The 60,948-nt window shown below is 39.1% G+C and overlaps 2 protein-coding genes across 3 annotated transcripts; one reads left to right on the forward strand and one right to left on the reverse strand.

Annotated features, from left to right (window-relative positions):
• The first annotated feature begins 15,851 nt into the window (after positions 1-15,851).
• On the forward strand, positions 15,852-16,595 carry LOC120106164 (auxin-responsive protein SAUR71-like). Its single transcript, XM_039119065.1, has one exon. The coding sequence runs from the start codon at positions 15,911-15,913 to the stop codon at positions 16,298-16,300; it is 390 nt and encodes a 129-aa protein (XP_038974993.1). The 5' UTR covers positions 15,852-15,910; the 3' UTR covers positions 16,301-16,595.
• A 5,218-nt stretch (positions 16,596-21,813) lies between these two features.
• On the reverse strand, positions 21,814-60,263 carry LOC120106160 (probable LRR receptor-like serine/threonine-protein kinase At1g56140). Of its 2 annotated transcripts, XM_039119058.1 has the most exons (24): positions 60,016-60,263; positions 58,448-58,622; positions 56,888-56,959; positions 29,551-29,622; positions 29,377-29,448; positions 29,134-29,205; positions 28,766-28,837; positions 28,614-28,685; positions 28,018-28,089; positions 27,825-27,896; positions 27,657-27,728; positions 27,475-27,546; positions 27,310-27,375; positions 26,879-26,944; positions 26,403-26,447; positions 26,248-26,312; positions 25,743-26,122; positions 24,853-25,054; positions 24,602-24,772; positions 24,383-24,501; positions 23,870-24,080; positions 23,315-23,546; positions 23,046-23,196; positions 21,814-22,743 (listed from the first exon to the last, which is right to left on the reverse strand). In XM_039119058.1, the coding sequence occupies exons 1-24, from the start codon at positions 60,134-60,136 to the stop codon at positions 22,354-22,356; spliced, it is 3,114 nt and encodes a 1,037-aa protein (XP_038974986.1). In that variant the 5' UTR covers positions 60,137-60,263; the 3' UTR covers positions 21,814-22,353. The 2 variants fall into 2 exon arrangements, with proteins under 2 accessions (XP_038974986.1, XP_038974987.1); XM_039119059.1 differs by lacking the exons at positions 56,888-56,959; positions 58,448-58,622; positions 60,016-60,263 and adding an exon at positions 29,756-29,839 and having other exon boundaries at positions 22,113-22,743.
• Positions 60,264-60,948: the final 685 nt, after the last annotated feature.

The raw sequence follows: 60,948 nt of genomic DNA on the forward strand, positions 1-60,948 counted from the left end.
ATGAGCGAAGTGACAAACTTGTGGCCATTTCTACATAAAAGAAAATTTGGCTATTAGTATATGAATTGACTAAACACAGTAGACTTGGACTTTAGTCTAAAGATACTCCCACTATTTTATACAAATTGGTAGCCTCTACCTCCAATTCGAAAAATTACTCCTAATTCTTTAGTGGGCACTAGAACCCAATAGATCGCATATAGGCCCGAGTGTGGCTCGGCTAACCCATATGCACCTATTGGTAGGTTCTAAACCAGTTGCTTCACCAAGCAACTTCTAGTGATAATTTTGCCCTAGGTTCTTCGGCAGGCGTGTGGCGCCTCCACCAAATATCCTAGTCAGGTCCAACCATTAAATGATAGGGTTAAGTCTAATCAACTAATAGACGACCAAGCCCGAGTGTGGCTCGGCTCACCTGACCGCCTATTGAAGGTACACTTAACTCATCATATATTGAATGACAATTCCAATGCTTGATAAGTACCAGGCGTGTCGCGCCTCCAATAATTATCAAAACATTGGACCCATTATCACCCAACTTAATGGGAGGCTATGACCTAGTTATCCCCATAACCATTTCATTTTAAGGACCTAATAATTTTAGAGGATTTCATAATTAAGATAGATGAGAAGATCCGGTTAGTCTAATTTCTCCTACTGACTTTACCAAATCAGATTAGACTCAAACTGGTTAAGGAGACACCTAAATCAGTCAAACTGATTTTCCTTATAGGCATGGGCTAACTCGAATCATTAAGTGATCCAATCAAAATGTGATTGACCATGTCGGCCAGGTAAGTGAGATCGGTGGAAGGGATATGCCATTAACTCGGCAAAGACGAATCAGTGCGAGTAGCTCCCAATTAAAAACCACCGGTCAAAACTGCCAAACTTACCTTAGACACCGACTGGTTAATCAATTTCGATTTGATTACTCAAATGACTCGGGCTACACCTCTGAGCCTAAATCAAGTTCCATCTTGGTCTAATCAAAGACATGGACTTGATCCATCTACAACTATTGTAAATTGATCTAGAATTTTCTTGACCTAATCTAGTTACTACTTAATTAGATTTGATCAATTAATTCTATTTGTCCATGTATGATTCTAACCTTAGGTCTAACCCAATCCTAGGAACTTGATTCAAGCTAACCCATATGCCCAAAGAATTATGCAATGTCAATTAATTGAGTTACAATTCTATTTCATAACACTTAATTCTCAATTAAGTTTAGACTTATGAAAGTTTTGATCATTGCATATTTCTTTTTAATTACATATTAATTACAATCTTTCAGTTCTTAAAACATATTTTCAGATCTGAGTTTTTGTAATTAATCACATGTAATCAGATTAAATTCATGTTTAAGTCATTATATTTAATGTTCATGCATCACATATACATAACAACATGAATTAATACAAACAACATACATCTTATGTATTTGTTTTTTCACTTTTATTTTCAGATCTGATTTGTTCATTAAAATCAGAGATCATATGAATCATAAATTTTATTTAGATCTAATCTAAACAATATTATGATTTCAGATTTATTTATGTTACAAATCTTAACACAAACATGCATCATATGCATTCAAAATTTCAGATCTAGTTAATCATGCATAATCAGCAATTAAATCAATCATAAAAAATACTTTAGATCTAATCTAAGCATGCTCATGATTTCAGATTTAATTACAAGAATTAAAACATAAAAGTTTAAACATGAACCTGGCTCTGATACCACTGAAAGGGGGAGTCTCTACTCCTACATGGGTTCGGTCCTATTAAAAATAGGGTGACACCCATGTATACCTATCAGAGCACGCATCTCTATACGCCTCCGGATGGAGAGCCACGCTTCGTCACACGATCACGCGTGAGAGTTTCCGGAGATCGGTCACAACTCTTGGACCTTTGCTCTGATACCACTGAAAGTCAATCCTAGGTTCTTCGGTGTTAAGCATGCGGATTTTTTTTTTTTTAAACCATGGCTGAACCTGATCGGGTTGCCTACGTACCCCTTCATAAGGGGGATCAAGCCATATGTAGTTCTTTTTAAGTTTTAAAACGCAGCGAAAAAATCGAATCAAACAATTTAATTCATGCATGCTTACAAGATCAAATCTAGAAATCAGCACCTTAAGAACACATAGGATTATGCCGGAATCGTTTAAACAATTATGCTAAAACTTTCATGCATGATTAACTATCAGATCTGAAACTTAAGAACTCTATTCCGATTAATCTCCGAATATCCATTGAATGGATTCTGGAGATATCTCCGTGAGGAGCCCCAAAAGAGGGTAAAACCTCGGGGAATCAGACCTAGATCTTGACACCATAATAAAAGATTAATGTAGGATTAATACCTTTTATGATGGATGAAACTTGTAGATCTGATCCTCGACTTCGCAGCCACGCACACGAATGGCCTCTACGAGAAGTCCACGCGAAGTTCCTGAAGAGATCCAATCCTGCGGAAGTGCTAGCTTGCGCAGAATTTCTTGAGGCTGAAATTTGATCTTCCAAACACTATCAACTTTTGATCCGCCTTCTTGGAAGAACTTGGAGGAAAGGTTTAAAGGAATTGAAGAAGACTTAGATCTGATCTAAAGACTCTTATCAGGGACCCCTAACACTAATGGCGCGATAGACTTAGAGGAGGAAGAAGTCAGCTAGATTGAATGCAGAATTTTTCCATGCATGAACTAGGGTTCCTCTCTTTTCTTTTCCCTTTTTTCTTCTTCTTTTTCTCTCTTTTTTCCTTGAATTCGACCACCAGATGATGGAGGTCCTTTTAATGTTGCTCTCCTACCTAACTTCATGCCAACCATCCCATATTTGTGGAGGATTTTGTGGGGTTTTGAATTTTGAATTCAAAATTCAAGTTCATGTGCCATTACATGATGAAGCTTGATCTAATCTAAACCATTCATCATGTTGCCACTTCCCTCTTTCAATTTCGAAATTCCCATGCCCCTAATCAGATTAGAGGGTCACGTGGTGATTTTGTGGTGATTAAATTCGAAATTCAACCTTAATTAGAAGTGAAATAAAGATAAGGATGGCATATGTCATGAAGAGAGAGAATTTGATCTTATCCAATTCTTTTCATGAATTTATCTCTCCATTTCGACCCATCTAATGATGAAAGAGGTCCCTGATGTTGCCAAGTGTCCCATGGCACCATTAAATAAATTAAATTAATTTTTAATCATATTAAAAATCAATTTATGGCGCCATGCATGGATATGTGACAAGTGGATTTCAAGATCCGAATAGTTTCAGATCAAACCCATTTAATTTAATTAAATCCTAACAATTAGAATGATTCAATTACCATGGGTTAAACCTAATCCAATTAGGTCAATCCCTAATTAAGCACAAATTTAATCTAATTTAATTTGGTCAACCTAAGTCCTCTTGATTCAGACCTAATCCAATCAGGTCAAAAACCCTGATTGAGCCCAGAATTGAATCTAATTCAATTTGGCTCATCCTTAGTCTAATTACTCAATCCAATTGAGTTCATTAGCAATCTAATTACTAATTAATCCTCCGATAATTACTTTAATTATTTTATAAGATAATTTGCCAATCGAATTGACCAAATTATCCCTGAATGATTCTTAATCATTCATCAGCCTTCTTGATCAATCAGGAATCTTCTATGCGTGTGACCTCATAGGTTCGAACCTAAGCCGGTAGTATAGGAACGACTTCCTACACTAATCGATGTGACCATCTAGCAATGTTACCCGACGTCCGAATAGGCCGAATATATGCGAAGCAAATATTCTGGAACCCTGAACTATGGTTACTGTATAATTCAATCCCTTTGACTCTTAATGCCAGGATGACTTAGAGCTCACTGTCAACCCTATAATTAGTACATCCATTATGTGATTAACTTTAGATATCCCGTGACTCCTCACTGAGATTACCCTGGCCAAGGTTTTGCTAAATTAGTCACAAGACATTATCTCCTGTTTGCAGGAGGGGTCAATTCCATCTTGACTCACAACTGACTACGCAAGTACTTGACTGCACCCAGTGACCTTCCGTCACTGAATTAGAAATTCAGGTAGTCCGGTACCAAAGTACAGTGAGTTGCTTGCTAGTCACAGGTTGCGGTCTCAGGTCAGAGGGCCAAACTTATATCCATATCCACTCGGAACATCTCTCGACAGTAGAGCGTTCCGGAATTGGTCACGTTCAGTGAAATGTACTCCTACACTTCACCTGTATGGCATACCAGTGTCTCCACACTCCTTGGTTAAGAGGACAACCAACGTATATGTCACACAACGACCTAATCTCGATAATGTTGTCGTCCTAGTAACAACATATCATTTGGTCGCGAACAAGTTTAAGAACTCAAAGATAAATCCTCCTTTATCATAACATAAGTCCTAAGGACTTCATCATATAAGAGTTCATTTGAAGATGAAATGATGAATAATGCCAAATAATACTTTATTAATTTATCAATTTATTTACAATATTCAATCATCAATATGCTGACGATTGACATTTAGGATACAATTCCCAACACTAAAGTCTACTGGGAAAGGGAACCTTGGGTTTGTATGTTTCTATGGGTTCTTTCCTCTTTTCCGGTTTGTCCTGTTCTTGACCCCTCTTCTGAATAGGGTTCTTATCGGATTCAGTTTTATTTTCTTTTTCATGTTCAGGAAGTTGGACTTTATTGTCCACTTGCTTGCCAGACCTTAAAGTGGTAATTGCCTGGACTTCATAGGTCGGATTTCCATTAGAATTGATTTGATACTGACCTATCTAACCTTGATTTTGTTGTCTACTAGGGTTAGGCACTGGTTGACTAGGTAGTTTACCTTTCTTCCTATCCCCTAGAGAGTTAGTTATTTGGCTCAGACTAACCTCAAGTTTTGCAATTGCTTGCGCATGGAATTGGTTAGTCTGGGCTTGGGCTGTATTGGTCTGTTGTTGTTGCTTGATAAAATCTTGTTGTTGTTTCATCATATTAGCCATCATGGTTTCTAATTGTGAAGGTTGCTGTGGGATAGGGGCATTATAAGGCGGTACAGATGGAACCAAAGGTTGGTTCATTTGTGGTGGACCTATCCTGGGGAAGTTGTTCTGAAAACCTGGTGGACCACCTTGATGCTGAATAGGTTCATTTTGCTTGTATGAGAAATTTGGGTGGAACCTATTATCAGAGTGGTAAAATGGGCTGAACGAGTTGGGAGTGGGCTTCTTAAAGGCACTATATGAATTTAGAGCATTTGCTTGCTCGGCCTTTATGTTAGGCAGACTAGGGCAGCACTCCACTAGATGCTCAGGACTGTTACACAAAACACACAAACTATATGACTCGTGATCCACTTTTATGACGGGATTTGACTCTTTGTATGAACTCGAACTAGTGGAAACAGTGAAAGCATCAAACTTTTTACTCAAGTTGTTCATTCCAGCGACCAGATTGGACATGACATTTTTGAGTTCTGGGTCTGCTTTTATTTCATAATTACCTGATTTTCTAGACCCAAACTCATCTCTAATTACTTCCTCACCATAGCTACTCCAATTTTGGGCATTTTCAGCTAAGTCAACAAGAAATTCATAGGCTTGATCCGGGGTTTGGTTCATGAACCTACCCTTGTGCATGGACTCAATCATGTTTCTATGTGCTGGAGGTAGTCCTTTATAAAAGAAGTGGACCAGATCAGCCTTATCAAGCCCATGGTGTGGGCATTTGACCAACAAGTCATGGAATCTTTCCCAAAGTTGGGAAAATTCCTCCTCAGATTTTCCTCTAAAAGTTCTTATGGCATCCTTAATTTTTTCGGTCTTTACCATAGGATAGAACTTAGCCATGAACTTCTTAGATAGTTGTTCCCATGATGTGATGGAATTTGAAGCAACGGAATACAGCCATGCAGCAGCACGATCCTCTAAAGTCATGGGAAACAACCTCAATTTAATACCCTCTTCATCTAAGTTTTGATTTCTAAACGTTTGACAGATTGTCAAAAATTTGTTTAGATGAATATAGGGTTGTTCACTCTCGAACCCATGAAACTTGGGTAACATGTTTATTGTTGCAGCCCAAATTTCAAATTGGGCTGCATTATTGATTGGTAATACTATGCAAGTAGGGGGACTAGCGGATGCGGGTGCAAACAATTCATTTAGGGTTCTAATATGTTCACCCATTGTAGAGATCAACGATTGGTTTACAGTTCGCAAGTTGTGATGAAAAGTTCTGTCAATCTCAGGATCAAATGGGGTTAACTTATCCCTTAATGACCTTCTACCATGCATACATTTTCCATAACTTAATTAGATTCGACTCCTACAATGAACGAAATCCTAAAAGAAGAGAAGGGCTAGACACAGATGACCACAACCAACACCACACAACAATTTGACCCTATTAGTCTTAGAACTAAGTGAGGTTTAGTAGCTTCTTAAATCTAGTTGCACAGAAAGGTATCAGGTTAAAAAGTTCCTGAAATTCTCTCCTAGATTAGACAGCTCCTAATCTCCCTTTCAGATTAAGCTTGAGCTTACCAGTTAAGCAATCCAGTAATCAGTGACCAGGAAAGTCCCGGGGTGTGTGGTGGTGCCAGAAGGGATACACCGATACCACAATACCCGTAACAGTTCTCACTGTTGTAAAACTTTCCTAGACATCACCAATTACTAAATTCTCACTGGAGTGGCTTTCAGCCGCTTCTTTCCAAGAGCCTAATTGAGCTCGAAAACCCTAAAGCCAACGTCTAATTTGATTTTAATTTAATTTGGCTTAGGATAAGTATGCAAGGTGGTGATTTTTGGGCTAGGGACAGGTAATGACTTCCCGACCTTATCTTTTTAGTGGGTTTTGCCCTTAATTACTTTATGCATATGCTTAATACTAAATGCAGCAAATAATCAAAATATTTTTTCAAGTTTATGCAATGTCATTAGGTTATAATGAGCAAGCAATTTTTTTTTATTTTTTATATATTTACTATTTTCTTAATTTTTATTTTTTTATATTTAAATTTTTATATAGCAATAACTTGAATGTAAACTAAAACTAATCCTTATACGTCAGTCAATCTCCGAATGCCCGTTGAATAAGCTCTGGAGATTACTCCGTGAGGAGCCCCAATAAAGGTATGATAACCTCGGGGGATTGCACCTTATCAATTACTAGCAAAAATAATATTTTTTGAATTTTTTAATTTAATTAATTTTTTTTTTAACTTTTTTTTTGAATTTCAAATTTCGAATCACAGAATTCAAATTTTGAATTTAAATTTTTGAATTTTTGAATTTTTGAATTTTGAAATATATTTTTTTTGAATTTTTTTTTTGAATTTTTTTTTTGAATTTCAAATTTCAAAATTTAATAACTACGAAATTATTAACTGAAAATAATAAAAATAAAAACTTACTATCGGAGTGCGTTCACTCCGGACATCCAAAATCCAATTTGATCTTCGTGATCGTTCTTGCTTCTCGATTTGCTTCCCCGGCAACGGCGCCAAAATTCTGTTCGTCCGATTTCTGTCTACCTAAAAATATGCTAGACAGATCGTTGTTAGAACCGACGAACAAAAGTTAAATTTAATTCTACTCTTACCTCTCCTACTCGAAGAATAGCGGTTGTAAGAGGTCGATCCACAGGGAGGCAATTGGAGTTGCATAAAAATTAGAACGTTCACTCGGATTTGAAATCGATTTTTGAATGATAAAAGGAAAACATTATTTTGAGGATGTTGAATGTTTTCTAATTGAAATTAACTAAAAGACAGGTACTTAGATTCGAAAAGCATTTATTTAATTAATCAGAAAAAAAAGTTTTTGTATAAATTAAAATAGACGACACTAAGAAGATTGAAGCGTGAAACATAAATTTCATAAAAGAAAATTAAATATATTGCATCAAAGAAAAATTAAAAGATTGCATAAAAAAATAGAAATTAATTTGAATCTAGAACAGGGATTGCATGAAAGAAAAATGATAGATTTAGAAAACTAAATTGATTACAATGCTAGAAATGAATATTGGTAGCTTGATGCTACCTTTCTTCTGCAATTAAAATAAAGAAAGGAAATAACAAAAATAAAAGAAAGAAAACATCTCCCTTCCTCTCCCACGGTGGAACAACATAAAATACTTCTTTTTTTTTTCTTTCTTCTTCCCAAAAGAACAGAGCATCCCCTGTTCTTTTCTTTCTCTCTTCTCTCCCAAGCCGATGGCCTCCCTCCTCCTTGGACTCCACCCCCAACCGAGCACACCTCTCTTCTCTTCCTCCTTCTCCTTTTATAGCCGCGGACGGATGCCTGATGCGGAAGGAAGATGGCAGACGCGGATGGAAGGTGGGGACGCGCAAGAGGCGGACGGGTGAGGGATTCCCTCTTCTCCCCTCTTCTTCGCACGGGGTGACCTGGAGGATGCCGTGGAAGATGGATATGGGGCGCTGGGATCACGGAATGGGCGCACGGCTGGGATTGGGTCGCGGGGATCTCGAATCCGGGAGAGGGGGACGCCGGATCGCTGATGCGGATGGGGCTGATGGTGATCCGTGGCTGGGGCGGAAGAAGAGGCGGAGGAGGTGCTGAAGATTGGAGGAATCACCGAGGAGGCGATGATGGCGTGATCCGTGGACGGCTGGGATTCCGGGCGTTGCTGGCACGGTGGCTGGCACGCGGAAGAACTTCCTTCTTTGGTTGCTGGGAAGGAGCGGAAGGTGTGGCTGGCTGGCGGGCTGAGGCGTTGAAGACGGGAGAGGAAAATGGATGCGTGATGCTGGGGATCCAACGGGAGCTGGCACGCAGAATCAAGATGCGCGCGATTGGGAGCTGGAATCAAAGTTGGGCTGAGACAACGGTGGGTGGCAGCCGGTAGTGACTCGACTCCATCAGGGTGATGCCCGTGGGAATTAAGACAAGTCAGATGCAGTTGGGCTCGGTTGAACCTGGACATGGAATGTGGGATGCTTGCACAAATAAAACATTAGTTAGTTAATTTTATTTTAAATGATTAGCTAAAATACTAATTAAAATGGCTTGATGATTGCACTTTTGTGCTCTCATCACGAATGATTGCAAAGCAACATTCAAGAACCTTTGAACTATGGTTACCGTATAATTTATCCCTATGACTCCTAAATGCCAGGATGATTTCAGAGTTCTGTCAACTCTGTAATAAGTGCATCAATGATGTGATTCAACTTTAGAAATCCTGTGATTCCTCACAAGGATTATCCTGGCCAAGGTTTTGCTAAATTGTACACAAGGCATTATCTCCTGTTTTCAGGAGGGGTCAATTCCATCTTTACTCACAACTGACTACGCAAATACTTGATTGTACCCAGTGACCTTCCGTCACTGAATTAGAAATTCAGGTAGTCCGGTACCAAAGTACAGTGAGTTGCTTGCTAGTCACACGTTGCGGTCTCAGGTTAGAGGGCCAAACCTATACCCATATCCACTCGGAACATCTCTTGACAGTAGAGCGTTCCGGAATTGGTCACGTTCAGTGAAATGTACTCATACACTTCACTTGTGTGACATATCAGTGTCTCCACACTCCTTGGTTGAGAGGACAACCAACGTATATGTCACACAACGATCTAATCTCGATAATGCTGTCGTCCTAGTAACAGCATATCATTTGATCGCGAACAATTTTAAGGACTTGAAGATAAATCCTCCTTTATCATAAAACAAGTCCTATGGACTTCATCATATAAAAGTTCATTTGAAGATGTACAATGAAATGATGAATAATGCCAAATAACACTTTATTAATTTGTCAATTCATTTACAAAATTCAATCATCAACATGCTGACGATTGACGTTTAGGATATAATTTTGATAGATGTAGAGCAACCATACTGACGAGCATGCATAATGGAGAATAATTGGTATCAATTACTAAAATTGCTAGGAGTGGGGCACAGATGTAGGAGCAACCGTCAGATTGTGTAGTTATTATCTATCAGTATAAGTAAAAAAAAAGTTATACTTTGTAGGGATCCTTTGATAATCAATCCAATGCATCTTTATCTTGTCTTAGTTTTTACTTTACATTTTATCCTATTAATAAGCAACTTAGATTTCTATCATCGTCCGGTGCTACATCTCTATGATAGCCCAGCACTACATCACTCTATCATAACCTAACGCTACATCTCTTTTCCATCGAACAATAGTGTGACGGTGACGAAAGTCTTTGAAGGTCAAGGCACCTAGATCCATGCTACTCTCTATCTTTTCTTTTATCACTTTTTGGCTGATCTAACATCGGTGGCATATCTGTATGTATTAAGTCTCGCATTAACTGTCATCACTCTCCTCTAGCGCACTCGGATGGGACTTCATCAGTGGGCCCTACAACATATCCGAACAGAACGGAAAAAGTGCCACTAGGGACTAATTGAAACTTTTTAAAAAATTGAGGTTAAAGCATTTGTCGCCCAAACTTGAAAGAGTGTCTCCGTGGAATTTAATCATTGAAAATTATTTCAATCATCTAATAATTTTAGTAAAAAATTTATTATTACAACTTATTTATGGAACTAGCCATACCAATATATTTAAATTTAAACTCAATGGCTGTTTATACTACAATATCATTCATTAGTTGTCTATGATTTTATGCACAAAGTGGTCTAATTGCTTTCCCTTATAAATATTTCTGTATTCAAATTTGAAGTTATAGCATTTTCAAAGTGGCCTTTTACAATTACTGTTTCCAAATTTCAGATTGCTATCCTTTTTCTTTTCATGATACGGTGCATAGGATTGCGTTTACCATCACATGTACATCATTAAAGTAGATCGGTCCTTTTTTTTTTAATCAAGGGATGGAATTTCTGCCTCTATCCTCAATAACTCTATCAACTAAACCAGTCGGTAAACACAAAATAGATCTCCTAATCATGTAAAATATTATACATAAAGAATGTGTTGGTTAACATCCAAATAGCAAATGCTAGCTTAGCAACATGTTTGGCATGCTTGTTGTAACACATGATGGAGCAGTTGCAGACATATGTCAATTTAAATATAGAGATGTATCATGCAATTAAGTCTTCTCATACATCGGTGTTATAAATTTTCCTCATGATAGGAGAATAATGTAATTATCTTTGTCAGGTCTAACCCACTCCGTGTCACTTATCTATCTAAATTTTGATTCAATTCAAACACGATGCCTCATATCTTTCAATCAGACATAACGACTTCACGATAGATGAGCCAACTAACATAGAATTTGACTACTAGCCAATGAATGTAGAATTATTCTATCCATCTCAGTTGATAAGACCACATACCACAAGCACGCTATTGTATGAGCTTATCATTTCAGCTGAAATTCCAAATCATCATTGTCACTGGTGATACATCTACTACATTATTCAAAGTATTCATTTAGTAGCTGAAGGCTACCTTTGCTTAGCTTGACAGGTACGAAGATAGTCCTAATGTTGGAGTTAGCCATCTAAGTCAAAGTCGTCCTCATGCAGCCACCCATGATGACTAAATTATACTAACAAGCATGCACGTAGCCTTCCATACAAAGCTGTAGTTTTCGGTTTGACTAGAAATTAAAACGGGAAATTACTTCAACTTCCCCAAATTAAAACGTATAGAGAGAGTTCACGAGCTGTGGAAGCCGCTCGACTGGGGGCCCTTCGATTATTAATCTTTTCCTTCCGATTTTTTATGTCATAATGGTGGTGGGTAATGGAATGCTGACAAAAGAATTCAATAAAGAAAAAGCCATAGGGTACGCCCGTGATCTGGAACGTACGGATTGCCTTGGAAATTTCATGGCGTTAGGCGGACCTGGAAAAAGTTGGCAGGCAGGAAATGTCCCTAATTTAATTAAAGTTTTCGAAAAAAAAATAAGAAGGTTGTATCTTAATAAAAATATAATTTTTATATTTTATAAAAAAATACTATAAAAAACATGAAAAAGTTATTTTTTAATGAGCCGAAAATCACTCTATTTTTATTTTTTTTCAAAAAGACCCTTCAATATTAAAGAGGTATTAGGAATCTAATTTTTATTAAGAGTATAATAAAAATTATACATAACTTTTTTAGAAAAATGGATGGTGAACCAAACATAAGGACTTTGAAAATCTATCACTTTTCGTAGTCAACCAAATATATCAAAAGTACTTTTTCAGGCATTCTCTTCTTAGAAATCTGCTGTCTAAAAATTATATTTTTAGAAAAAAAAATGTTTTCCGCAAATCAAACGGGCCCATAGATGCTTAAATCTATGTAAGAGACGATTCAATGGTCTTTTCTCATGCTCCAATTGTCAAATTTATAGCCATTTCGCCTCTGAACGAACGACCAACATATTATAATAAAAATGCCATACCTGAATGAGGTACTGGACTTTTGTTTTTGTTTTTTTTTCCTTCTTATCTTTGTCAAATAAAATAATCTTATCGATACCATTTCCATCAACATAGGAACAGACAATACAATAGTTTACGAATAGCATTTTTTTGTTAAATTATATTTTGAAAGAAAATAAAAGAGATATATCCGTATTATTTCTCTCATGATAGCTTAATTGTAATATCTAGTCAACAATACTATATTAAAAACTTGAGTAGATAAATAATAGCCACTAAATTTCTATGATTGCAATAGTTCTATTTTTAAAAATTCTACTGCAAACAACTCTCCTAAATGGAGCTGAATCATTAAGTTAGACATATTGAGGGGGCTCACGTGAGGGTGCTCGAGAACAATCGTGGATAATGGCCGTCCAATTGTCACTTGATGGATGGCAAACCTTGTACAAAAGTTAGAAACATAAGGATATTTATTTAAGAAAACTACAGGTGGAATCCCACGTCAGCTCAAGCGATGCAGAGCGGTGGACTAAATCCCACCTCGGCTCTGGTTTGATGCTCTCCACCTCGTCTTCTTTGTAGCCCAGCATTTCGAGGATTTTTTGTGGACATCTGCATCAGACGTATTTTCTTTGTCTTTGTTACTTTCTCGTGATCTGGTAGGTTGTACTCACGTTAGAACTATATGAGATGAGTATCTATTTTTATCAATAAAAAAACACATGCGCAACCAGAATAAATTATCGGACGGACCCAACGGATCAGCCCAAATCACGAGGCATATGTACGGTGGATGACAGGTATTTCTGTTTTGATCTTGAATAGTTTAAATAAAGAGGTAACGTGCCTGCCATCCACCGTACATGTTCCTCCGGATTTGGGTGGGTCCACTCGACCTGGTCCCTCTAATAATTTCCCGACCAGAAGACCGGATTACATGGGCCCCAGCCGAGTCCTCTAAATGCCCTCGCTTTTCTGGATTAATTACGGGCATGGCCCTGGGAGCTAGGGGTATCATCCTCACCAGAGCGCCCCTGGCATTTCGTTGAAATTACGGAAACGCTCATCGGTAGGATTACGTCTCATCTTTTTGGTATGGACTTGCAACCGTGATAACTTCCATGCCCACCTAACGTTTAATGTACGTCTGTGAGGTGACGCAAATAGCCTTAAGTAAGTTGATCTATTTTGTTGATGTCGTACTATTTATATGGGTGCTTGTAAGTCAATAAGTTTTGTATTGAAAGAGAGTTCTAAGATTTATAAATTGAGAGATGAATGACTAGAAGAGTTTTTAAAGCATTGTAAATTTACAATTATTATGATATCAAGACACTACAAATCATGTTGTGAAAGTATATAGTATACAAAACTTGAGATTTCTGGACAACATATGACTATGATCAATATATTAAAAGGAATAATTCTATTAACATGATATATAGCAAAATTATGACATCACAAAGTAGCCAGTAGCTTTTTGATTGCACTCTTCTTTTACTAGGAGGAGGTTCCAATTTCAAATCTCATTACTTCAAATATTTAATTAATTCTCCCAGGAAAGCAAGTTATCTCAAAGTTCTTCTATAAGAAAATACAATATATGCAATGCAATGTAACCATCATTGACTTTGTCACCAAACCTTAAATGACATTCTATCAAAAATATCGAAAGAATGCTATAAGTGATGTGCAATGTCTCTTCCAATTTCATACATATAGTATATAGTGCTTGAGACTTCCGGACAACATATGAAAATGATGAGTGTATAAAAGGAACAAGAATTCTATTATAACAGCCCAACTAGGAAATGGCCCTTCGATTGCCCTTCTTTTAGTTGCAGGAGGTTCAAATTTTAGATTTCATTTCTTCAAATATTTAATTAGTACTCCAAAGGATGTAAATTATCTTGAAGCTCTTCGAAAGAATGCAATATATACTATGCAATATAACCATCATATATTTTGATGGCAAACCTTAATTGACATTCTATCAAAGACATCAAAAGAATGCTATTATAATATGTGGTGGCTCTTCCAATCTCATCTTTTTTGGGAGTTCTGCTTCAACTTAGTTTGGTGAATTTATTTGAAGAAGTTATTCATCTAATTTTTGATTTTGAGGGATCAGGACTAACTTTAACTAATCATAAAGGCCTAACAGTCAGCTTCGCATGCCTAACTCTAAAGTCTAATATTTTTTGCAATCTTAGTTTTTCTATTAAAAAGAAAATTTTATAGTTCTTATTTCTCATACCCTAGGTCTTGCCCTTGTCCCTTTAGTATTTTCCAATTTTTATATTTTGTTTTCATTTTCAAACACTTATCTTACTCATAACAAGAAAAACTATTGATCTTTCTGAAGAAGGCAAATGCCACTTATAATGATCCAACCAAAAGACAAACATGCATATGAATTAGATCCATTAATTGAGATGAAAAGCTATGAGTTCACATATTAACTCCATTATTAGCAATCTCATACCCACTTTTGTAACTTACTAATTATTTAGTTTCTTGAAACATATGTGATGCGATAAACCACTAAAGATCTTAGAAACATCTTAAAATAATGGACAGCAATGCTTAAAAGCATTTCCCCATAATTGAGTCATGCAATATTATTTGTTGAATCACCTTTAATTTATGCTTAATATTAAACTTACTAATGACATGACAAATTCCATCCCTAGCTGCAGTTAACTTGACCATACTCTAGAAACTTGCAATGATATATTTTTTAAAACCATGGTGCAATCTGCTTGATTTCTTTCTCATACAAACTATATAAACATCAAAAGAGATAAATTGAATGGAAGGGAAAGTAAAAAAATGCCATGGAGGGTAGGGTGGTCATGGTAACGTTGGTCAAATAGTAAAGCAGTTAGGTAACGAGTAACAACCCACGTGCGGCAGCTAAAGCGGAGAAGGGCGTTTTAGTCCAACGAGCTCCCTATTTGTATGCACCTTCCCTTCTTTTTCGGCGAAATTACGGCGATTAATGATACCGGAAGCTGTGGGCCCACCAACCCGGCTCATCTCAGGCTCACGGATACCGTACAGAACGGACCACGGAAGCGGATTTTAAGGAAAAGCTTGTTATTTTTCTTCTAACCAATCACGACCGTTCAAACCACGCATGACACCATACTACCTGCGTGCAAACAAACTCCACTCTCTCTCAGTGACACCCACGCACCACTACATGCCCGTTCGCCGTCGCTCTCCAAATAGTATAAACCCCAAGAAGTAGCCCCTGCCTTAGTGCAATACGTGTCATAAACCACACGGAGTAATAGCTGTGCGGTGTTCTCTGTGAAACAATATTTACCCAAATGTAGCGGTACCTGCCAAGTACTCCTATTTGTACCCTCTCCACGCTCCCACCTTCATTTTTTTTTTAATTTTTTGCACCTTTTAAGTTTTAATATATCTAAATTCTTTGTTTATTTAATTATATAAATATCCACACTCCCCCTCCCCCTTCCCCTCCCCACGCTATCCACGACGTATCTCTCTCGATTTTGATCCCCAGATTGGCGATGAAGAGGTTGATCAGACGGCTGTCGAGGGTGGCGGACTCGACGCAGTACAAGCCGCTGAGGGCGGGCAAGGAGGAAGGTGGAGGCGAAGGAGGCCGGCGGGGGAGGGTGCCGAAGGGGCACTTGCCGGTGTACGTGGGGGAGGAGATGGAGCGGTTCGTGGTCCGGGCGGAGCTGCTGGGACGGCCGGCCTTCGTCGAGCTCCTCCGCCGGTCCGCCCAGGAGTACGGCTACGACCAGCGCGGCGTCCTCCGCATCCCCTGCCCCGTTCCCCTCTTCCGCCAGGTCCTCTACTTTCTCACCTCCGGCGCCGGTGCCGCCGGCGATCTCGCCGTCGAGGAGCTCTTCCGCTCGCTCCCGGACGGGATCCCGTCCGTCCCCCCTTCGTGAGGAGAAGCGCCTGTTTCCCATTTTGCCCTTCCTAGACCGGTGTACCGTGTACGTTTTAACTCTGTCTGAGGTAAATGAGGTGGAGGGCGATCTGGAGATTTTATTTTACTCTTTCTTTTTCTTTTTGGAATATTATTAGGTAGGCAGGGGTGGATTTGGCGGAATGGAAGCTGGATTAGGCCGTGGACTTATTAGTGTAAAAAAAGAGATTAAATCGCCCTTTCTTTTAACTTTTAATGTTAAGATTTGCGCTGCTAATGTCACATTTTTCATATATTTAGCAGATTTTGGGTGGCAACCGGAATGATGCTTTCAAGTTTTCATTATTTGCTTATGTGAAATTACGGTTCATGACCTCATTTTTGTTGGAGATTTGAGTCAAATTCATCTAAAATTATATCTTACATGACATGCACTGTATAGCCATGCATGCCGCTAATCACATCTATCCATTTCTATAGCAATGCGTAGAGATGAATACTTGAATGGATCCCACACAAACGGATGGCTGTCATTAAAGGCGTGCACGGCCATATTGTATGCGGTATAGGATATAATTTCTCCAAATTCACTTGCACATACTCGAGTCTTTATTGCCTGATGAAGTGTTTATACATTTTTAATAGGATCGTACATTTTCACTATATAATTTGTACGATGTGATGTTGCTAGAGGGCATTATTTTTTGTGGTCTGTGTTGTTAGCATTGCACTAATTTAAGCACGAGCTATCTAATTGTAAAGTATTGGAAGCGAATCTCTTTGCTAGAAAATTAGAAATAATTCAGTCGTCAATTAAGAGATCCTTAAACTATTAATACTAGGCCTTGGTAATGGCACTTTTTTTAGTTGCCAGATGCATTGGTCCGGATCAAATTACTTACAAGTTGCTAATGGTCTTGATGGTAACCTTTAATTATGTCGGGTTTGCTGGATGATTAATATTTTCATAATTATTAGGAAGCTCCTAATGTGAGCCAGAAGTAATGGATTGAGCTGTGACAACATTTAATTTGGGCCTAGACACAAAATCTGTGCATGTGTGGTAGATAATGCATGTTTGCCGCTTTTTTCATATACAATCATTTATGGATTAATCTTTAGTTTTTCTTCTTTTAGCACATCTGAAACGTTTTGCAACGAACTTGAACTATCAATCCATCACTATAGAATTTTTTCAAAAATCTTTTCCTAAAGTTCACCATGAGTGTATTATATTGGAGTGTCCCTCTAGGCCTTCCTATTTCCATTATTTTCCGGAGTCATGGCTGCTTAATTAGTATCCACATCAGTTCTCTTATTTTACAAGACACGCCATATAAATTTTTGCACTAAAATTAAGGATGAATACATGGTTTCCAAGCTTCAATGGGCTCCCATGTTCCTTTTCTTTAGTGCAAATGCCAACTATTTCTAAGTATATCTTAGGTGGGTGGGTGTACGCGCGCGTACATACATACATGCATACATACGGACAGAGATATAAACCATAGCTAATCAATTATTTTATAAAGTTGTCAACCTGTCTTAGTTGTACATATGTTCTAATCATTATGGTTGTCATAATATAGCACTGGATACCTTAGATGTTGTTGGGGGAAAATGGACCGCCCCAAAACACGTGGATGTGTCGCCGGCACATGATGACGGGTGCAACGACAGCAATCCTCAGGGCGCCCGACCTCAAGACGCCCGACCTCAGCGTGCCCGACCGACCTTAAGTCCGAAGAAGACCCAATCAAAGAATGAAGCAGACCTCTTCTCCTCATTCGGGATCCAATCCCGCGATCTCTACCTGAGCAATTGTCATCAATTAAATGCGCACGATCTCTACGGACCTCCAGCCAGCCCAAAATCTCAGGCCATCCACGGCAACTCGTTGACTCACTCAACTTCGTCCAGTCACCCACGGCAACTCATTAATTCACACGATCACGCCCAATCATGACGGTAACACATTAACTCGCCCAGTCACATCGCAGGTAATCCTGGCACCCCTCCTATAAAAAGGAAACTTTTTTTCTAAAGGGAAGACTGGGGACTTCTGACTTTGACTCCTGCATACAGACTCTTTTTTTCTCCACAAAAGCCTCATCTGACTTAAGCATCGGAGGGCCGGCGCCGGAAACCCCGGCCACCGACTTTTTGCAGGTCTCCCGGAGGACGCAGCCTGCCGACGCACCACCCGCCGGAGCTCCTCCTCCTCAGCCAGTGGTCACCCCCGGGTCCAGTTTCCAGCAACAGATGTGTTACTGGCTTTTGTTCAAGTACAAGTTCAGGAAACCAAGGAATGGAATATCAAACTATGCAGGTCTGAACAGAAGATAATAGAGTCACAAATTTTGAAGAAAAATAAAAATTCTTATGTCAGATAATTCTTCTGCAAGGCATATTTCATAGCTATGACATGGAGTCATAAACTATGTGGTGCGGACACTAGTACTGGACTGATTATTTTGCGGGATCACGGTCGTCGCAGAAGGACGGTCCAGCCACTTTCGTTGTGGTTGGATTGATTTATGTTATTTTTTTTATTATTTTATGTTGGTAGGATTAATTTGCATATTGTCATTTGAGGACCTTGTTCAGATTGTTTTCTTTGTAGGGACCTATCTGTTATTTTGTGGCCCTATATGTATATGGGGCATGGATTTTTTTTTTTTAATGAAATGATGCATGAAAATTAGTCTTCTTCCTCTTCCTCTTCTTCTTTCTCTCCTCTTTTCTGCTTCTTCCCCTCTTCTTCTCCTCTTTCACTCTGCCTCTCCATCCTTTACCTCCGTCCTGCATCACTATGTTAGATCATATCAAGATATGGAAGACTTGCCATTTATATTTACTTACATACCAATAATAAAATTTATTAAGATCTTCTCTTTAAATTTATTATTAACTCAAATCTGTTAACTCCGATAAGGAATTACCCCTGGGGGAGAGAGAGGAGGGTTTTGGGGAGGAGGAGATAAGATCTCAATCCTGTGCTAAGAAACTTCTTGACGGCCCACGAACGGGCCCAAGTAGGGACAAGGCTTTGAAGTTTTAGTGTAACCCTACAAATGTAATAGAAGTCCTCCTGTCTCAGGCTCCTGGCAAGGTTCCAAGCATGGTAAAATTTGCAAGTCAAAGACAGCTTTTACACCCATCCGCAATTCCAGAATTCCTTCCCCATTGTGCTTGTAGACAGTACAAATTCTTTTTTTTTTTCTAGTCGGATTGGATGGATCATACAATTCTAGTATAAATATAATTCTTTTTTTTTCGGTCAACTAGGCTGCTTCTTATGCGGTGGAGCATTACTAGAAAGGTATTATTTACCCTGAAGTGATAACTCATTTTGTCCAAACCTAGAATCTCACTTAAAAAGGCTAGTTAAAAGATATTATTTTGAGTTTCTTAACCCTGCATAAGTATAAATTATAAATTATATATATATATATATATATATATATATATATATATATGGAATATACCATAAACTAGTAAAGAATAAATCAATCATGTTTAGTACATTTTTTTTATTTGTTTCCTTGATTGATTTGATTTTCCATCTTCAAAATCTTGATTTTTGAATCTTGTCCAAACAACCATAGCTCATCTTTCTTCTTTGTAAGCTTGATTTTGGGATTTTGTCTACCTTAATCTTGGGATCTATCATGCTTCCTCAAGCTGATGGGCGGTGCATACACATTATTAGCTTGCTATTCAAAAATCGAAATTGTTGCGATGATAGATCTTTTGTGAAATTATTAGTAATTTGGTCATGCGAGGCCATATATTGAACATCAAGATCATGTTGAACAACTTTACCCTTCGACAAAGTGATGGCCAACTTCAATATGCTTAGTTCGGGCAAAGATGGGGTTTAAAGTGAATCTAATGGCATTAATATTGTCATAATAGGTGATCAAGCAAGAAGATCTAGGGAATATTTGGTTTGGGAAAAAAATCCTGGTTCAATCAGGATGTACCTCAATGCCCAAAAGTATAGAAGATCGAGATCTTTTAATGCAAATTGCGCACTAAGATTTTTGATAAAGTGATGCAAAGATTTTATATTTTTTCTTACGACAATAATATCATCAACATATATGAATATGATGCGGACATATATGAATATACGTCTGTGTACCATGGAAGCCAATGTCAATTAATAGGTTATTAATAGAGCCTTTAGCAACCAAGCGAACTTTATACTGTTTAAGAGAACCATCAGCTCATCTTCTAATGTGATAGACGACATTCATGCGAGAAGCCATGGAGGCTAATGGCCATGTCCTAAACTTATGTAATGCATCTCATGCTGCCCTCCATTTGGCACTTTTGGAGGCTTGAGTGAAGCATGAAGGTTCATAATCTATAAGCGAGGCAACTTGCTCTGGGCCAGGGGATGGTGGGTGGCTGTGAGGGTGAGCAATTTTTTCTTTTTCTTATCCACTTTATTCATTATATAAGAGCACACCCCTGAAAACTGGATGGTATATATAATTTGGATCAAACAGTTATCACATTAGACATAACTAGATTATTAAATAATATGAGTTCGACCGAGATAAACTAGATTGTTAAATACTACAAAGATTTAGACCCAAATGGTGACTAAATAGGAGGAAATTTTCACCCCAAGCATGACTTGTCGAGGTCTTGTTTTTAGTGCTTGTACAAAAAATTGGGATTCCTACCTCAGACCTAACCTTGTGAGGGGTTCACGTCTACATTGAACTCTGAGAGTCAGACCGGCTATATTTCTGTTTTTTTGGTAATTTCTTATTCTCTTTCTTTAAGGGAATTTCATCTTAGCAATTTTGTGAAGGATAATGGTCATCTTTGTTGTGAAGCCACAAATAAGATGTTTCCTCTTGAATTGATCATCATTCAGCTCAACTTGAGATGCATCATTGTTAACCCAATAATACAATGTAGTATATATCATATAAATCTACGAGTTCTAGCTGTTTTATGGTCCAATACTGGAGCCGAGTTTTTCTTTCCACCCATTATGAAGCCATTTCAAAGTCACCAAGATCTTAGGTATGATAAATTCTAATCACAAACTTCTCCGGAATTGAAATGCTCATGATGCTATTAGAGCAATAATAGCTTGATCCTAGGAATCCATGGAATAGAATCCAAATCATAATCATCTTTTCTTTCTTGCTTTCTTTCTTTTTTCTTTAATCCTCAATTTTAAGTGCTCAAACGCATTAACCTACTTTGCCAGAATTGCAATACTCCCGAATAGCTCTTAGCAGTCGGTGTTATTCAATAAAACTTAATTGTCCTCTGATCCTTTTTCTCATTAACATATAATTCACAAGTCTAGGCAACCCGAGCAAAATCCTAAATGATCTTCACCACATGTTCTTATAAGCTTCAGTTAATTATATTTTTGCCAAAATGATTTAATTCATAAATCATGGAAAGATTTCTAATGGAGGTATAATGGGGAAGGAAGAAGCACTCTTGGTCAGAATTAATAGATTCCCTCCTGGTCAGCATCAATAGAATCCCTCATTTAAAAAATGGGAAATAAGTACTCAGAAAATCCAATATACATAGTGCTTGTTGATGTTATATCTACAACAAAATATGCAATGAGGTAATAGTACATCACCCAAGGATAAATTCTAATAAAAAACAGCTAGTTGCAGAATACTCTCTTATAATAGCTGAGTGCATCAAACAAGGTATAGAAGTTGCAGTACTCGAGGAAAATGACTGAACTTTCAGGATGTTATGAACAAAAACCACGAAAATATGAGATGGCCCAAGGAAAGACAGAAGCTTGCTTTTGTGTTGAAGATTCAGAAAAGAGGAGAAGAAAACCTAGAGTAATGTGAATGAAAGCTATGTGAAAGTGTTTGGAGAAGTTGACAGGATTGGTGAAAAAGGTTTCACAAGCCTTAAGGCCAACACTTGATGGTCAGAAGTTACATAAAAACTCAAGATACTGGAAAAATGATTTTGATATGGACATAAGCATCAGGGTTTGCTGGTTCTTTCTTAAGATTTGCCCAAACATAAGCATCATGATTTAGGATGACACGCAAGCAACAATCACCTTCCTTCACTAATGGTCTTATCCATCAGTAGTTGGGAGGGAGAAGCTTCGCAGCGTATTTCTTGTGATATGGTTGCATTTGATGCCATGCTAACTTGGTCATTTGCAGATCGTTGGGTTGAGGTTCCAGAGAAGTAGACAGTGGCAAAGCTGCTGCTAATATCCTTCCAATCCGTTAAGTAACTAGGCTTCATTGTGACCTCACTCACTTCGATGTCTCCTACCAACATCGCCACCACCCTTGACATGGTCGGTCGCAGCATGAGTGATGCTTGGGTGCAAAGAAGAGCCACACTAATAACTCGAGTGGCCTCTTCCTTGTTGAAAGATGTAAGTTTAGGGTCTACCATTTCCAATTCACGCTGGTTTTCATGCAAATGCCAAGCCTGCGAGATAACAATTGACGAGTGCTATGAGAGATACTTCCTCAAAGATTCTTACAACCAAAATTTGAATATATGATCATTGGTTACTTAAAAAGTATTGTTGATTTGCCAGAATCAAAGAAAGGATTAAATTAGTTGGATATGTGAAGAAGATAATCTTGTGCATCCTATGGTGCCCTTGGGGAATTCTCTTGGTAAATGGGGCATGTAATTAGCCTTTAAGAATGCCTATTACAGAGAAATATACAATAGCAAATCATGATCATAAGATTCTTGTAAGTTAATTAAATTTATCAACATACCCATTCAAGAAGATAGACCTTCTCTTCGCTGAGGCTTGAATCTGAATTAGGCCGTCCACAAAGAATCTCGAGTGCGACAACCCCAAATGCAAACACATCAGCCTTTTCTGTAAGATGCCCTCTCATGGCATACTCTGGTGCGAGATAACCACTTAATCAAACAGCATATACTGTTAGTTAGTGTCCAAGTACACTTAATAAATGAAAAACATATAAATGATAGCTTGTTAAGTAAGAATGACTTTAGTGGAAAGAACAGTGACCCTTACATTGTACCAGCAACTCTTGTGCTAATGTGAGTTTTCTTATCATCATAGAGCTTAGCTAGACCAAAATCTGATATCTTTGGGTTCAGATCAGCATCAAGGAGAATGTTACTGGCTTTGACATCTCTATGGACAATACGCACACTTGATTCCTCGTGAAGGTAGGCCAGACCTCTTGCTACACCCAAACATATTTCAAAGCGTTTAGGCCAATCAAGGTGCAAATTGCTGTTCCCTGCAACGAGACCACAATCATGTACATGAATTCTGAAATTTGATGCTGGAAAGCATGAATGAATGATGGATTGAATCTGATGCTTCAATTTGTATGACACTTGCAGTGGATGCATGCCCTTCATGGTTAGTATACAAGGCAATCCAACAAAAATGATGTGCGATCTGTACATTTGTGTAAATGTCTCTGCATCTTTAACAGATCTATTTCTGTTTGGGGCAAACCTATGAGGGTTGCACAACCCGTTGCCTAAATATGTATACAGAAATTCTACAGCTGTGAAAATGAAAGGGAATTTGAGCGATCAAGTCTATAAAGCATACCGAAGATTGCTAGGTCGAGGCTCCTGTTTTCTAGGTACTCATAAACCAAGAGCCATTTGGCACACTCAATACAGCAACCATACAATTTCACAAGGTTCCGGTGTTGTACTGCAGATATAGTTGCAATCTCTGTCATGAATTGGCGCTTCCCTTGGTGAGATGTTGCTGAAAGTTGCTTTACAGCCACTATTCTCCCATCAGACAGTTGACCCTACACAAAAAATTGAGTCAATATATAGTTATGATGGATCTTGATGCTAAAATTATTTTTATCCTCTTTCTTACGATGACTATTAGTGGGCTGTTTAATGACTAATCAGGAAGATAATGAAAAGTGCAGCAAGAGAACTTATGGATACACTCATTTGACCTAATGAGCTAGAAAAATGAGATAGACTAAACAACATGTATGATGAACCCCTATTGTTTTTTTGATATTGTTTGTAAAATATTTAGAGGTTTTGGTAGCAAAGGTTTATTGCTTTCAAAAAGGAGTGAATGCAAGAAACTAACCTTAAATACAGGCCCAAATCCTCCCTCTCCCAGCATATTTGACAGATGGAAGTCATTCGTAGCAGCCTTCATTTCCGCGTAACTGAAAGTGTCTGGTCTGGTGGTCATTCCTAACAACTCTGAAACATTTTGAAAGAAGCACAGAGTTCACTACATTCAATGATTACATTCACTTCTGATGCAAGTAACTGTTGATCTATATCTAGCAGAAGTTTATACCTTCATCCTCCATGCTTAGCCTTTTTTTCTTCTGTCTCCATATGAAAGTTCCAAAAATAGCCAACAATAATCCTAAACCAGCAAAAGCAGCTACGATCCCCACAATCAAACCTGTATGTTTCTTGGTTGAACTCTGAGTTGGTAGTTTGTTAGGTACTGTAGGAGTGAAATCTGGAAAATATATTGAACAATTAGAAGTTGGCATCCCAATGTTTTAAAATATTCATTATACAAACCATATAGTTGAATACCATAAGGAGAAACACTGATAGCTGAAACGGATGCACCATAGTATCCTTGCATAGGCACACAGCAAGTACCCTTTCCAGCCCAAAAGAAATGGAGTTCAAGGAAATTTTTGGTTACTGGAACTGTGAACTCCTTCACAACAGCAATGAAAGAGCTCCCACCAGCCTCTTTTCTTATATCAAAGTCCTTCTCTTTGAGAGCCCCCTAAAACATTAGAAAACCAATAATGCCAGAAAGAGTTAACCAAAATCAGGACTATGCTAGATGTTCAAAAGTCCATATTGACCGAAATGTGCATTATTGCCATTAACCTGAAGAAAAACATTTGCATTTTCGTTCTCAAAAACACACATACACATTCAAGAACAAGTTATATTTATGGTTGTGACAGCCCCATTTTAGGTTTTTCCGCTGAGTACTATCAAATTCAAGCATTTTGATTTCTTCTTCTGTGAATTTCTCTAATTGCAACAAATATCATGATCAAGTTTCAAGTTCCCATATATATTGGAGTATCATAATGGTTTGACAAAAGGACAATTGAAAAACCAATCACATAAATAAGGCGAAGCATAACATAAAGGGCCACAATTTGTATAATAAAATATGCACATTACTTGACCAAAACATTCAGACACAATAAAAAATGTTTCTACACCAGTACTGAATCAGTATTGTAAAAAAAAAAAAAATAAGTGCTAGAAATCATAGTAACAGAGTGATTCCTTTTTTATGGAATTCTTGCTCACATTGTTAAGTAATGATTTATTATGATTCTAATTTTCAAGCAAAGCAGCTGAACCCATAAAATCTATTGATTTTGTTATAGGTTTTCCCTGATCATAAAAAATAAGTTGTGTAACTTATGACATAGTACATCTAATTCTCTTACCTGTATATAAATATCAAAAACCCTTCTTCCCGCACTCTTCCATGTAGGTGGATTGGGGTATGTAGTCTCAGCAAATTGCAGCTTTACAGTGTAATTTCCATTCTGAAGTCCAATCCCGTAGTATCTCAGGGATGATGGCGATAGCCTTGCAGTTTGGAACAATTCTGAATCCAGAGTATTTTGGAATTGAGATAAGCTGTTAATTATATAGTTAGCACCTGAAGAGTCTGCAAAGCTTCCAACGCTACTAACACCCCACTTAGTTGTGTCGGTCACATAGTATGATGCGGTGGTGAGAGTGGCATTATCAATTTCATAAACAGTTCCATCAGAAGCTGTAATGGTTTTACTACCGCCACACTCTATTGCAAAGGAAGAATCTGTAATTAAGTGAAAAAAAATATGGTAAACATGACTCTTTTTGGGTAATTATTTAGAGGGTATGCTCTCTCTGTAACATAATTAAGAGCTGCAACAATGAAAAAATTAAAGGAGTATAGCTCACATATTGGAGAATCATGATAGCATGGTATGTCTCGCTGAAGGCAATTTAATCCTGAAGGCAAAACACTGCAAATGAAATGATTTTAGTGACACTTGGGAATGAAATAGTTCTCACCATGAAATTTCTTACAGCGTGTGCTAAATAGTGGTAGCTACCTGCTGTTGGAACTATCAATCACAAAATTGTTGGCCACCAAGTTCCTGTGGAAAATACAGCGAAGGGACTTTATTATCGGAAGATCTAGGCATTATTAGCCACTTAATTAACACTATTAGACTGTGGTTATTGTGAGAAATAAAAGAGTTCCATGGACAAAAGCAATCCAGGAAAAGCTAATTTTGGCCAACAGCTGTTAAGCTGTTCAAAACTGGTGGTAACACATTACTACCATATTTCTCACACAAAAAAAAAAAGCTAACAATGTTTCAATCTAGCCTGTACTTTTGAATTTTAATGTTTTATTTTTCTTTCATTATTTAAGGGTGGAATTATCCTCCCTTTAGTCAAAAGAGTAAAAAGAAATATAGTATGGCTTTTTTCATGCTAATCGCAGAAACTATTGCTCATATTCATATATATGCTCAAAATTTAGTTATAAAATATTGAGCCTCATTAAAAATATGAAACGTACAGCTGTAAATTTTGTTGGCTAACCCAAGAAGGAAATTGTCCTGAAAGTTGATTGTATGATAAATCTCTGCAGAGAAAGACAGAGTTTAGAGCTAATAGCGCAAACTCAAGAGGAAGCAGAATATATCATCATTCATCAAACAACATTAACCTCGCATATCTATATAACAATAAGGAAAAACATGTTAAGACAAAAAGAAGAAAAAAAGAACCAAGAAAACTGAAAGGAACAATCTTTCATTTCCCTCATTAGAAAGAAGAAAAAAATGGACATTCTTTCATCAGCTGAATGCAAGTTATAGTTTGAAAAAACAAATATGACAAGCATTAGAATTCTATTTAACAGAAATGAGTAAATTACTCTAAGACTCATGCAATAGAAAATTTAGCCAACTTGCATCAGTTCAGATGAAATAAACAAGATGCACATACATATTGATAAGTGATGTGCTTTTTTGAGTCGGCAAATTTCCAGATAGGCTATTGTTGCCCAGAAATCTGTATGGAGAGACATTATAATGAATGTAGAAAAGTTAATATGTTAGTCGAAATCTAATAGAAGGAATGGATCGATTATCTGTTTAAAGACATTCTTACAAGTAGTTGAGTGAGCTTAAATTGAAGAGCGACTGAGGGAGTTGGCCTGTAATGTTGTTGAAGCTCAAATCCCTGAAGAAATGGGTAATAAGAATAATTACTATAGCAGTAACAAAACAAAACCCATAAAGATTGTCGTGTGACTTGTTTAACTTAAATTATGTGCCGCAAAACGTTCTTACAACTTCTGTAATTTTGGGTACTGTGCAAAGTTTGATGGAATAGTATCAGACACCTTGCTATTCCTTAAGATCCTGGGCAAGGAAAACATCATATGGCAGGATTTATTTTAGAGCACAATAAAGTACAATATTGGAATTAAATATTTGATAAAAACCATGTGGCCTTACAAGCTTGTCAAAGATGTAAAATTACTAATAAAGCCCAAAGAAGAGCTCCCATTTATTATATCACCTATCCTTCTGCATCATAAAATGAGTAGTTGTCAGCTGGATAATCATGCAAGCTGACTGCAAGCCACACTGACATACTAATTGAAATCACAAAAACATCTTATAGAGACAAGAAGCTACAAGACATTACAAGTCATTCAATTTGACGAGATTAGAAAAACTTGAAGGAATTGGACCTTCGAAAGAGTTGCCTTGGAATCTCCTACAAGATAAATTGCATGATTAGATAGTAATTCAAAATTATATATATATAAAAAATGCTATGCTTCTTGCAGCAAGTTTCTTCCCGTCAAACTTCAAAATTAAGATTAGATGGAATGCAATTGAACGGCTATGTAAGCGCAATAACCTGTATATAATTACACTGAGCTATACTTGTCATGGAAAATATGTGATGATTATCCAGTGATCAGAAAAACATTAATATATTTCGATATGTACAAGACGTAGTCTGAAACATCTTTAAGCTCATGGTGAATCCATCACCAATAGTTTGCCCAGTAATTATGGAAAAGCCAGTACATTATGACTTTGTGAGGATATATTCACCCTGCTCAGTGGACGAAATATGATGTTGATTGCAAAGGCGTTCATTGCAGAAAAGACATCATGGTGTGTCGGAGTGAATTTTATGAAAATGAGAAAATAATACCATGTATATTTTCTTAGAAATAGACCATGTAATGTTAAAGAATGACTACTGAACGTAGTAGTAATTAATCTTACAAAGTGGTTAGGTTTGTCCAGCCCCCAATAAACTCAGGTATTTTGCCTGTGAAATTAATGTCTGATGCCCACCTGAAAATAGAACAAGAATTCTATAAGGCACTTAATCTTGGCCACAACTACATATTCAAAAATTATTTATTAGGACTTACAGGATCTGCAAGCTTTTGAGATTAGACAATGTGGATGGCAAGTCACCACTGACTCCAGAACTATCCATGTACCTGCACATAAGATAATAGATTAATGGAATTAAGTTTGTATTCACATTTTGTTGAGAGAAAGGGAGGGAAGTCCCACCCAATTGAAATTGCCAAGGTCAAGTACTAGGAGATGCACCACCCAGCACTCAAACAGAGAGAACCTCCCTTAGGCAGTGGAGGGGGTGTTACAGATGGGGCATCAGCCAGTTCACTTAAGTTTATATTTTGCTGCCTATAATGGCACAAGAAAACCAAGAAAAGAAATGTGGTGCTTGACTGCAAGATAATAAAAATTAAAGCAGTAATCGAGACTTAACCATTTTTCTAGACTTGTCAAATTCCCAAGCTCTGGAGGGAGTGGACCACTAAAATTATTGGCACCCATACCCCTGTGAAAAAGAGTAAAAGGGAAATAGATTTAGCCCTGTCTGCTTACCAAGTTTCTGTAAAGACTACATTAATCTTCAGAAAGAAATGCAATATAACCATGGTGTCATCATAATATAGAAGAACAAGTAAAAAACAAAATTTACCAAGGATTAAAAGGAAAGATTTCTTACAGTGATATCAGCTTCTGAAGTTTCCCAAGTTCCTTTGGTATAGGACCTGACAATGCATTAATCCCTACATTCCTAGTGATGATTATGGGACCAGATGAGAAGAGGAAAGTTACCTTCAAAATTGACTTTGCGAGCCCCACCAAAAAATAGAAATAAAGAGATAGAGAATCTTACAAGTATTGCATGGCAGTCAAATTGCCAATAAATGCTGGCAGCGGACCAGTCAGGTAATTTTGGCCTAAATTCCTGCAATGAGAAAGAACATCATGTTAGAAATTAGAACCACCTGAATCGCCAACAATACCACTGTCCCAATTTTTTCGCACTAATATAACCCAAGATTGTAACCCATGGAATCACAGCCCTCCATCAAACGAACCTCCCGCTGCGACAAACCACGCGGTTCGCACGTGCCCACCACCCCACCTCTAATATAAATGATTCCACCCATCCTTTTTGTTTGTTTTTACCGCCACACACGTCCGATCGCGTTGATGTCGTCCTCCCCACCGCACGTGGCCGGCGGCGACGGTCCGGTGGAGAGGCGGAAGGGGTGGACGGAGAGGGACGAGGTGCGGCTCCTGCGAGCGGCGCTGGAGATCGCGGAGGAGGCGGCGACGGCCTTCGACCCGTCGGTGCCCCTCTTCGGCCGGATCGCCCGGGCCCTCCGAGGTTCCTCCTTCGCCGACGAGGAGGGCCTCGCCAAGATCCGCGAGCTCCGGCGGAGCTACGAGGAGAAGCGCTACAAGATCCGCGTCGGCGCCGCCGTGGGGGCCTTCAACACCTCCTCCTTCGAGATCAGCAACCGGATCTGGGGGGGCGGCGCCGCCACTGTGACCAAGAAGAGCAAGAACAAGAAGAACAAAAAGAAGAAGAACAAGAACAAGAAGAAAAAGAAGACAGTGTAGGGTTTTGGTCGTTGTGGTGGTGATGGCGATCTTTTTCTTTCCTCACTCTTTTTCTTTGTTTGTTATAGAAATTATAGAAATCTCTGAGTAGATCTTGTTAGGGTTGTCTGCATCTTTTTAATGGAGAGAATGGTTTTTGTCCGGTTTGATGCTTTGCTTCTGGGTTCTGACAGGGCCTTGCTTTCTTTTTTGGGTTTATATATATATATATATATATATATAGATAGATAGATAATTCAGGGCTGATTTCGTGATTTATTGGTCGAAATTTCGGCTGTATTATCTCGATCAATATAAGTTGATAAAATCTGAGAAATTAATCAATACAATATGCTCATATTGACATATTTTTTAACCTTTTTTGTTTTTAATTAGTAATTTTAAAATTAAAATTTAAAGTTTGGTAATATCTCAGTTTTAAAATATTGATCAAGGTCGCGAAAGATCTCTGTCTGCTCCGAGTTTTTTTTTTTTCACTTATCATGTTGATTGAAATTAATCAAGATCATGATTCAGAGAGATATTGCGTCGGGAATTAAAAAATCTTGATTTTGGTGGATGAGTGTAGGATTTGGAGTTCGTAGCTTGCTCTCTGGCTGCTGTACGGATGCGAAAAAAGTGTCGCATGTAAGCGGAATTCTTTCCTTTATTTTAATGATTTTTACTTTTTAAGTGCAGTGTAATTTTTATTTAATATGATAGCGGCCGTCCACCTTAGGAGGAGGACTTAGAGAATATTGGAAACAACAAAGAAAACCATATGGTATATTGGGTAGCTTTTTAAGAATCTAGAGCTAAAGGAAGGTCAGATTATAATCGATCATCTTCATATCTAATTCGGATTAGATTTGGATACTATTTATTTAATTCAATCAATTTTGAGTATGATTCTGGATGGTCAATTCAAAAGCTTCTGGATACAGATACATATATACCTGATTTTTCTGGATTCAAATCCAAATTCGAATAAGAAATTTAAGTTAAATTAAATCAAAAAATCAATTAAGTGATTAAAGAAATCTAAACTAAAAGGAATCCAAATATCGGATAACCATCATCAAAAATTCAAACTTCTTGTTCGTCCGTCTCGTTTCTTTTTCCTCTTCGTTGTCTTCAAATAACTAGGATTTCAAAGATTCTGTACACTTCCTAGTTTCTACTCGGTGATTGCAATTAGTAGCAGCCGTGAGACACCTTAGAGGCATCACAGATCTCGTTTACTTCGGTGACAAGCAACGTTGAGTGGTATATCCTTTATGAAATTGTTAGTTTTTATTATTGATAAATACTTTTTAAAATTATATTTTTTAATTGAATATTTTCTTTAGGATCATATTTTTATTACTAGTTTTCATCATTAAATTTTACTAAAATTTAATTAATATCCAAAAAAGTATTTGATTTATATCCATATTTGGATAAGAAAATATGGATATTTTAATATCTATCCATTTATAACAAATATGGATATGTTTAATATCCCATTTGTATCTATATCCGTTTAGAACAAATATGAATATTAATTTTAATATCTATTTATATTTATATCTGTATTTGTATTTGTTGAAAAATATAGATATAAATATAAATATATTAAATCCCATCTGTTTTCAGCCTTAGACAAATTATATTTGTAATAGCCCAGGATTTTCATGAGCTGGTGGGCCAGCCTAAAGAGGCCTAGGCCCTTGAGCTTCAAACATGCAATGCACGTGAGGGAGGGGCGCGAAAGACTCCGGCTGGGAGTCTTCATCCTCCCCAGTTGTGCCGGAGACTAGGAGTCTTATTGCGATCCAAAGACCGGCGAGACCATAAAAATTGATCTATAAAACCCCCTCCTCTCTTTTCTCTCGTGATCCCACTTCTAATTCTCGATCAATCACTTGTGACAAGCATGAAGTTTCCCTAATTTCTATCGATATTTCTCAACAAACTACTATCGATTTGCCTCACCGGAGCAAGGTAATCAACCCCACCTCTCTTATATATTTATTCTAAAATTCCTCAGCCATCATCAATGACTACATTTGCCTGATTTTCGTTGGCGAGTCACCATATTCGGATGAAGACCCAATGCCCTGTTTGCTCTAGTTTTTCTCCGCATTCTTCACCGTGATTTGAGGTCGAGGTCCTTGTCGGAGCTTCGATCAAGCTTCTGGCATGCTCTACTATCATATTCGAGCCTCGATCGCCGACCGATGAGCCGAAATATCCAACTCTCCCTTTTTTTGGGCCGACCTAGCATCGGCTTTTCTCTTCTCCACTGCCAACCGACGTGGGTCTTGATTATCACCAAAGATTGAACATCAGGCCGCCGCCACTGCCGACCGCTGAGGCTGCATCCATTCCGATCAATCACAAACCTCCCCTACTTTGAGAAAGGAGATAGTTTCCTCCCTTTTCTTCTCTCTTCTTCCTCTTTCTCTCTATATGCTTCTAACTGAAGAATCCTTCTCTCTCCTTTGTTCCCCTTTGTGCTCTTTGGTTAACCCCGTAGACGGTCTAAGACGGACATCATTGTGATCACCTCGAGTAGCCATGCAGCATGTTGGCCTCCACCATAGCACTTACTGAGCACGTTTAAATTTCATCATTATTATCATCAATCTTTATTGAGCTATCTATATTGTAGCCTGATTCTTGTTTCATGAGTTAACTGGTTTGATTGGCAAGAACAAACCGACTCTGATGATCGGATGCTGCTATCTAATCAACCCTATCCTTCCTTCACCCCGATTGTTGTCCGCTACCATTGAACCCTTAATTGATAACCCCTCATCTATTATCTTTTTCTTTATTAGATATATATTTCTTGATCAAATGGATTGAGTTACAAATTACTGGGTATTGTCATCGTGAGATTTACATTGATAAATTCGGTTTGGCAAATGATGGCATGTTTTATATGATTTTTAGTACAAATATATTCGCATAATTATTATACGTATCAAATATTCAAAACATAAATACGTAAACAAAGATACATTGAATTTGAGAGAAATTTATTGCATAAGCAGAAACCGATTTGATAAGAGTAACATGTAAATCTGACGGACGAGATATAGTTTGAATTAACCTTGTCATGGGACAGCTTTGATAGGCTTACGTGTAGGATAGTGTCTATGGGTTTATGTTAAGGATAGCCACTGTTCGTCCTTTCCTGTCTACCTAAAAATATCTTAGACAGATCGTTGTTAGAACCGACGAACAAAAGTTTAATTAAATTTTACTCTTACCTTTCCTACTCGAAGAATAGTGGTTGTAAGAGGTCGATCCACAGGGAGGCGATTGGAGTTGCATAAAAATTAGAACGTTCATTCGGATTTGAAATCGATTTTTGAATGATAAAAGGAAAACATTATTTCGGAGATGTTGATGGATTCTCTAGTCTACCGGATTATGATTTTTAATTGAAATTAACTAGAAGACATGTACTTAGATTCAAAAAGCATTTTTAATGAAAAATAAAGCTCTGGCATAAAATTAAAATGGATGAAACTAAGGGGATTGAAGCAAACATAAATTTCATAAAAGAAGATTTAATGTATTGCATAAAAGAAATTAAAATTTCAGCATAAATACAATCTTAAAAGTAAAACACTCCTCCAAAATAAAATTCTCTAAAGTTAAAACTTAAAATATTGTTCTCAAGTAAAACTCAAACTCAAAACACATTGCTCTCAATAAAACTAAACATAAAGCATTGCTCTTTAAAAATAAAACTAAGCATGAAACATTGCTCTTAAAAATAAAACTAAACATGAAAAGAAAAAGAAAAAGAATAAAAAAAAAACAAAACAAAGGAATGTGCTCTGTTTGAAAACAGAGCATCAACACTCCTCTCTGTTTCTTCTTCCCCGAACCAGCCGATGGCCTCCTTCCTTCTTCTTCTTTGGACCCGATCCCAGCCGAGCACCTTCTTCTTCCTTGGACCAGCCCCAACCGAGCACACCCCTCTTCTCTTCCTCCTTCTCCTCTTATAGCCGCGGACGGATGCCTGATGCGGAAGGAAGATGGCAGACGCGGGGAGGAGTCGATCTTGGCGTGATCCGGGCGCTGTGAGGAGCTGGATGCGGTGATCACGGGCGGAAGCTTCGTGGACGGCTGCTGGGAGGAGCTGGATGCGGTGAGATGGACGGCTGCGAGGCGGAGGAGGAGCGATCTTGGCTGGGGCTTCCTTCTTCGGATGCTGGGATCTTCCGTGATTGCTGGGAGGAGCCGATCACGGTTTGGGGACGTGGACTTCCTTCTTCAGCCACGCGATGCCGCTGGGAGGATGGGCTGGCTACGGAATCGTTGCTGATTTCCGTGGGATCGCAGGAGGGTGCCGTGGGATGCTTGAAGATGGCGGCCTGATGCGGAAGGAAGGATCACGGGCTCGCTGGGAATCCGGCTTAGATCACGGGAGAGGCTGATCTGGATGCTTTGTGCTGTGATTCCGCTGAGGACGGACGGCTGGCTGTGAACGCGTTGATGGCGTGGAGGATTTGGAGACGCCTTGCAGCTAGGCTGGCATGCTGGAAGGTTGCTTCTGGGCTGATCGCGAGAAGAACGGGATCACGGGATGAGATGGATCCGTGGGTGCAAAGGCGTGTCACGGATGCGGTGGATCTTGAACGCGGAAGGAGGGAGGAGCCGGGAGCTTTGTGATGCGTGCGGACGGCTGGGAGGATATGGGAGACATCAAGTTCCATCCGATTAGTCATATAGTATGATATGAAATTTTGCTTGTAGACGGATGGGTCATCTATTCTGGCTGGAGGTCAAGTGCAATTCTTTCAAGTCATGGGTCACCCAGCACCTTATGGCAAATTTAGATTTGTCCGGAATTATTTTCCAAAGGCTCAAAAGAAATGGATCCGATTCGGACCCGAACCCGACTCGGACCCGATTTGAAGTCAAATTTGTAGTCAATGTGCATTTTATCTATAATTTATACTAATCTATGTTAAATCCAAATATAATATTAATCTAGTGAATTTATTATTATCGGTTAACAATAACACTAATTTTAGTAACATGTAGGTCGCACTTTTGTGCTCTCATCACACCCCCCAACTAGCTTATTGCTAGTCTCTAGCAATTCAGTGCGAAAAATGATAAAATAAGAGTGCAAAAGTGTAATTTATTATATAAATATACTAAGATAAATACTCATTTTCGTTAGAGCATTACGATTGCACTTAGCACGTGCAACAAGCCGTTAAACCCCTAGGTTACCCTAGTGGACGAGTGTTGTCTCGTGAGGGTTTGCAGTGAAGTTACCCACAAACTTCAATCCCAAAATAAAATTTGTTTTATGAAATGAAAGTCTAATTTTCAAGTACATAATTGATAAGAATTTCAAAAGCACACAAGGTTTTAATTACTAAGTAGCCCAATTTCTAGGTTAGTATGCACTTTAAGTTGAAGTTATTAAGTTTTCCGTTAGGAAGTTGTAAGACTTATTTATACTTGAGTGCTCAGTGAAGTTTGGACCATGCACAAGCTAAGGTTTTGGATCTTCAAAATATCGCTAATATTAGTAGTTTCCAAGAATTGGTCGGACAAAACCTATTTGCTGATTCAAAATCATCTTTTCTGCAGGATTTCGAGAGCTGTGGATGTTTACTTTAATACCTCATGGGTTTTATCTGTAATATTCCAGTTTACTCGAATTTTTACAACGACGGCTTTCACACTATTGTCTTTCTTAAGGTCAGTATACATTTTTTTTTTCTTTTTTTTTGTGTTTTTTTTTTTGCATTAAAGAGAAATGATAATATATATATATTGTGCACTTTTACTCCTGTGATGATTCCTCCATGTAGCGAGCAATTAGTCGACAATTCTCACACCAGTTGGCATGAGGTGTCGGGCATCAAGACTCCCCTACGGACCTATGCTCGGGTTCCTCATCACAAGCCCGCTGACCTTTGACAATAGGTAGCCCTTTTCGATGTACCTGACTAAATCCACCATTTTTTTTTTTTTTGGATCAGAAAAAGATGGTTCATCAGGATTCGAGGTTGCTACCATATTCTCAACACAATGTCGAACCTATACCTTAGAAAATGCAGGCCAGATGTGTTGTGAAATTCAAAGCACTAATTAGCTTACAACTCACTAAAAGGAACTTAATAAAAAGAACTCACTTTGCACTACTTCTAACTAGTCATTGGGCTCTTAGATTTTATATACCTTGTGTGTTGAAATTTTTTTTTTTCAAAAATTTTACCTAAAAACTCTTTTTTTTTAATTTTTATAAAAACTCTTTTTTTAATTTTTATAAAATTTCAAATGCTTAAAAATATCCCCAAACCTAAATCTAACATTGTCCTCAATGTTAAAGAAAATTTAAAGCAGTAAGAGGACAGAGGAGAAGTTACCTGATATGGGTAGGTAAATTGAAAATTGGGGCAAAATCTCCCAAACCTGCATATTAGTAATTTTTTCTTTTTTTTTATAGAAGATATTCATATGTTGGGTTGCCTCCCAAAAGCGCTAAGTTTTATGTCTTCAGCCAGACAATTATAATTCATTCATGATAAACAGGGTCGGTCAGAAGTGTCTCCTCGACTTCTGGACTCAAATACTCAAGGTATGGTTTTAAACGATGTCCATTAACTTGAAATGACCTACCATCTTTAGTATTGTATATTACTACCGCACCATGCGGATGTACTTTCTCTACCATGTATGGGCCAGTCCAGCGGGATTTAAGTTTTTCAGGGAATAGATGTAATCGAGAATCATATAAGAGAACTTTTTGTCCTTGGTAAAACTCTTTACGAGTAATCATTTTATCATGCATGACTTTCATGCGATCCTTGTACTTCTTAACACACTCGTAAGCATCGTTCCTAATTTCTTCAAGCTCGTCAAGCTGAAGCTTTCTATGTTCTCCCGCCTTGTCGAGATCGAAATTTAAGCGTTTGATTGCCCAATAGGCCTTGTGTTCTAACTCGACAGGTAAATGGCAAGCCTTGCCATAGACAATCCTGTATGGGGACATTCCAATTGGTGTTTTGTAGGCCGTACGATATGCCCACAATGCATCTGTTAACCTAAGGGACCAATCCTTTCGAGATGGATTGACAGTTTTCTCAAGGATGGTCTTGATTTCTCTGTTGGAAATCTCAACTTGTCCACTCGTTTGTGGATGATATGGTGTACCGACCTTATGGGTGATGTTGTACTTCCTAGCAAGGGCTTTAAAAATTCTATTGCAAAAATGTTTCCCCCCATCACTAATGATAGCACGAGGGGTGCCAAAGCGAGCGAAGACAGACTCCTTAAGAAACTTGATCACTACTTTGTGATCATTGGTCTTACACGCGATAGCCTCAATCCACTTAGATACATAGTTAACAGCTAGGAGTATGTACTGGTGCCCAAATGACATAGGAAAAGAACCCATAAAATCAATACCCCAAACATCAAAGATTTCTATAATTAAGATTGGGTTTAGGGGCATCTCATTTTTTCTTGAAATTTTTCCTAGTCTTTGACATCGGTCACATGCTTTGCAATACTCGTGTGAGTCATGAAATAGTGTGGGCCAATAGAATCCGCACTGCAAAACCTTTGCAGCCGTCTTTTTACCACTGAAATGACCACCACAAGCGTGGTCATGACAAAAGAAAAGGACATTCCTTTGATCGTGTTCAGGGATGCATCGTCTGATGATTTGATCAGGACAGTATTTGAACAGGTATGGTTCATCCCAAAAATACCATTTTACACGAGCTAGGAAGCGAAATTTTTCTTGTTTGGTCCAAGAGCTGGGCATTTGTTCAGTAACAAGGTAGTTGACTACATCAGCATACCATGGAACAGTGGTATGGGAAATCATCATTAATTGTTCATCAGGGAAGGTCTCGGACACAGGCATGGATTCTCCAGATGATTCAACAATTAATCTGGACAAGTGGTCAGCTACGACATTTTCAGATCCCTTTTTATCTCGAATTTCGAGATCAAATTCCTGGAGCAATAGGATCCAACGAATGAGCCTTGCCTTAGCATCCTTCTTTGTGAGAAGGTACTTAAGGGCGGCATGATCGGAATAAACAAGAACCTTAGATCCTATCAGGTAGGGACGAAATTTATCTAGGGCAAAAACCACTGCCAACAATTCTTTTTCAGTGGTAGAATAGTTAAGTTGGGCGTCATTCAGAGTTTTGCTTGCATAATGAATCACATGGGGAAGCTTCTCTACTCGCTGACCTAAGACAGCACCTATGGCATAATCGGATGCATCACACATGATTTCAAAAGGACGACTCCAATCAGGACTCCTTATGATGGGCGCTGAAGTTAGTTCAGACTTTAGTCTCTCGAAAGCAGTTATACAAATTGGCGAAAAATTATAAGTAGCATCTTTTGCCAACAAATCGCATAAGGGTTTCGACAATTTACTGAAATCCTTGATAAAGCGGCGGTAAAAACCCGCATGCCCTAAAAAGGATCTGACTTCCCTAACAGTTTTGGGAGGTGGTAACTTGGCAATTAATTCTACTTTGGCTTTATCCACCTCGATTCCCCTTTGTGACACAATGTGTCCCAAAACAATACCTGATTGGACCATAAAATGACATTTTTCCCAGTTAAGAACTAAATTTTTCTCTTTACATCGTTCTACAACAAGGGTCAAATGATGGAGACATTCATTAAAATTAGATCCGAATACAGAAAAGTCATCCATAAAAACTTCTAAAAATTTCTCCACCATGTCGGAGAAAATGCTCATCATACACCGTTGGAATGTAGCCGGTGCATTGCATAACCCAAAAGGCATGCGACGATAGGCAAAAGTGCCATAAGGACAGGTGAATGTGGTTTTCTCTTGATCCTCACGTGCAATTGGAACTTGATTGTATCCAGAATAACCATCAAGAAAACAGTAATGAGAGTGGCCAGCTAGACGTTCTAACATTTGGTCAATGAAGGGTAGTGGGAAGTGGTCTTTCCTAGTCATGGCGTTCAGCTTTCTGTAGTCGATGCACACTCGCCATCCAGTTTGGATTCGAGTTGGGACTAACTCATTTTGGTCATTCTTATCACAGTAATTCCAGATTTCTTGGGTACAACTTGAACTGGGCTCACCCACTGGCTATCAGAAATAGGGTATATAATCCCTGCATCTAAAAGCTTGATGACCTCGGCTCGAACTACGTCCTTCATGATTGGATTAAGTCGCCTTTGTGGTTCTCTAGAAATTTTTGCATCTTCTTCTAGATGGATTTTATGTTGGACCACAGAAGGACTAATCCCCTTAATATCAGCTATAGACCAACCGATAGCTTCCTGATTCTTCCGAAGGATACTTAACAGCTTCTCTTCCTGTTCTTTAGTTAGATTCGATGCAATTATAACAGGTAAGGTCTTGTTTTCCCCAAGAAATGCATACTTCAAGTTTTCGGAAAGGTCTTTAAGTTCTAGTTGTGGAGGTTTGACATTGGATGACACTAGCTGAGATTCCGAAATAGGCAATGATTCAAACTTGGTGGCCCATCTGCTAGTATCCATCACTGGAATGGAATCTAACAATGCATTAACCTCTTGACTTGACACACAATCTTGACCAAAATTAGCCAAACATCTTTCTAATGGGTCAGAATAACTCGATTCTTCAAAAGAACTGCTAATTATATTCTCAATCATGTGAATTTCTTCCAAATCGTCCATCTCAGTTGACTGACTACTACTATGAAAAACATTGAGCTGGACAGTCATGTTCCCAAAGGCTAGAGTCATTATTCCATTTCGGCAACTAATCACAGCATTTGAAGTGGCCAAAAATGGTCTACCTAGGATCACCGGGATGTGACTTTCTGGATTTTTTACTGGTTCAGTTTCAAGGACTACAAAATCCACAGGGTAGTAGAATTCATTAACTTTTACAATCACATCCTCTACAATTCCTTTGGGATACTTCACAATCCTATCTGCTAATGACAAGGTAATGTTTGTGGGTTTTAATTCCCCCAAACCTAGTTCGGTGTAGACAGAATAGGGTAATAAGTTTACACTTGCTCCTAAGTCTAATAGGGCTCTCCGAATGATGGTGTCTCCTATTTTAATTTCAACAGTGGGGCAACCAGGGTCCTTGTATTTTGGGGCAATCTGTTGTTGAATAAGAGATGAGGCTTGTGCCGCCATCACAGCTTGTCTAGGAATACTGGTTTTCCTTTTCACCGTGGTTAGGTCTTTTAAGAATTTTGTATAGGAGGGGATCTGTCTGATAGCATCTAGGAAGGGTAAATTTATTTGAACATTTTTAAAGACTTCCATGATTTCATCGTACTGAGATTTTTTCTTTGAGTCTTGTAGTCTACTAGGAAAGGGAGCCTTAGGTGTGTAAGTTTCTATTGGTTTCTCCTCTATTCCTTGTGTTCCTTGTTCTTGTGCCTTTTTCTGGGTGAGGTTTGGTTCATGCTTTTCTTCTTTTTCTTGCACAGGAAGTTGGACTTTGTTGTCCACTTGCTTGCCAGACCGTAAAGTGATAATTGCCTGGACTTCATGGGTAGGGTTTCCATTAGAATCAATCTGAAACTGGCCGCTCGGCCCTTGATTCTGTTGCCTACTAGGGTTAGGCACTGGTTGACTAGGTAGTTCACCTTTCTTTCTATCCCCTAGAGAGTTTGCTATTTGGCTTAGACTAACCTCAAGTTTTGCAATTGCTTGCGCATGGAATTGGTTAGTCTGGGCTTGGGCTGTATTGGTCTGTTGTTGTTGCTTGATAAAATCTTGTTGTTGTTTCATCATATTAGCCATCATGGTTTCTAATGGTGAAGATTGCTGTGGGATAGGAGCATTATAGGGAGGTACAGATGGAACGAAAGATTGGTTCATTTGTGGTGGCCCTATCCTGAAAAAGTTGTTCTGAAAACCTGGTGGACCACCTTGATGCTGAATAGGTTCGTTCTGCTTATATGAGAAATTTGGGTGGAACCTATTATCAGGGTGGTAAACTGGGCTGAATGAATTGGGAGTGGGCTTCTTGAAGGCACTATACGAATTTAGAGCATTTGCTTGCTCGGCCTTTATGTTGGGTAAACTAGGACAACACTCCAATAGATGCTCAGAACTGTTACACAAGATACATAAACTATTTGACTCGTGATCCACTTTCATGATTGGATTTAACTCTTTATATGAACTCGAGCTAGTGGAAATAGTGAAAGCATCAAACTTTTTGCTTAAGTTGTTCATTCCAGTCACCAGATTGGACATGACATTTTTGAGATCTGGGTCTGCTTTCATTTCATAATTACCTGGTTTTCTAGACCCGAACTCATCTCTATTTACTTCCTCACCATAGCTACTCCAATTTTGGGCGTTTTCAGCTAAGTCAACAAGAAATTCATAGGCTTGATCTGGGGTTTGGTTCATGAACCTACCCTTGTGCATGGACTCAATCATGTTTCTATGTGCCGGAGGTAGTCTTTTATAAAAGAAGTGGACCAGATCAGCCTTGTCAAGCCCATGGTGCGGGCACTTGACTAACAGATCATGGAATCTTTCCCAAAGTTGGAAAAATTCCTCCTCAGATTTTCCTCTAAAAGTTCTGATGGCATCCTTAATTTTTTCAGTTTTTACCATGGGATAGAACTTAGCCATGAACTTCCTAGACAACTGTTCCCATGATGTGATGGAATTTGAAGCAAGAGAATACAGCCATGCAGCAGCACGATCTTCTAAAGTCATGGGAAACAATCTTAATTTAATACCCTCTTCATCTAAGTTTTGATTTCTAAATGTTTGACAGATTGTCAAAAACTTGTTTAGATGAATATAGGGTTGTTCACTCTCGAACCCATGAAACTTGGGTAACATGTTTATTGTTGCAGCCCGAATTTCAAATTGGGCTGCATTATTTATTGGCAATACTATACATATAGGTGGACTAGCGGATGCAGGAGCGAATAATTCATTCAGGGTTCTAATATGTTCACCCATTGTAGAGATCGACGGTTGGTTTACAGTTCGCAGGTTATGATGAAAAGTTCTGTCAATCTCAGGATCAAATGGGGTTAACTTATCCCTTAATGACCTTCTACCATGCATACATTTTCCACAACTTAATTAGACTCAAAATTATTTACTTTTTTTTTTAAACGAAATCCTAAAAGATAAGAAGAAGGGCTAGACCAAGATGACCACAATCAACACCACACAATAATTTGACCCTATTAATTTTAGAGCTAAGTGAGGTTTAGTAGCTTCTTAAATCTAGTTGCATAGAGACTTATCAGGTTAAAAAAGTTCCTGAAATTCTCTCTAGATTAGACAGCTCCTAATCTTCCTTTCAGATTAAGCTTGAGCTTACCAGTTAAGTGATCCAGTAACCAGTGACCAGAAAAGTCCCGGGGTGTGCAGTGGTGCTAGAAGGGATACACCGATACCACAATACCCGTAACAGTTCTCACTGTTGTAAAACTTTCCTAGACATTACCAATTACTAAATCCTCACTGGAGTGGCTTTCAGCCGCTTCTTTCCAAGAGCCTAATTGAGCTCGAAAACCCTAAGGCCGACGTCTAATTTGATTTTAATTTAATTTGGCTTAGGATAAGTATGCAAGGTGGTGATTTTTGGGCTAAGGACAGGTAATGACTTCCCGACCTTATCTTTTTAGTGGGTTTTGCCCTTAATTACTTTATGCAAATGCTTAATACTAAATGCAGCAAATAATCAATATATTTTTTAAAGTTTATGCAATGTCATTAGGTTGTATTGATTAAATGAGCAAGCAATTTTTTTTATTTTTTTATTTTTTTTTAAATTTTATGTTGTTTTTTTTTATATAGGAATAACTTGAATGTAAACTAAAACTAATCCTTATGCGTCAGTCAATCTCCGAATGCCCATTGAATAAGCTCTGGAGATTACTCCGTGAGGAGTCCCAATAGAGGTATGATCACCTCGGGGGATTGCACCCTATCAATTACTAGCAAAAATAATTTTTTTTTTGAAATTTTTTTTTATTTTAATTAACTTTTTTTTTAAAATTTCAAATTTTGAATCACAGAATTCAAATTTTGAATTTAAATTTTTGAATTTTTGAATTTTGGAAAATTTTTTTCAATTTTTTTTTTACTTTTTTAGAAAACTTTAAATTTCGAATTTCAAATTTCAGAATTTAATAACTACGAAATTACTAACTGAAAATAATCAAAATAAGGAAAATTAATAAAAATAAAAACTTACTACCGGAGTGCGTTCACTCCGGGCATCCAAAATCCGATTTGATCTTCGTGATCGTTCTTGCTTCTCGATTTGCCTCCCCGGCAACGGCGCCAAAATTCTGTTCGTCCTTTCCTGTCTACCTAAAAATATTCTAGACAGATCGTTGTTAGAACCGACGAACAAAAATTTAATTAAATTTTACTCTTACCTTTCCTACTCGAAGAATAGTGGTTGTAAGAGGTCGATCCACAGGGAGGCGATTGGAGTTGCATAAAAATTAGAACGTTCACTCGGATTTGAAATCGATTTTTGAATGATAAAAGGAAAACATTATTTCGGAGATGTTGATGGATTCTCTAGTCTATCGGATTATGATTTTTAATTGAAATTAACTAGAAGACATGTATTTAGATTCAAAAAGCATTTTTAATGAAAAATAAAGCTCTGGTATAAAATTAAAATGGATGAAACTAAGGGGATTGAAGCAAACATAAATTTTATAAAAGAAGATTTAATGTATTGCATAAAAGAAATTAAAATTTCAGCATAAATACAATCTTAAAAGTAAAACACTCCTCCAAAATAAAATTCTCTAAAGTTAAAACTTAAAACATTGTTCTCAAGTAAAACTCAAACTCAAAACACATTGCTCTCAATAAAACTAAACATAAAGCATTGCTCTTTAAAAATAAAACTAAGCATGAAATATTGCTCTTAAAAATAAAACTAAACATGAAAAGAAAAAGAAAAAGAATAAAAAGAAAACAAAACAAAGGAATGTGCTCTGTTTGAAAACAGAGCATCAACACTCCTCTCTGTTTCTTCTTCCCCGAACCAGCCGATGGCCTCTTTCCTTCTTCTTCTTTGGACCCGATCCCAGCCGAGCACCTTCTTCTTCCTTGGACCAGCCCCAACCGAAGCACACCCCTCTTCTCTTCCTCCTTCTCCTCTTATAGCCGCGGACGGATGCCTGATGCGGAAGGGAGATGGCAGACGCGGTGAGGACGCGGGGACGAGTCGATCTTGGCGTGATCCGGGCGCTGTGAGGAGCTGGATGCGGTGATCACGGGCGGAAGCTTCGTGGACGGCTGCTGGGAGGAGCTGGATGCGGTGAGATGGACGGCTGCGAGGCGGAGGAGGAGCGATCTTGGCTGGGGCTTCCTTCTTCGGATGCTGGAATCTTCCGTGATTGCTGGGAGGAGCCGATCACGGTTTGGGGACGTGGACTTCCTTCTTCAGCCACGCGATGTCGCTGGGAGGATGGGCTGGCTACGGAATCGTTGCTGATTTCCGTGGGATCGCAGGAGGGTGCCGTGGGATGCTTGAAGATGGCGGCCTGATGCGGAAGGAAGGATCACGGGCTCGCTGGGAATCCGGCTTAGATCACGGGAGAGGCTGATCTGGATGCTTTGTGCTGTGATTCCGCTGAGGACGGACGGCTGGCTGTGAACGCGTTGATGGCGTGGAGGATTTGGAGACGCCTTGCAGCTGGGCTGGCATGCTGGAAGGTTGCTTCTGGGCTGATCGCGAGAAGAACGGGATCACGGGATGAGATGGATCCGTGGGTGCAGAGGCGTGTCACGGATGCGGTGGATCTTGAACGCGGAAGGAGGGAGGAGCCGGGAGCTTTGTGATGCGTGCGGACGGCTGGGAGGATATGGGAGACATCAAGTTCCATCCGATTAGTCATATAGTATGATATGAAATTTTGCTTGTAGACGGATGGGTCATCTATTCTGGCTGGAGGTCAAGTGCAATTCTTTCAAGTCATGGGTCACCCAGCACCTTATGGCAAATTTAGATTTGCCCGGAATTATTTTCCAAAGGCTCAAAAGAAATGGATCCGATTCGGACCCGAACCCGACTCGGACCCGATTTGAAGTCAAATTTGTAGTCAATGTGCATTTTATCTATAATTTATACTAATCTATGTTAAATCCAAATATAATATTAATCTAGTGAATTTATTATTATCGGTTAACAATAACACTAATTTTAGTAACATGTAGGTCGCACTTTTGTGCTCTCATCAGCCACCATGAGCTTATGCGTGGGATAGCCTCCATGGACTTACATATGGGATAGCCTCTACGAGCTTATGTATAGAATAGCCCCTACGGGCTTATACGTAGGATAGTCTCTACGAGCTTATATGCAGAATAGCCTCCACGAGCTTATGCATAGATTTTGTCAATCTTGGACTGGGTTATGATCTTGGCTAGTCCATAGCTAGAAAATAATTGATAAGAAACATGAAAATCAAGTTAATGAGAAACAGATGACATGATATAAGAAACTGTTGTTGAACAATTGGTAATATTTAAAATATATATATACATGTATGTGTGTGTGTGTGTATATATGTGTATATGTATGTGTGTGTGTATATATATATATATGTGTATATGTATGTGTGTATATATGTGTGTGTATATATATATATGCTTTTTTGAAAAGATGGTAATAAGAACTTAGGTACATGTTATTTGTACGCCGGTTTTCGAGTATTGATACAATACTTATTTTATCTAGTATTACTAGTTGATTGTTTTCTTACTACTGATGGTGTAGCAATTTGAAATTTTTACTGGGCTGTAAAACTCACAACCCTTTTTTCTTTTTTTTTAGAGTTGCAGGCTGCATGTGGCTTAATACTTGGCTATGGTTGGGATTATATTAGAAATGGATGAATAGATAGAACATACTGGTTAGATGATTAAATTTTATAATTGGACCAGTTTTGTTATTTGTTATAAAATGAAATAGTTTTGGTTTATAGATAGTACGGTTGTGATAAATTTTCACACCTATAATATAATATTCTCTAGAGCTCTACCCTAAAAAGTGTACGGATGTGTTACGTGTTCGAATCTCAGTATTGTGTTCGAGGTGTGACAATATTAACTTAATAATTTGAAAATTTTCTCGAGTGAAACTTTACAGTTTCGTGACTTGCTATACTTTGATGCTAATGAATATGTAATAACGTCGTCTTACCCAAAAGAAAAAAAGAAAAATTTTGATAGTATATATGTTGCCAGTGTTGAGAGCTAGCAGTTATTTTAGAATCTCAAGGCCCTTAACACTACTCCTTGAACACGTGGAAATGAAAACTTTGTTGTTCGTTTCCCACACTTGGATCATCTACATCTCTACTATATAGCTCGGGACAGCTGGGGCTCCATATCTGCTCGCGGAGCGCTCCGGTTGGTGTTTTTCACCTGAAAACCTCCACCTCCGAGTTTCCTCAAGGTCAACTTCGACGAATGCGTCCTGCAGGGCAGTAGGTGGGGCGAGGCAGGCTTTGTGGTCAGGAGCCCCGATTCCAGGGTGATTGTGGCTGGGGGCTGCCACTTGTCTGATATTTTGGTGTCAGAGGTGGAGCTGAGAGCGGCTTGATCTGGCCTATGTTATGTTCGGCGTGCCTTGCAGGGGAGAGACGTCCTCTTGGAGGGTGACTCGGCGACGGTGATTGGGTAGATCCTGCAGGTTTCGGGTGGAGTCGACGACTACCACCCGCTTTTGAGAGATACCGAGCTATAGTTCATGATAGATTGGTGCTCCAAGCAAAGCACGTGTTTCGAGAGGCCAATAGGGCGGCGGACTAGATAGCATTTTTTGTTGCTAACATTCGGAGGACCACCTATGGGAGGGTGGACGAAGCTGCCTATGGCTCTCCGTGATGTGCTGCTTTTTGATTTTCTTGGCTGTATTCATATACGTTATGTATGATACTTCCGTTTTAGCAAAAGAAAAAACAAAGGGAGAGAAGTGGCATTTGGTTTGGTTGCCCAAGCTGGAATATGTAAGGAGATATCCCCTCAATTTCAAGTCCTTTTTGCATATTATGTAGATATTAGAGTTCCCTCGGGACTATTTTTATATTAAATTTTAACATTGAGAGAGTGAAGAAATTCTAAATGTTCATATTTACATGTGACTAATAAGTTGTGGTTTCTAAAAGCTCATGTTTCTCCTACATCTCTACCATGAAATTCCACAATCCGGAACTCGTTGGGTGCTGAAACAGTTATGAGCAACTTCGTTTTCTCTTTTCATGGCAATTATTAATTAAGAATTTTACTCATGGTCTACTGTACCGATCCGTACGGGCTGGTACGTACCGGTCTGGCCTGGAACCGGTACCAGATCAGCGTGGAATCTGGTACCGGTAGCTTATCGTTGGAGAACTGGTACGGACCAGTATGAACCGGTATAGGACCGGTATGAATCAGCGTTGGATCAGAATGGAATCGAAACCGGTATGGAACTAGTACCGGACTGGTACAAGATTGGTACGGACCGGTACAAGACCAGTACCGTACCGGTTCGAGCCGCCACCGGTACCGGTACGGCGGACCATGATCTTGCTAATATATATGTTAAAATATTTTAGAAGAAAAGAAAAACAAAAGAAAAAGAGAAAAAATAATTTTAATTTTTTATTCTATCATATTCGGTATATCTCAGGAGGTATATATACTCGTGTATAGACTCCATACAAGAAAAATAATATAGACTGATATAAGATCATGCTAATAAAAAAAATAATACTCGATAATACAAGTTATTTTGTGATCCCTAAAATCACTCTAATAAGAACATGCTAACAAAGAAAAATAATATTGACCAATACAAGATCACACTAACAAAGAAAAATAATACTGACCGATAAAGAAAAATAATATGGGCTGATATAGGTTATTACGTGATCTCTAAAATTATGCTAACATTTTCTCTCAAACTCAAGTTGGCACTATATGTGCCAACTTGAGTTTGAAAACTAAATCTTGAATATACTTAAAAACCGATGTACTAAATCAAGAGATGAAGTAGCAGCTCAGAAACTGACATGATAGACTAGGAGCTGAAATAGCAACTTAGAGACTAACGTGGTAGTAGATCAAGAGTTGATGTGGCAGTATAGAGCCTGATATGATAGAACACAAGCTGTTATAGCACCTTAGAAGCTGATATAGGAGATAAGAAGTTGACATAACAATTTAGAAGCCGATATAGCAGACTGATGTGTCTAACTGACATGATAGACTGATGTGTCTGTCAATGTGGCTGATTGACTTGTTTGATGATGTGGCAGCGAGAAGACGCATAGAAGATGACAGTTGCGACGAGGACAGAGCTCAGGCAACCAAAGGTCGACGATCTCTGTAAATGGAGAAACCATGGAAGAGGAGCATTGGTTGATTAACTTGTCTAATGATGTGGCAGCGAGAAAACATATAAAAGATAATAGTTATAGTGATGACAGAGCTCAGAAAAAAGGCAATCGAAGATCGATAATTCTCGTAGACGGAGGCACCATGAAAGTGGTGCAAGAGACTTCAAACTGAATGATCAAAAAGCCAGAGGTAGCAAATGAAACCGGAGATGGAGAAAAAGGGACTGAGCCACAGTGAGAAGAGACGACCGAAGATCTGAAGCTGAGAAAAAAGTGGTGGAGAGGAGCTGCGGATCCATTAGAAAATAAAGAATCTTTGAGTATTAAACTATCAGAAATAAAAGATATGCGGGAAAATAGAGGATCTGCGGATCCACCGACAAATTGAGGATCTTCGGATGTTGATTCCCCCGGAAACATAGATCGGCAGTAGGGGTCTTCAAAGCTTCTAGACATGGCAATGACAACCACAATAAAGATGGAAGAGATGCTCACGACAGATTAGGTGATCAGTAAATCTGATACCATATTAAAATATTTGCAGAAGAAGAGAAAAATAAAAAATGAAGACATAAAAATAATTTTATTTCTCTATTCCATCATATTCGGTACATCTTAGAGGTTATATATACTTGTGCACAGACTCCAAACAAGAAAAATAATATAGGTTGATATATGATCATGCTAATAAAAAAAAAATAATACTCATTAATATAAGTTGTTATGTGATTTCTAAAATCACTCTAACAAGATTATGCTAACAAAGAAAAATAATACTGACTGATGTAGGATTATGCTAACAAAAGAAAATAATACCGATCAATACAAGTTCACACTAACAAAAAAAATAATATGAGCTGATACAGGTTGTTACGTAATTTCTAAAATTATGCTAACAATATATGAGATGGTTATTCTTGAATAAGAAATCCATCGGTCTATGTATACATGATTTAGAGCAGGATCTGGTCATCATTGGCACTATTTGGGTACACTCATGATGGGGTCCATCAGATTAGGCTCCACTGCTCCTTAGCAACTATTTTATGTCATCTAGGATGTGTGGGTCTCTACAAGTATTTCGAGAGATGATCATGTTCCATGTGTATTTAATTTTTTAAATTTACAAAAAAAAAAAACTTCATATTTTTAAGTTTATGAATTTTTTTGCTATTTATTAGATGGTAAATATGGAGGAGAGTTATAATAATTGAAAGAAGGGAAAGCGACACACATGGTCTCCCCGCAAGCATCTACTGACCCCAGGATTCCGTGTCATATATAATTAAAATGACACATATATCCAGGGTTGTTGAAGGTCACCATGCATCTCTTTCTTCACCAGTACCTATATAATGTTCTTTAGTAAGCATGGGCTTTGATACCATAGATAATTATGCAAGCTAGGATAGCTGCCACATCACTTATCTCGAAAACAAAGGGCTGTTATATAATTCCTCAACCATATGTTAGAGAGGCCAATGGAGAGCATTCATTGGTGATGAGGGGAAGCGAGGTGAAGAAGATGACCTCTGTTCTGCGGCTGAATCCACAACCAAACAGAGGGGAACAGGGAGAAGTTGGGCTCCAAAACAGAGCTTGGGTGTTTTCTTTTCTTTTTTTTTTTTTTATTCGTGGGAAAACAATCTATGAAGAAGGAGCCTTGCGGCGCTCCTGTACAACCCCTTATATCACCACAACTGACCCTAAAATCCCTCATCATAACCCTAATCAAACTAGACTCTTAATTAAGCCTGAAATTGGAACTAAACAAATATAATTTTGGACCCAATTTAAACTAAGCAAGGACTCAACCAAATCTAAAACAAAGTCTCCTACATAGCTCCAAGTTGGGTTCATTTTGGTTCTGCATCAGTCCCCTCCACTTGAACACAACTCGTCCTCGAGTTCGCATCTGGATATAACTGCTCTTCAGGATTATGGTATTCATAGATATCGGCGACATTAAAAGTCTTTGAAATTCCCATATCATCTGGCAGGTCCACAACGTAAGCATTGTTATTGATCTTTTTCAAGATTCTGTATGGGCCATACTTTCTTGGCTTCCATTTGCTGTAAGTTCCCACAGGAAACCGTTCTTTGCGTAGGAAAACCATCACCATGTCACCTTCTTGAAATTCTTTGTGCCTTCGATGTCTATCTGCTGTTGACTTGTACTTAGCATTTGTGTCCTCTAGGCGCTTCTTCACCTCCAACTGTATAGCTTGAACCTCCTCTGCCAAATGTTCTGCAGCCACACTCTTTCCCAAAATTTTCGGTAGGCGCGCCAGATCCAATGCGTGCTTTGGTGCCTTTGAATAGACAATGGAGAAAGGCGACCTTCCGGTTCCACTATGGACAGCATTGTTGTAGGCAAACTCTGCTTGGGCCAAGGCATAATCCCAATGTTTCGGGGTACTCCCACAAATACAACGGATCAAATTACCCAGTGTCCTGTTAACCACTTCTGTCTGTCCATCAGTCTGAGGATGCGCAGTGCTACTGAAATTTAATGAAGTGTCAAACATCCTCCAAAGAGTAAGCCAGAAGTGACTCAAAAATTTGGAATCCCGATCTGACGTTATAGATTGTGGTACCCCATGCAAACGAACAATCTCCCGAAAGAACAGCCTTGCAATGTGGGATGCATCTGATGTCTTCTTGCAAGGAATGAAATGCGCCATCTTGGAGAGCCTGTCCACCACCACGAACACTGAATCTACACCCCTTTGTGTTCGGGGAAGTCCCAACACAAAATCCATCGACAGATCCTCCCAAATAGCATTTGGCACAGGTAGAGGCATATATAATCCAGTGTTTTGCGACTGTCCCTTCGCTGTCTGGCAAGTATAGCACCTTTGAATAAATTTTCCAACATCTCTTCTCAGCTGCGGCCAATGATACCTTTCCGTGAGACTGGCAATGGTCTTGTCCCGACCCATATGCCCACTAAGACCGCCACCATGAAGGTCTCTAATCAGCTTTTCTCGCAATGATGATCTGGGAATACATAAGGAATTGTCGCGAAATAGATAACCATCCTGAATGTTGAAGTCTCCAGTTGCTTGATGACTTGTACACTTTGCCCATACATCTTTGAAGTCCTCATCCTCTGCATACAACTCTTTCAGATATTCAAACCCCACGACCTCTGCCTGCATAGTAGTCAATAAAGCATTGCATCGGCTCAAAGCATCTGCCACCCGATTCTGCTGCCCGGACCGATGCTTCAACACAAAGGAAAATTTCTGCAAGAAGCTTACCCATCGAACATGCATTCGGTTCAAATTGTTCTGATTATTGATGTACTTCAAGGCTTGATGGTCGTTGTACAGAACAAATTCTTTTTGAATAAGGTAATGCTCCCAATGCTTCAACGCCCGGATGATGGCATAGAACTCTAGCTCGTAGGTTGTCCATTTTTGCCGTGCTTCACTAAGTTTTTCACTGAAGTACTCCACGGGCCGTCCTTCTTGGTTCAAAACAGCCCCTATGCCGACCACAGAAGCATCACACTCCACTTCAAATAGCTTCTCAAAACTCGGTAATGCTAGTACTGGTGCAGAAGTGAGCTTTTCTTTTATCAGTTCAAAACTTGCTTGTTGCTGCTCTTTCCATTGAAATTGGCCCTTCTTCATGCATTCGGTGATGGGAGCGACGATGGTACTGAAGTTTTCGAATAAAACGCCGATAGAATGTCGCTAACCCATGAAAGCTGCGAACTTGGCTAACATTTGTAGGAATCGGCCACTCCCGTATTGCCTTTACCTTCTCTTCATCAACCTGTATGCCATCAGCCCCAACAACAAATCCCAGGAACACCAAGCGTTTTGTAACAAAATGACACTTCTTAAGATTAATAAACAACTGATTCTTCCGTAAAGCAAGCAAAACTGCTCTCAAGTGCTCCTTATGCTCAATTTCATTGCGACTATAGATCAAAATATCATCAAAGTAGACGACGACGAACTTTCTAATAAATGATTTTAGTACCTGATTCATTGTTCTCATGAAGGTGCTCGGTGCATTGGATAGGCCAAAGGCATGACCATCCACTCATATAACCCATCCTTCGTCTTGAACGCCGTCTTCCACTCATCACCAGGGCGAATCCGGATTTGATGGTAGCCGCTTCGTAAGTCAATTTTGGAGAAGACCTTGGCTCCTTCTAACATGTCGAGCATATCATTCAAACGGGGTATGGGAAACCGGTATTTTACTGTTATCCTGTTGATCGCACGACTGTCCACACACATACGCCAACTCCCATCCTTCTTCGGCGTCAAAAGTGCAGGCACCGCGCACGGACTCATGCTCTCCCGGATCAGCCCCTTCTTGATCAAATCTTCAACTTGTTGCTGCAGAATTTTGCTCTCCTTGGGACTCATGCGATAATGAGGCAGATTGGGAAGACTTGCACCAGGCACCAAATCAATATGGTGCTGAATATCTCGCATGGGAGGCAGTCCATTTGGTAACTCTGCAGGAGTGATGTCTTTGAACTCTGTCAACAATTCTTTGAACTCCTCGGGCACCTGCTGCAGGATAGGCATCTCCGTCCCCTTAACAATCAACACCATAACCTCTTCAGCCCCCTTGAGCTCCGCCATGAACTGCGCACCAGAAACTGCAAGGAAAGACTTCCCCTCCACTTGAGAAGTTTTGGGGGTAGGCTTCTCTTTCATGGGCACCAACAGAATTTTCCTACCCTGCCATCGGAACAAGTATGTGTTGTCTCGGCCCCTGAATGTAACATCTGTGTCATGCTGCCATGGACGCCCGAGTAGAACATGACATGCATCCATATCCACCACATCGCATACCACTTCATCCTTGTAGTACCTCCCGATGGACAAGGGCACCCTGCATACATTTTCTACCCTCGTTTTAGCTCCTTTCTTAATCCATCCAATCTTATAAGGAGACGGGTGCTTTTCTGTCTTCAATCCCATCGCACGAACCAACGCGGAGGAGACAATGTTTTCGCTACTGCCGCTGTCAATAATCACGTTGCACACAGTTTTGTTGATAGTGCAGCAAGTCTTGAAGATGCTGTGGCGTTGCGATTCTTCTTCACTCTTCGGGGCAAATAAAATTCGCTGAACTACAAAGAAGGCCGGAACTCCCTGATCCGGCGCCGTCACCTCGACGTCTTCATCGTCGGTCTGCCCCTCTTCATGATCCTCCTCCTCATGCGGCATTTCTTCTTCATCCTCAGCTTCGACTACATGGACTGGCCGTCGCCTCGGACACTCGTTAGACCGATGCCCCACCTCCTGACATCTGTAACATTTTATAGGCATGGGTCTCTCGTAGGGGTTGCCGCTACCTTTTGGGGCCGCCTGCTGCCTGCTGAAGTTTCCGGCTCCTCTTGACGCGGACGTCGGTGGAGGTTGACTTGTGGTGGCCGCCCCTTCAACAGACTTCTGCTTTGCTATGGTGGGGCGCGAGGACGATGCACGACTCATGGGCTGAGATTGGTGTGCCTTCCGTGCCGCCTGGGCCTCAAGTTTTAAGGCTAAACTTGTAGCTTCCGTCAGACTCCACACCGGATATAAATCTACCTGATCTCGGATGGCCGGCTTTAACCCACCAATGTACCTTGCCACTTGCTGATTTTCTGTTTCTGACAAGTTGTTGCGGGCGTTGAGGCGGTTGAATTCATCAGTGTATTCGGTCACCGTCCGGGGGCCCTGTCGGCAGTTCTGGTACTGATGGTAGAGTGCCTGCTCGTATTCAGGCGGGAGAAAACGGCCACGCAAATGTTGTTTCATCTTGCGCCAGGTGGTGATTTGCATCTTTCCTTGCCGTAGACGGTTATGTTGCAGTTGATCCCACCATGCAGATTCTCCTCCCTTCAGTTTATACGCGACCAGCTTCACCTTCTTCTGATCTGGGATTTCCATATAATCGAAAAATTTTTCTACCTCGGCCAACCAATCCAAAAATCCCTCAATGTGAAGATTACCGTTAAATGCAGGGAGATCCACCTTCAATCTGAAATCAGGGGAGCCCCTATCACGAACGCCCCAAGGGAGCCTGTTCCTCACGGGTTCCGCATTCCTACCTCCTGCAGGGAACCTGTTCACCCGTGGACGCGGCTCCTGTGCTTCGTAGAATACTCCATCGTCATCAGGTGGCCAGCCGTCAAAGGCCATATCCCCAGGGGGTCTTCGGTCGAGTCCACGGAGCCCGTGGCCCGCACGGTTTTGATTCCTCCATGGACGCCGCCCACCAAGCTCTTCCTCCGGCGGCCCCTCATCCGGACAGCGGTGGTAGAAGGGCCTTCGGTCCCGTTCGCCCCCGATGAAGCCGTACTCGCCTGGGTGCAGATGCGGTCCACCGACCGTCCCATAGACCGCGGCTCCCTCCTCTTCATCGGAAGACTCCGGAGGAACTCGCTGGCGCCGCTGATGGGGTGGATCTCGCACCGGTGCCGGTGGACCGTGAGGGAGATCCTCGCGAGTCTGCACACGCTCCCGGTTGGGATCCACAGCGCTTTCGATCCGCATGGCTTGGAGGTTTTGCTGGATTTCACGCACGGCTCCCTCCAACCCGCGGATCGCTGCCCAAAGGGCTCGTTCCCCGTGATCGCCGTCGACGGGGCGGACACCTACGCCGTTGTCATCCGCCATCGAAGTAGAGGCGCCTGCTCTGATACCAACTGATGAGGGGAAGCGAGGTGAAGAAGATGACCTCTGTTCTGCGGCTGAATCCACAACCAAACAGAGGGGAACAGGGAGAAGTTGGGCTCCAAAACAGAGCTTGGGTGTTTTCTTTTCTTCTTTTTTTTTTTATTCGTGGGAAAACAATCTATGAAGAAGGAGCCTTGCGGCGCTCCTGTACAACCCCTTATATCACCACAACTGACCCTAAAATCCCTCATCATAACCCTAATCAAACTAGACTCTTAATTAAGCCTGAAATTGGAACTAAACAAATATAATTTTGGACCCAATTTAAACTAAGCAAGGACTCAACCAAATCTAAAACAAAGTCTCCTACACAGCTCCAAGTTGGGTTCATTTTGGTTCTGCATCAATTGGTGTGTAAAACAAACAAGATTGAGAGATTGTTTTAGCCCATTTTTTCTTCATCGATATAAATTGATGAAATCCTTGATATCTATCAACATGATATATTCATATTAACTGATATTTTTTGTTACTTTCTTAAATAAACTCTCTTAACTAATAAATCTCAATTTGATGTTTAAATATAATTTCAATCTTGAATTTACCAATGAATCAAAATTTCAATATGTTGGTTCAAAAATATCATGGAGATCTTAAAATTCTTGGTTTTCTCAAAACTTCCCTAGGTTTTATATGGATCGAGATAAATCAAGAACTCGATTCATCTAGGTCTTGGCCACTAACTCAGATAATAGATGTATTAAGATTTGAAATTTTTGCATGTCAATACTAACTAATGCATAACCAATATGTAGAGATTTAAAATTTAATAATCAATCAAATTTTTATAAGTAATTAGGTGTAGTACTTGTTGGCTGTTGATCATGTTAAATGATGTCAAGGCGTTGGCTTGTTAGGTAATATGGTCCATCCAAACTCTTTTAACAACAACAGAACTTGAGACCATAATCTTGTTATAAAATTGTGATGTTAATTACTAATTAAGGCTATCAAACAAACTAAGTAGCTCAAGCTCTACCAAAGCTCAATTTGAGAAAAACTCAAATCAAGCTCTAAAACAAAATAAATAAAGCTTGAACTAGAAAAAACAAGTTCGAACTTAATTTCAAATCGAAGACTAGAATATATTTGTGTTATATAAATAATGGACTATTAGATCAAGATTTAGTTAACGTATTTTATTTACTTTTGAGTCAGCTAAATGTTATATAGGCTTGAAATCAAACTAGAGTCCAACTACCATTCAAGCTTGAACAGAACTAGATTCAAGTTTGAATTGATTTCAGCTCAATAGGATTATCAAGTTGCCCAACTATTCTCATGTTCAATGTTTGAAATTAAGTTCAATTTTGAGATCGAAATAATGATAAACAAATCAAACTTGATCTCAAAATTCAAGCTCAAAATTAAGTTCAAATCAAATTTGATTAGAGCTAAGCTCGATCAAACTTGGCTTGATTGTACCCCTGCCTCCGAGTCCATGGTGTCTTGATTATTAATTTCAAGATTGCTCAACATCAAAAAGTCAACAAATCTAAATTATATCTAAGCAAAAAGAATATAATTTGTAAGAGAGCGGGCAAGCAAGCAAGCTTACAGATTCCAAAGGTATGTGAGATTTTGAAGCTCCTCTGGTATTGGACCAACCGCATCCAAAGCATACACTTTCCTGAAGAAACCAAAAGCTTCAGTATGAAATTACAAAATAACTGCTCGATCGACCATCTAATATTGTACTTCTTGATACATGCCTCCTCTAACCAGTACCCTATACCGCTGTACATCATATTTTTGTTTTTACCTTTTTTTTGTGTGTGTGTATGTACATATGTATATACATGTATCCATATGTGCTTGTACCTTCTCATGTAAGTGTGTGTGCGTATATATATGCGTATGCATGTACTTGAATATATACATATGTGAATCGGCAGGGAATCTTGATAAATATATTGCAAAGAAACTGGTTAGCAAACCATTTGTAGATCTCAATTATCGCATGCCGATACTAAGTAACCTAAAAAATTATCATAAAAGGAATATAGTTTTTCTGGATTTACGGTCTCTGGTATTCGGTGGGATAGAGAGACAGTATAAAAGAAATAAGATGCAAGTGATGAATTGTCAAATAAGATGGCAAGCATCCCAGGTATGCTTGCTGTGCCCTAGAAATAGTTAACAGGGGCTCTCATTTAGGAGCAGCATACAGGAATCCATATGGCTTTTTTCTCTTGCTCGGGCCAAGAGAAGACACAATCAAACCTATTAGTGCTGAATCTGTTACAGTCTCGTCCAGGTGATTACTAGATATAAGTTTAACCAGCCAAATCAAGAGCCCAAATAGCGTGTGAAACTTAATCAAATCAATACACAAGAAAGATAATCCAATTTACTTTTTTATGTGAGTGAAATAAAATTAATCACCCGAGCTTTCTTTTCTCCCTTTACTTTTTCATTTTTTCACATTTTATCTCACTAACCCTTAGAATGTCAATCAATAAATAATTCAAATCCATTGTTATTTGATGAGAAAATGGTTATTAATCAAATTAATATATTATTCTCCCAGTTAACTACTCGGCATCCAAGGGCAGCCTCGAGGTCCCAATCGACGATATGGCATGCTATACTTGCATTACCCAATCAAATAAGATAAATGACACACATAGCAAGGCCGGTCCTATAGTGTCATGTGCTCTAACCTATAAGTTGTATCTTTCGCAAAAAAAAAGATTTACCTTTCTTCGTCTGTATTCACTGTTGGATCATCCACTGATTATTTTGAGATATGTGCAAGTGGATGGACGATAAAGTTTGTAGTTTGAGATCTCTAGTGTGGGTGATCGAACGGTGGCCTCTCACAAAGGAAGGTGAACCCCAAGGGTTCATGACTGGTAAGCCCCTTCAGCCATCAATACCAATTCAAAACCCTCCTTTGATCATAAAGTAAATGGATCTTTAGATTAAAAAAAAAAAAGTAGAGCATTATTATGGTGCCAATTGCCCTCATGACACCAATCCGCATGCTAGCTTGCAACAAAACATTTTGATAACAAAATTAAGTTTCCTAACTTTATTATTATTTCTCAAAACTTTATTGATAAAAAAATATTATTGATTTCTCTAAAATATTTAAAATTAAGTGAGCGGGCCATACAATTGGGTGATGTGGCATGTGGTCTGGCTGCAGTCACATTTGATGAAGGGGTTGAAATCCTTGTTGTCGAAGTTGGTGGAGTCGATGGCGGGCCCACTGCACGGCTCGCCGCTGATGTTCCAAGCCGCCGCCGCCGGCTTTCCCCACCTCCCCAAAATCGCATTCAACGCTCGCACTGCATCCACCTCGCTCACATTAGCGAAAAAACATATGACAAACCTAACGTGCGCCGCCGTTTGTGGGGACTTTTTGAACATGAATTCGAGGCTGCCAGCGCCACAAAATCACAAGATTTGAATTTCCAAAATATATCAAGGATTAGAAGTTGGTGCTTTTGGGACCCACTTTGGGTTTTTAAGTGTGAACAATTATTGATGCCATTCGCACAAGAGACAAAGCCCTCCAAGTTGAATGCCACCTAGCAAAACTAAGAAGGAATCCACTTGATAGGTGACATGTCACATCTAGCTACAGTGATGACTAAGATTTTATTATTTTAAGAATGTTGATATATTATTATTTTTTTAAGTAATAGCATGAGTGCAGCCAATAGGATTAAAAAAAAGAAGATGAAAAAGAGGTGCAGGAATGGCCACCTAAGCAGCAAAGAATTCGCCATTGGACACATGCGTATGGCTTGGAAGGATGTCGATATTAGAACCAATTATTTAAGTTGTCTTGCTTTGGGTTGCAATGCTCATGTTGACATGGATGTGAGTGGAAAGGAATTTTCAAAGTCTAATTACTCCATTAAGTATATATTTTAGTTATGGCACCCTATGATATATAATTAATTTATAAGGGGAATGTTGTTGTGCCAACAAACTTGCCGCTCCTTTCGAGGAGGAAAATTGGCAAATTTCATGGTCAAATTACATCAGGCATTGAAGGGGCAGCAGTAGGTAGAATTTTCATTGGAGGTTGGAAAATTAGTTTTTGTTTAGTTTTATTTTCAGAAAGGTAAGTTGTTGTTTCTTAAGTTATCTTCCCATTCATTACTACCCACCCACACACACTTTAAGCTTGTTCCTTCTAATCCTTTCTAGCCTCAGTAGGTATATCTAAAATTCAAAGGTTGTTGATGGTGTCATAATTACATATAAACTACATAAAAAAATGGATGTTTATGCAGCCTAGAGAAAGTAGTTACCACATACTTTTTTATGGGCTTGCTCCTTTTGGTTTTATGAATAGATGGCACCAGTGAAGGGCATAAAAATGGAATTTTATTCAAGGTGTTAGAATTGTTCCCTTAAATCAGATAGCATATTGTTTTGGCTCGAGGATCTCTTGTAAGGTTAACACAGGAGTGAGAACATACACACACAAATACACAGAGAGAGAGAGAGAGAGCTTTAGTCTAATCATAGTTTCTTAGAGAAATCTAATGAAATCATCTGATATCGATCAATTGCTTTCTTCAACAATCAATAAATTCTGTTTTTATTTTTGAGTGTCTCTATAATCATCTTTTCCCTTCAGAAGTTTAAATTTATTAGAAGGCAGAGAATCTAACAAGATGAAGAAAAGTTCTGTAAGAAGAATGTTTCCTTGGAAGGCAAACATACCTTCAGATGGATCTGTCTTAGCTTGAGCTGTGGCTCTCTCCGCAAAGAGCAACAAAGAGAGGATGAAGAACAACCGAAAGGCTTGCGACTGGGTGTTGGTTGGAGATCTTGACACCACCATCTTCCCTCCCTTTGATGGAGAAAACTCAACCTAACCCCTGCAGAGGCTCTTGCTGGCATCATGTCCTGTTTCTTATAAGAAGGTGGGGGAAAGGTTCTACCTCACTTAATTTACAACTTGTTTGGGAGATGCAAGTGGAGCCATATTTTTTAAGCACACGATGAAGAGTGGTCGGTTTTGTTTGTATCAAGTGCATTCAGATCCATGGTCCCAAGCAGGAGTGCTGATTATATTGAAGGGTTCCATGCTGCAAGTGGCTTGTGTATGGGACCAGGGTTGTATCTTTCATCCCAAAGGACTCACCATCGTTCCTTTGACCGAATCCATCATTGGATTATGCAATAGCTTGCTTCGGAGTTTAGAGTGCTTTGAGATCTATGCAGCATGATCCAATAGTTGATGTTGGGGGAAAAACGGATCGTTCAAAGGCACGTGGTCAAATCGCCGACACTTGATGATGAACGTGACGACAGCAAACATACTCTCAGCACGTCATGACCTTAGAACGCTCGACTTCAGAGTGCCCGACCTCAGAGCGCTCGGCCTCAGCATCGATGACCACAGAGCTTACGACCTCGATCTCGGCATGACCTTGACAGGCATGGTCTCGGCAGAGTTAAGCCCGGTCGATCTCAAGGCCAAGAAAGACCCAGTCAAAGGAAGAACCAGACCTCCTCGCTCCACCAAAAATCAAGTTCTCTATATCCGGGATCAAATTCCGCAATCTCCGCCTCAACGGCTGTCAACATTTAAATCCACACGTCTCAACGGATCGCCAGTTAGCCCGAAATCTCGAGCCATTTACGGTAACT

This window comes from Phoenix dactylifera, unplaced genomic scaffold (assembly GCF_009389715.1).
Source record: "Phoenix dactylifera cultivar Barhee BC4 unplaced genomic scaffold, palm_55x_up_171113_PBpolish2nd_filt_p 000481F, whole genome shotgun sequence".
Taxonomy (NCBI): domain Eukaryota; kingdom Viridiplantae; phylum Streptophyta; class Magnoliopsida; order Arecales; family Arecaceae; genus Phoenix; species Phoenix dactylifera.

What these genes read in the sequence shown, in the direction of transcription:
- LOC120106164 (XM_039119065.1), top strand. Translation starts at nt 15,911, where the DNA reads ATGAAGAGGTTGATCAGACGGCTGTCGAGGGTGGCGGACTCGACGCAG.
- LOC120106160 (XM_039119058.1), bottom strand. Translation starts at nt 60,136, where the DNA reads ATGGTGGTGTCAAGATCTCCAACCAACACCCAGTCGCAAGCCTTTCGG. An exon ending in TGGACAAACCTAACCACTTT is followed by an intron (nt 28,090 to 28,613) that starts GTAAGATTAATT and finishes TTTATCTTGTAG; the next exon opens with GAGATTCCAAGGCAACTCTT. An exon ending in CTCGTCAAATTGAATGACTT is followed by an intron (nt 27,897 to 28,017) that starts GTAATGTCTTGT and finishes TTTATGATGCAG; the next exon opens with AAGGATAGGTGATATAATAA.